At 33.3% G+C, this 51,246-nt stretch overlaps 6 protein-coding genes and 1 non-coding gene across 8 annotated transcripts; 5 read left to right on the forward strand and 2 right to left on the reverse strand.

Annotated features, from left to right (window-relative positions):
* The first annotated feature begins 1,072 nt into the window (after positions 1-1,072).
* On the forward strand, positions 1,073-4,543 carry LOC8270648 (LOB domain-containing protein 18). The gene is made up of 2 exons (XM_002511684.4): positions 1,073-1,869; positions 3,804-4,543. The coding sequence occupies exons 1-2, from the start codon at positions 1,531-1,533 to the stop codon at positions 4,206-4,208; spliced, it is 744 nt and encodes a 247-aa protein (XP_002511730.1). The 5' UTR covers positions 1,073-1,530; the 3' UTR covers positions 4,209-4,543.
* A 1,997-nt stretch (positions 4,544-6,540) lies between these two features.
* Positions 6,541-9,903, reverse strand: LOC8270649 (pentatricopeptide repeat-containing protein At1g01970). 2 transcript variants are annotated; one of them, XM_048380034.1, is made up of 3 exons: positions 9,188-9,903; positions 8,521-8,637; positions 6,541-7,730 (listed from the first exon to the last, which is right to left on the reverse strand). In XM_048380034.1, the coding sequence occupies exons 1-3, from the start codon at positions 9,287-9,289 to the stop codon at positions 6,939-6,941; spliced, it is 1,011 nt and encodes a 336-aa protein (XP_048235991.1). In that variant the 5' UTR covers positions 9,290-9,903; the 3' UTR covers positions 6,541-6,938. The 2 variants fall into 2 exon arrangements, with proteins under 2 accessions (XP_048235991.1, XP_002511731.3); XM_002511685.4 differs by having other exon boundaries at positions 8,521-9,903.
* Positions 9,405-9,477, forward strand: TRNAE-CUC. The gene has a single exon. It is a non-coding gene; the product is annotated as a tRNA-Glu (tRNA).
* Positions 9,904-12,298: 2,395 nt separating the features above from the next.
* Positions 12,299-21,586, forward strand: LOC8289168 (brefeldin A-inhibited guanine nucleotide-exchange protein 2). The gene is made up of 11 exons (XM_002511686.4): positions 12,299-13,830; positions 14,613-14,930; positions 15,025-15,370; positions 15,467-15,889; positions 15,987-16,276; positions 16,651-16,924; positions 17,713-18,218; positions 18,325-18,646; positions 18,779-19,160; positions 19,313-19,998; positions 20,609-21,586. Exons 1-11 carry the CDS (start codon positions 12,647-12,649, stop codon positions 21,218-21,220), a joined length of 5,343 nt encoding a protein of 1,780 aa, XP_002511732.2. The 5' UTR covers positions 12,299-12,646; the 3' UTR covers positions 21,221-21,586.
* Positions 21,587-24,237: 2,651 nt separating this feature from the next.
* LOC8270651 (probable calcium-binding protein CML18) lies at positions 24,238-25,276 on the forward strand. Its single transcript, XM_002511687.4, has one exon. It carries the CDS (start codon positions 24,328-24,330, stop codon positions 24,952-24,954), a length of 627 nt encoding a protein of 208 aa, XP_002511733.2. The 5' UTR covers positions 24,238-24,327; the 3' UTR covers positions 24,955-25,276.
* An 11,490-nt stretch (positions 25,277-36,766) lies between these two features.
* On the forward strand, positions 36,767-38,324 carry LOC8270652 (AT-hook motif nuclear-localized protein 22). Its single transcript, XM_002511688.4, has one exon. The coding sequence runs from the start codon at positions 37,156-37,158 to the stop codon at positions 38,044-38,046; it is 891 nt and encodes a 296-aa protein (XP_002511734.2). The 5' UTR covers positions 36,767-37,155; the 3' UTR covers positions 38,047-38,324.
* Positions 38,325-43,755: 5,431 nt separating this feature from the next.
* Positions 43,756-51,045, reverse strand: LOC8270653 (kinesin-like protein KIN-UB). The gene is made up of 19 exons (XM_002511689.3): positions 50,682-51,045; positions 50,350-50,450; positions 50,136-50,258; positions 49,739-49,924; positions 49,419-49,640; positions 49,178-49,331; positions 48,579-48,728; positions 48,207-48,295; positions 47,866-48,069; positions 47,373-47,489; positions 46,902-47,036; positions 46,636-46,767; positions 46,276-46,414; positions 46,098-46,190; positions 45,597-45,722; positions 45,332-45,457; positions 44,758-44,901; positions 44,337-44,465; positions 43,756-44,254 (listed from the first exon to the last, which is right to left on the reverse strand). Exons 1-19 carry the CDS (start codon positions 50,839-50,841, stop codon positions 44,094-44,096), a joined length of 2,691 nt encoding a protein of 896 aa, XP_002511735.2. The 5' UTR covers positions 50,842-51,045; the 3' UTR covers positions 43,756-44,093.
* Between the last annotated feature and the right edge of the window lie 201 nt (positions 51,046-51,246).

Consider the following 51,246-nt stretch of genomic DNA (forward strand, 5'->3'; position numbering starts at 1 on the left):
GGAACTGCTTTATCGACATAAAAATTTTAAAACAAGAAAAAGCTGTCATTCCATGATGTTGTAAAAAGAGATTATCCTTTTCCGCAGTTGTATAGTCCAGCCTGCATATATACTTTCTAATAGATCCAGTAGAAAACCATATAATTAAATGGATGACTGAGATATACCCATATCATATTTTCTTGTTGGGTATTAACTAGTGAATTTCTAATTGGCATTCTTGATAACTAGTTCATCAGCCAATGGAGATACAACAGAAAATTATCATAATTCATTACAAAGATAAAATTGTCATTTTCATTCTTGTCATGATCAAGACCATATATATATATATATATGATCAATTTCCTCATCAAGAATTCAACCATATATAAGCACATCACACCAACTTGTAATAACCCCAAAAGGGATTGGTTACTTAGAGGTCTTTTGCTAAGTTGAGTTCCGGGTTTGTTGATATTAAATATGCAGCCTTTCCATTTTGAGAATAACCTAACATAATAGCCAGTTCACTAATTGACAGGAATGATAAGATTACAGAAACATCCAACTTCCCTAAGCTTTCATGTATTCATTTTTTAACCCTAAACCATGTCTTATAGTACATAATATATTATTCCTCACATTGATAACGCATCAATTAATCAGGTTTAATAGAAAGAAAGGTAACATTTAGTAAAGGGTTACTAAATATGCTAATACAATACATTAAGAAAAGTAATAAACCTGTGGGCATTTATGTCATTCTCAAAACCCAGCGGGTTTATTTTGGCTGTATTGTAATACAAAGGAGGAAAGGGAACGAAAGAGAAGGAAAAAAAAAAAAAAAAGGAAGAAAAGAAAGAAAAAAGCAGAGTCATTTTCAACATTTTTGAGAGAGAGTTGGCGTCTTTTGCCCTCTACGCAGCTTAAACCACGCAGTGGTAATATATAGACAGACCCATCGACACGTTTCGACTTGTAATAAAAATCCAATAATTTCTTTTAATTGCAATTTGCAAGCTAGATTCAGAAAATGGCATAAAAAGCAAAGTTGTGTACAAAGATATACATCACGCAAATTTATATATAACCATAGTGAAAGACAGAAAACTTTGTGCTAGCAAAAGAGAGAAAGAAAGAAAAGAAAAGAAAAAAAAAAAAAAAGAGACAAGAAAGAGAGAGCAAGAATTTTGTTAGAAAAAATCACGAGAAGAAGGAAAGATAAATGAAATAAAAACAAAGGGCAGTTGAGAATATAGCTAGGCTTATGCTTATCGCATGTTTGCTTCACGCAAGCAGCTAAATGTGGGAAGGGTTTGCTCTATCGCGTGGCTTTAAAGACTTCATCTAGCGTTTTAAATCCTCCATTAAAATAAACAACCCAATATACCAGAAACCAACACCTACCAACCAAACCCTAGTTTCTTCTTCTCCTTCTCAAGTATATACCCCTCAACTTACAAACCCTAATCATGTGATACCATTTCTTGGGTTTTCTTTTGTTTATTTCTTTCCAAAAAAAAAAAAAACAGAAAGAAAATTCAGGAAATGAGTGCATCAGCAAATCCTAGCTGTAGCGGTGGCAGTGGCGGAGTCGGTGGTGGTGGGAGCAGTAGTAGTGGTGGACCATGTGGCGCGTGCAAATTCTTGAGGAGGAAGTGTGTGCCAGGATGTATATTTGCTCCTTATTTTGACTCAGAGCAAGGTGCTGCCCATTTCGCAGCGGTGCATAAGGTTTTTGGTGCAAGTAATGTTTCTAAACTTCTTTTACATATTCCAGTCCATAAACGGCTCGATGCCGTGGTCACAATTTGCTACGAAGCTCAAGCACGTCTAAGAGATCCAGTCTATGGCTGTGTTGCTCACATCTTTGCTCTTCAACAGCAGGTTTGTTTATGCTATTTAATTAATTCATTATCAACAACATTTCTGTGTTTTGTTCTTTTGCAATTCATAGTAATACATAGAAAGACAAGTTGCTTCGTTTTGTTTTGTTCCACTATAATTCTTTTTCCCTTTTTTGAAAACTTTGTTAAGTACTGTTTTTAGTAACTAATTGTTACTACACACTATGAATCTTGGAAATTGACTCTTCTTTAATCAAATTCATCAACTTGACGAATCTGATACGTATATCTCCAAAGAATCAAGTTAACTTAGATAGATTAGACATAGAGCTGTATCATCAGAAAGCAAACTGGGTTTATTGTTTTCTGTGCTGTACTAGTTTAGGTGTAATTTTTGTGCTTTACTGAAATCAAGAACGAACGTTTCTCTTGATTAGTATTAGAAAAAAAAGAATGATACATAAGACTCGGCGGTTACTAGAATGGTATGGCCTATGGTTTGTCTTTTTTCTTTTTCCCTGTGCAAATGGTGAGATTTTTGCAGTTATTAAGGAGATGGTCGGTTTCTTCTTGTTCTTGGAAGAAAAGGGCTTTTGGTCAGGTCATGATCAGTGGATTCATTCAGAGGCAGCAGTAGTAGCAGTAGTAGGTTTTATAAGGGGTAGTACTGTAAAATTATACACGTGTGAAAGTAATTAAAGTACTAAAATACTCTTTGCTTCCATAAAATGATAACACAGGGTGTTTCTCCTTCTTTTGATCTTCTAATAAAGAAAACAAAAAAAAGAAAAATTGATATATATAATATATATATACACAAAAAGAAAAATTGATATATATAATATATATATACACATGTTTTCTATTCCTTCTCCTTTCTAGTCTGGCATAACACATACTTCTGTTTACCGGGATCTTGTCACTTGTCAGCCTAAATCTACCTTTTAGAGTTGGGTTGGGTGCACCTCTTTTGCTTCTTTTTTTTTTCAGATTAATTTTTTTCGTCACACGGCTCAATGGCCTTTTTGCACAATGGTATATATAGTACTTCAACAGTTCAACTGGGAATGTTTTATGGACTTCTATTTTACTCTTAGTAAATATAAAATAATTATAATACATATTATTTTTTGGTTTAAAATACTCAAAATGCTTATCTTTTATTTAATAATTTATTCTCACTCGCATGATAACATTTGAACTGGAATAATAGTTTTTCTTAATGAATGTTATTAATTAATTTTCCATTCGTTTTCAGAATAATTATTGATAAATGAAAGTGAATGAGTTGATTAATTAAAAATGTAATTGAGTTACGTGAGAATAATTCAAATGTGTTATTAGTACGTGCAAATTTTGATTAGTCACTCTTTCAGTCATTTGTCAAAACAGAACATTTAAAATAAATCATTTTCGAGAAACATCCATTTTCAAAACCACCCTTCTTTTTCTCCACATTCCAATGACAATAATGTAGATCGAGAATTATATTATATGTTCAATTTACTATCTGTCTATCTTTCATTCCCTTGTCAAATGAAATCTTTATTTGTTCGCAACTCCACGTTCTAATGCACATAGTTCAAGCATCCTTTTAGTACACATCAAGACAAAGAAGCCTTCAACTTGTCCCAAATTCTTCAGCTTTACATACTATCATCATTTTTAATTATTATTATTATTATTGATTCCTTTGTGTTTATTGGCATAAATTGGTCTGAGTACTTGTGAGAAGTCTGTTTCGAGTTGCCTTCACTTATCTTTTTGTAGAAAACACTCAAAAACTCCACATTTCGATTTATGGGTATTATAATAATGACATTAATACAACAAGATAAGCATCATTTTCTTTTATTTTTATTTTTAAAAAAATGATAATTTGGGGTAACACTAGCGATCTAGTCAGCTAAGAAATCTTAATTATGTTAATTTGTTTTTTACACTTTTAATTTATTGAAAATAATTGTTATGCAGGTAGTGAATTTACAGGCAGAGCTCTCATACTTGCAAGCCCACCTAGCAACATTAGAGCTACCATCACCGCCTCCGCCGCCACCCCCGCAAAGTTTAGTTCCCCCACCTCCCCTCTCAATAGCTGACCTCCCATCAGCCTCTTCCGTGCCTGCTACTTATGATTTATCGTCACTTTTTGATCCCATGACACAACCTTCGCCCTCATGGGCCATGCAGCAGCGGCAAATGGATCCTCGTCAGTTTGGAGGAGGCAGCAGCCTTGGATCATCTTCAGCAACCATCGGTGGTTGTGGTGGTGGAGATCTTCATTCGTTGGCACGTGAACTCCTTCATAGACATGCATCTCCGCCGCGAGGTTCTGTGCCATGCAGTGGTACTCTATCATCACCTTCTATTTCTAAATGAGAGACTGACCTTATTATTAACACAGGTTCTTGCCGCAGAATTTGTACTAATTGGATATTGCTAGAGCCAGAGAGCTTAATTCTTCACGCAATTTTTAATACTGGGCAAGTAGTTTGATATTTGGTCGTCCCTATTCCTTGTTCTATGCGCCTTCGTTTATATTCTTTTCACAAAGTTCCATTGGAATTCATGCATACTGCTCAATTAAAGCTTGCAGACTTGCATTTATTCTGTTTAAGTTTCAAATAAACATATATAATTACCCTGTAAAACTTATATGAATTCAGTATTGCAAACATGAAAAGTGTCTTGCAAATTCTTATTTTTAGCACCAAGCAACCCCAGTTATTTTATACGTAAGTTCCACTAGCAGCAGATATAGCTTGACCTTATGTGTATTATGAGTTATGTATTACAACGCATCACCTAAGCTATTAGCACAAAACCGTAGATTAATTATTCAAATTATGGTTGCAAATTTAAACATAAAACAGCACGATACCATTGAAGGAATTTCCACAAAATTTACCCAAAAAGGAGCATTTGTAGTAAGTTAAGTACATCCCGGAATCATTCTCTTTGATTTCTAATTTGCTCTAACTAGCATTTCGGTGTTTAATGGCAACAAAATATGGTTGAAATGATATTCTTTTTTTCTTAATGATAATTTCAATTAAAGCAAAATTTAGATATAAATGCTTCTTCCTAATTTCAGGCTTTTGATGCAAGGAATTTCACACTATTTATTTATTAAATTTTGTTAAAAAGAGAACTCCTTTAGTGATTAAGAAAGAATTACATCATAATCAATAACTGAAACTAGAAAAGGGGAGTATATATCCACTTAATTAAACTCAAACGCCCAACACAGTAACACCATGTGTAAGTGTAAGTGTAAGAGATGAGCAGCTCTATTGATTTACACGAGAAACTGATAAAATCAGACGTGGTAGAAGCTAAAAGACTTTATACCTACAGTGAGCATTCCTAATGCTGACAGGTTAGGTTCCTGCAGGGGGGAGAAGCAATTTCGCAACTGCCTATGAGTCAGTTTTCTGCTTAAACACACGTTTGATAACCTTTTCTGTTTCGCCCATACAGTAGCTTATTGCCTCGGACATAATAATAAGCCTTCTAGAAGTGTGACAAATTTGCTTTAGCGGCGTATGTAAGCTCCATCTTGATCGATGGTTTATGGTGGCCAATCAACAGGTTTTGGTTTTTAAAATGAACATTCTGTGTCTAGTAAGTTTCTATTAATAGCTCACTTCTGTTTTATTATCTTCCTTTCTTTTTCTTTAATGGTAGATACATTTACATTTGTTTTACGTTTGAAATGAATATGGACTGACCAATTAAATTAAATTAAAGATTTTGCCTCACTAATTCAGCCTAGTTTAACAAGTACAGTAGGTATATTGATGTTAGGTTTTTAGTCCCATAATTTTTTCTTTTTTATCGACTAATTCTCAATAGGCCACTCACTCACGTGATTCGTCTCATAAATTATTACTTAACTATAATTCACCACATCATTAAAAAGGACACGTCTAATAAAATAATAATATTTCATCTCATTTTTACACATCAATTTTCACTTTAAAATAAAATATATTGAAAAATCAATAAAACGGCTATTTTTAGAAATAAAAAAGATATGAAAAAAATAAGATAAAATGACATCATTTGATTGGATGAATCTTATAATAACATTTGTAGATAGTTTATGTACTAATTTCTGTGTTAAAAAGAGAAAATTACGGTATGGTTGATAAAAAATAAAATATTATATTTTACACGGCACAGGTGATTTTTCTTACAATAACAATTACTACAACTTTCATTTCTTTTGGTAGTTCAATGTTGAAGTTTCTATAATGACAGTTATTCATAGCATTTAAATTCTGGACGATCTTCAAAATGGCTGAAAAAGGATTAGTGACGAATTTTTTAAACGTTAGATGTCAAAGTATACTATCCCCATAAAGGAAACAGATAAAAGCGCTGATGCTAATATGTCTGTCCTTAACAATTTACCAATGGAATAAGCAAGCCGTCGCCAATTGTATCTCTTCACTTGATAGTTCGTCGCTGATTTAGTAGTTAGTTGTCTATTATAGTAACGGATAAGCAATGAATTTTTTTATTTTTATTTTTTTCCATCACTAAACTAATTTTCACTTTTCAAAAATAAAAATAATCCGTTTATATACATTTTTAATTTATAAAAGTAAAAATTACAGAGAATGGAGGGAGTGAGAAGGTTAGGAGCTTCACATAGAAGCTAATCCTAAATAGCTTGATCAAACCAAACACTGTTTGAGCATGGTCATATCAAAAAAAAGAAAATTACAAAATCAAAGCCCTAACCTCAAAATTATCTACTGTAAATAAATATGAGATTTCACATCAATTGACCAAACAAAAGAAAAGAAAAAGAACTCACCTGTTAATACAATGGCGGCAGGAGTTGATGGAAAATAAGATAAAAAGAAAGTAGATTAAAGTGGTTTTCTTTTGTATGCTCTGTGTGTTTGTTAGCGTCCTAAACAATCGCTTACAAAAACCACAGATAGCTAATGATGGTTAGGAAGTGATCTCATTCAAAAACAAGAAACCCCAGCTACCGTAATGATGACAAAATAATCTACCATTCGATATTCTTGGCCACATATATACAGGAGGAGAACTGACACTAATAACGGGTGCAACAAAGATCTGGAGATGATTTTATTTTTCAGAAATCCGGCAGCTGGCTTCCTTTGAAACATATTCTTTCAAGACCAGCTCAACTTCTTTCACCACTCCCAATCTTCTAAACCACTTGGCTAGTATTTCTGAAGCTTCTTTTCCAACCATGATCCCCTCATTCTCCAAAACGAGCAGTAAGCTCAGGGCCTCGCTGAGGTTGTTTTCCTTCTCATAGGCAGCCAATACCAAGGCTAAACATTTATCATTAGCTTGAATACCAGCCTTCCTCATATTCTCAAATGCAACAAGTGCCTTACGACTTTGTCCTGCCACTAGGTAAGCATTTATAAGGAGTCCACACACCTTGACATCTGGAGGAATAGCTGCAAACTGAATTGCATCAAACACTCTCTGAGCTCCATCAGCATCACCAACCATGGAATATGCTCTTAACAATGCCTTGTAAACTTCAGTTCCTGCATAAATTTCTTGGGCGTCCATTTCTCTAAGTAAAACCTCTCCTTTATCAGGCATTCCAGCTCTGATGTAGGCCATGATCATTGAACCATATGCTCTTTTATCCAATGGGTGGGCAAGCAGCTTGAGCTCTTCAAAAGTTTCTTCAGCCTGATTAAAATTCCCAGCCTTGCTGTACATGTCAATCATGGTAGTTAAGGTTACCTGATCGACTACGAACCCTCTTTTCTTCATATCTAAGAGAGTGGTTTCAGCATCTTGAAGCTGGGTTTGCTTCCCATAACAATAAATGACTTTTGTGTAGTCACGAACATTGGCCTCAAAAGATTCTTCAACCAGGGCATGTTTGGCCACCTAACAAACACGCAAGAAATTTTGAGTTCAGTCACCATTATTAGATCTGCCTGCACATAGAACAAGAAATAGTTTTTCTCCTACTACTCCCAAACTATGTCAATGTCGGACATTAAAAAAATGCTTGATGTGTTGGAAACTTCTAGTTTTAATAATAATTCTATTGGCATCCCACGGCTTATGTCCAGCATAAAAGCAAGCAGAAAGGAAGAAAGGAAGACAAACAAGTTAAGATTATATGGTCTTCTGCTCCAATTTCTTTTTTTTTTTGGATAAATGTAGTCTATTAGTAAAGCACAGATTGGACATCAGCAATAAGAGAACTCATTTTCATTACATGCCGCCCTTGCAGCATTAACAATCATAGTATGAAGGCATTTCTGGAAAGATAAAAGATACTGAAGATAATAAAAGAAGTACTGATGCATTGACCACAAAAGGTCATTTAGACCCTCTGATCCATTTAAAGACAAGGCCGGCCATGGAATACAATATACAAAACAAAGAGTCACTATTGAATTTGTGACATTGGCATGCGCATTTTTTTTCTGTTCATTCAGATTTGTCAAAAATTTGATAAGAAATTAACTAGCCAGCAATTAAATCAGACAAGTGACAAAAAATTATATCCCCAACTAACTGATTTACCCTAAAGGCAATAAGTAAAATTAAAATAGCCATTACAGTACATCAAAAAATTTGCTATACAGCAAAGTTTCATTCATGCCCAGTACTCAATATAGGCGTGCATTAAATCAACAATGGCTTTGATTTAATAGGAAAAACATACCTCAAGATAAAGAGGATGCTCCATATTCTTCAATTGTTTAAGGACCGAAAGCCAATCAGTTCTCCTAGGCTTCATAATCCTAACCCAAGAACTCAACAAATCTGATAGACTAGCATTCTGCAGTAGATAAGAAGAACAAATTATCTGCGTCACAAGTGCCTTACATCTATTAGTCATCTTTGGTGGGAGTTCAGATATAGCCTGTTGTTGTGATTTTGTAATATTAGGGCCAATCTCAGCCCACTTAAACCTTGGCTTATCTTGTTTTACTTCTACTGTTCCGCTTTCGTCTACATTAGCTGTAGCTAATACAGGTAGTTGAATCTGGGATTTACAAATACCAAAAATTACAGCTTTTGTGGATAACAAACTACTCATAACTGGAACATAATTGGGTTTTGTGGTTTCTCTGTATGGTGGGCAAAGGGAAAGTGGGGGAATGTTTCGGGCACAAATTGCCATAACCAGAACAGAAAGGAACTATAAGATTCACAAAACTGGTAATGGTAGTTAAAGTGCAATCGGATTGGACAGAGATAAAAATGTGTCAGATTATAACAAACTGTGAAAAAATAATTAAGTTCGTGTAAGGTATGGAAATTAGAGAAACTTAAGAAAGTAGCAGTGGAACTATTGAAACACCAACAATCTGAGCCAGAAAGGGTACCTGGTTAACAAGAATACATGTGAATGGAATTGAATTCAAAGGGAAATACGCGTACATGAAAAAAAAAAAAAAAAAGGAGGAAGGAGGGAGAGGCGATTCCATTCTGATTGAAATGAAAGGCAGCGGATGACAAAGGTTGTACTAAGATTAGACGGTTTATTTCGCCTCGGGGTGGATTCAGATCACAACATGTTAAGCTTACAAAATCCTACAGTCATCCGTTGTAGTCTAGTCGGTTAGGATATTCGGCTCTCACCCGAAAGACCCGGGTTCGATTCCCGGCAACGGAATTTTAATGTTTTGCCGCCATAATTTCTCGATTTTTTTCATGTTTTCTAGCGCCGGGAATCTGTTGTATTCTGGTCGGTTAGGATTTTCGGCTCTCCCCCGAAAGACCCGGGTTTCGATTCCGGCGATGGAAATGATTTTAGCTTTTTTTTTTTCTTTTTTTTCAGAATAAATGTTTTTAACCACTTCTAAATTCTAATATTCCAATGGACCTCCAAATGGTAATGGGCTGATTTGATTTTCGTTTTTCTATAACTTTTCTTTTGGACTAATTTTCTTTTTAAATGTTTTTAACTTCCTCCAAATGGTAATGGATTTATCTGATTTTTATTTTCTTTCAGAATAATTTTTTTTAACTTCTTCTAGGATTGATTTAATTTTTATTTATTATTATTAGAGATTGAATTTTGATTAAATAGGAGTTAAATGAATGATGGTATTAGAATCTAATAAATATAATTGGACTTAGTTCTAATTAATACCAAAATGACTAAAACTAATCTATACAATGAGTTAAATTTTTAAATTTACAAATTATTTGTGCTTTTTATTTTTTAAAACTGTGGAATCTCGAATACTCTCTTCTTCAAGTGTATTTGAGATTTGACTTTAACGTTAAATTATCACTTGAAAATTGAAATATTTTTTCTGAAATTTAAAATTAAATTGAAAAACAGAGGCATCACCGGACTGCTGCTAAAAATAGACATCCAATCGAAAAGCCAGAAATTAAAAACTTGAACCAAATATGGGCTCTCAACCATAAGACCCGAATTTGATTCCCTGCAACGGAAATTTTTTTAACTTTTTTCTTCTTTTCACAATAAATGTCTTTTGACTTCTTCTAAATTCTAATATTTTAATGGACCTCCAAATGGTAATGGACTGATTTGATTTTCCTTTTTCTATAACTTTTCTTTTAGACTAATTTTTTTTTAATGTTTTAAACTTCCTCCAAATGGGAATGAACTTGTTTGATTTTTTTTTTCATAATAATTTCTTTTAACTTCTTCTAAATTCTAATGGATTGGTTAAATTTTTATTTATTATTATTAGAGATTGAATTTTGATTAAATGGAAGTTAAATGAGGGAGGATATTAGAGCCTAACAAATAGAATTAGGTTAATGTCTAACCAATACTAAAATGATCATAACTAGCTAAATGATTGGTTGAATTTTTAACTTTATAAATTGTTTATATTTTTTATTTTTTAAAATGTGGGATCTCAAATACTCCCTTTAAGTGTAATTGAGATTTAACTTTGACCCTCAATTATCACTTGAAATTAAAATATTTTTTCTGAAATTTGAGATTGAATTGAAAGATAGCGACAACACCGGTTCGCCGCTAAAACTAGACTCCAATCGGAAAGCTAAAAAATTAAAAACTTGAACCAAACCTAGCTCAAACACCATACTAGAAACTGAATTTTGATTAAATGAAAGTATTAAAGTCTAACAAATAAAATTGGACTTAGATCAAACTAATATCAAAATAACTAGAATTAGTTACATAGTTATTGAACTTTCACCCTTATAAATTATTTATATTTCTTATTTTTTAAAATATAGAATTTCTAACAATTATTTATTTTTATTGATTTGCTATTAATGGCGATTTGTATAAAGCATCTCCAATGGTGCTTTTTATTTTAAAGAGTATAATTTTTATAATAAAAATATTTTAAAAAACTATTCATACATAAAAAGTAAAATATTTTATTTAAATCTAATAAACTCTTTATATTTTATTATTTATTTTCATACATATTAATATTTTTAATTTATTTTTTCTTTTTAACTTTTATCAATAAAAAAATAATATTGATTAAATCAAATGCATAAAATATTATAATGCATTTATTAAACATAAAGTAGAGAATTAAATTTATTTTTTCATATATAGAGAGCCAATTTGACTCTCTATTTTATATATAAATAATAAATAATGTATTAAAATATTATTTTATAATATAACTTTTTAAAATAAAAAATTTAATATATGTAAAGAGTGCATTAGAGATATTTCAAATAATAAGCGTTTTTAACAAATATTATTAATTATTAGCATAGGTGAGAATATTTTTTAAATATTTAAGAAATTTGAAATGTCACATTCAATATACAAATAAAAATTTATTTAGTTAAAAAAAAAACATACTTTCAAAACACTATATGACATCATGATTGAAAACTTTTCATTTTCAATAATAAATGCTATGCTATTAGTACTTAGACTAGACTTCTAAGTGTTTGTCTAATGAGAATATATATATATATATATATATATATATAGTGTTCAGAAATACAATATAAATATAAGAGTGGAGCAGTGAGAATTAAAATCATAATATATGAAGAAGATTTACGTATTCTCAAAAATAAATTTATAATTTATTTAGGATATTTATTTTGTAAAATATAAAATAAATAACTTTCTAATTAATTTAAGATCAATGACTTTAAAATTTGAGCAGTGAGAATTAAAATCAAAGAACTTTATTATTTAAATTTTACTGATAAAAATAATATTATTTAAAAGAAAGACTATACTCCATCTTGTTTGGTCATATATTTAAACAGAAAATACCAAATAAATTTTATAGATCATCACATCCATAATTTAGCTGCCTGCTTGAGCAACGATTTTGGTGGCAACATTACTAAACAGTATCAGTTAGTAATCAAAATGGCGAACCAAAGCCTCAATTTTTTGGAAGCAACATGGGAAGCTTATAAACGCCACATCTTTATCTAGTAACCACTCTACTGCATAATCTAATCAAAGCTATTGCTATACTTTAAAATTACCGAACTACCCCAAACCTTAACCTCATAATTACCGTCTTAACAGCCGTTTAAAGAATCATAACCTCCTCTTATGTTGAAAGGGCATTTCCGTCATATAAGGTTCAAACTTGGACTTTCATGACAAAACAAAAATTAAAAAAATCAAAACCCGATCTAAATCTCGAACCCTTCACTTCTCCCATCTTCATTTCCTTTCGACTCTTTATTTCTCACTTCATGCTCTACGATTTGATTTGAATTTTGTGTGTTTTTCTTTTTTAATGCGATCATATTCAAAGATAGCAAACGAGGTCTAACATTTCGTATCCATTTTCAGATCTGAGTCAGCCGGCGAGTCACGAGCTAATCCTGACTCGGGAATGGCTTCTTCGGAAGCCGATTCCCGCTTAAACCAAGTGGTAGCCCCTGCCCTAGAAAAAATCATAAAAAATGCATCCTGGCGTAAACACTCTAAACTCGCTCATGAATGCAAATCCGTACTCGAGAAACTCACTTCTCCACAGAAGCAGCACTCACCAGATTCCGACCCTGACGCATCGATCCCTGGCCCACTCCACGACGGCGGGCCCATCGAATACTCTCTCGCCGAATCTGAATCAGTTCTCAGTCCTCTAATCAACGCTTGCGGAACCGGCTTTCTCAAGATCGTTGATCCCGCTGTTGATTGTATCCAGAAATTAATCGCTCACGGTTACTTACGTGGCGAGGCGGACCCCACCGGAGGCAGCCCCGAGGCGCAGTTATTATCAAAATTAATCGAATCCGTTTGTAAATGTTACGATATTGGCGATGATGCAATTGAGCTATCGGTTCTTAAAACGCTATTATCAGCGGTTACATCGATATCCTTAAGAATACACAGTGATTGCTTGTTGCAAATTGTAAGGACTTGTTATGATATATATTTAGGAAGCAAAAATGTAGTGAATCAAACGACGGCAAAAGCATCGTTGATCCAAATGCTGGTGATTGTTTTTAGGAGAATGGAGGCTGATTCATCAACGGTTCCGATTCAACCGATTGTAGTAGCTGAATTAATGGAACCAGTTGAGAAATCAGATGCAGATGGTTCAATGACAATGTTTGTTCAAGGTTTTATAACTAAAATTATGCAAGATATTGATGTAGTTTTGAGTACGGGTGGCACGCCGAGTAAGGTCTCAGTAGGAGCGCACGATGGGGCTTTTGAAACTACTGCAACAGTTGAGACTACTAATCCAGCTGATTTGTTGGATTCAACAGATAAGGATATGTTGGATGCTAAGTATTGGGAGATTAGCATGTATAAGACTGCTTTAGAGGGAAGAAAAGGGGAGTTGGCTGATGGAGAAGTGGAGAGAGATGATGATTTAGAGGTTCAGATTGGCAATAAATTGCGAAGAGATGCATTTTTAGTGTTTAGAGCTCTTTGTAAGTTGTCTATGAAAACGCCTCCTAAAGAGGCATCCGCAGATCCTCAGTTGATGAGAGGGAAGATAGTGGCTCTAGAGTTGTTGAAGATTTTGTTGGAGAATGCCGGGGCTGTTTTTAGAACTAGTGACAGGTATCTTATTTTATTTGTTTCTGTCTCTTTCTTTTTTATAATGCTTATGTGCATTTTGCTATTTATTAATATTTACGTTTTGTTTCCGTCTCTTAAATTCCTTTATTTTAATTATGATGCTTGATTATACTTGGACACTTTCTATTTCTTATGACTATTGTAAGCTTTTAATTTATTTCTGATGTATACACACTATTGGTAAAATTTTATAGGTTTAGTTTATCTAGCAGGCTTTCATCGCGCATCCTATTTGTGACATTAAGTTTTAGGGTTTGGATCCCAACTTAGGTAACCAAGATAGAGCATGCTTTATTAAAAGCTTTGTTAAATTACATTACTCAATCCCTGAGGTATTAAGTAGGCTGAAAGTCACTTGTAGTTTCTACTTTAGGATGGAAAGCTGTAGCAGATGGATGAAAAAGCAGAATTTATGGAGTTTTAACTATTGTGTGTTATGGTATGGAAGCAATGATATGTAGCTGTTTATCCTTCTTGGTGGAATCAGTTTGTCTTTTGGCATTACCTGGCAGATTCAATATAAGGTTTCATATTTTTAAGAAGATTTAATCTATCTTGCCAGTAATGTTAAATTGCTGTGAGTTGTTTTTTTATTTTTGGCTTTTCTTTTAAGCAAGTACCATTCTTTTAATCTTAATTGGCTTTTTCATAAAATTGATGTTATTCATATTGCTTTCATAGCTTATGCATTTCTATGTAATCATGATGTCTAATTATTTTCCAGAAGAGTTTCTAATTTGTCGGATATCCTTGCTTTCAAACAGGTTCTTAGGTGCTATTAAGCAATACTTATGTTTGTCATTGTTGAAGAACAGCGCTTCTAGTCTTATGATTGTATTCCAACTCTCCTGCTCCATTTTCATAAGTCTAGTTTCAAGGTTTAGAGCTGGACTGAAAGCAGAGATTGGAGTATTTTTTCCCATGATTGTTCTCAGAGTTTTAGAAAATGTTGCTCAACCTAACTTTCAACAGAAGATGATAGTGCTTCGGTTTTTAGAAAAGCTGTGTGTTGATTCTCAGATATTGGTGGACATCTTCATTAACTATGATTGTGATGTCAATTCATCAAATATATTTGAGAGGTATGTTCTGTGCATTTCTGTAGAGTTGAGATACCTTAATGGAAATTATCAAGGCACTGAGAGTATAGTTTCTAAATTGGTCCTCAAATTTCAGAATGGTCAATGGACTTCTTAAAACTGCTCAAGGTGTCCCCCCTGGTACAACCACTACACTTTTGCCACCACAGGAGGCGACCATGAAACTTGAAGCTATGAAGTGCTTGGTGGCCATTTTGAAATCAATGGGAGACTGGATGAACAAACAGTTACGCATTCCAGATGTCCATTCTACCAAGAAACTTGATGTAGCGGACAACATTCCTGAACCTGGATGTCTTGCCATGGCAAATGGGAATGGGGATGAGCCGGTTGAAGGATCAGATTCTCATTCTGAAGCCTCCACTGAAGCTTCTGATGTTTCAACTATCGAGCAACGCCGTGCTTATAAGCTGGAACTTCAGGTAGGTAATTAGGGAATGATTTGTTACCCAAGCCAATTTATTTTATTTGCATTTATATGCCGGGAGCCATAGAATCTAATTTAAGATTTCTGGCAGGAAGGTATATCTCTTTTTAACCGGAAACCTAAAAAGGGCATTGAATTTCTTATCAATGCAAATAAAGTGGGAAATTCACCAGAGGAGATAGCAGCTTTTCTTAAAAATGCGTCTGGTTTGAACAAGACCCTTATTGGTGATTATCTAGGAGAAAGGGAGGACTTATCACTGAAAGTAATGCATGCCTATGTAGATTCTTTTGACTTTCAAGGCATGGAGTTTGATGAGGCTATCAGGGTCTTCCTACAGGGCTTCAGGTTACCTGGTGAGGCACAGAAGATTGATCGCATCATGGAAAAGTTTGCGGAGCGTTACTGCAAATGCAATCCGAAAGTTTTTACTAGTGCTGACACGGCCTATGTGCTTGCTTACTCTGTGATCATGCTCAACACTGATGCTCACAATCCCATGGTGAAAAACAAGGTGTGATCAAGTTTTTTTTATATATATATATATAGTTAGATTTTTCAGATAGCATGGTTAGTAAATTTCCTTTATCCCTACCTTAAAATAATGCCAGATGTCAGCTGATGATTTTATAAGGAACAATCGCGGCATTGATGATGGTAAAGATCTACCTGAAGAGTATTTGAGGTCTTTGTTTGAACGCATATCAAGAAATGAGATCAAAATGAAAGAAGATGATTTAGCTCTCCAGCAAAAACAATCTATGAACTCGAACAAAATTTTGGGCTTGGATGGTATTCTGAACATTGTGATTCGCAAACGGGGTGAGGATAGGATGGAAACCAGTGAAGATCTTATTAAGCATATGCAAGAACAATTTAAGGAAAAAGCTCGCAAATCTGAGTAAGGACTGCTTTCTTTTTCTTGAGTCTCCATCTTTTCTTTATCAGAATATTTTTATTTAGCAGCCACATGTTAGTAGCCCCACTATATCATAGAAATCTAGAATAGTTTCTAGTGGACTGTCTAATTGTATTGTAATATTTTTTTGACTAATTATGCTGCTTGGTTGAATTTTGTTTGGAGCTTTATGAACAAAAAATACAATTTCTGATGCTCTCTTATACTCCTGACAGTTGTGAAAGTAAAAAACGTAGGCAGTATTTTGCTTGTTTGAATTGTACTTTAGATCATGCTCTTTTGAAGTCTGTCGTTCTTTTGATTTGAGGAACTATGTTGTAGTTCTCATTGATCTATTCAAACCTGGTGGTTTGTAGGTCAGTTTATTATGCAGCAACAGATGTGGTGATACTTCGCTTCATGATTGAGGTATGCTGGGCTCCAATGTTGGCTGCATTCAGTGTGCCTCTTGACCAAAGCGATGATGAAGTGGTATTAGCTTTGTGTCTTGAAGGTTTCCGTTGTGCCATCCATGTTACTGCTGTAATGTCAATGAAGACTCATAGAGATGCTTTTGTTACCTCCTTAGCAAAGTTTACTTCCCTCCACTCTCCTGCTGATATCAAGCAGAAGAACATCGATGCTATTAAGGTCCGTATTCATTTAATAGATGCCATAAAAAATTGTGATAAAGTAGAAGAATGTATTAGTAATCTACTTCTCTTAGTTTGTGACTTTAGAGATTGTGTTATGCCTTTTCTTATAAGAGTATGAAGTTGTCCTTATCATATGTTTCTCACATTTCTATATCATTTAGAAATGTGTATTACATTTGTTTCAATGTGAAATTGAATGTAAATTGCTACTCAGCTATACACACAAGATTATGTCAATTGTTTCATCAATTTTTTTTTTCTTTCGACTCGGGAGACTTCCTGTGCATGTTAAAGACTGAAGTAAGCTTACAAGGATTTATTATTTTGATCTCAAAGTAAATGGTCTGGCAATAATAAGAAAATATTTGGATATTAGTTTCATAGATAGAGGAGTATGGCTTGAGACCCCTTTAGGGATTTTTCACCATTTAAGACATTTTCTATGGATGGGAGAAAAATCTTGTATGGTGGAACTAGTCTTGCTTGCCAAATTCCTTTTCACTAAAAAGAACTTCAGTTAATAGCTATGGCTGACGAAAACGCATTGAAAGCTAAATGAACACTAGGTCATAGTGCGGTTAATTAACAAGGCTCTGTGTATAGTTTCAAGTCATATGGTTCAATCATTTTCTGACATATGCTTGTGCACACACTGTGTGGCCTGTTTCTATGTCGTAAATAGTAGTTATTGCAGTAAATGCTCTGTGCTTGTGACCTGGATTCCCTGAAACTTATCCACCAGTTGTGGTTACCCGTTGATTTAATGTTTTCCATTGTTAACAGGCAATAGTTACAATTGCCGATGAGGATGGGAATTATTTGCAAGAGGCTTGGGAGCATATTTTGACATGTGTCTCACGCTTTGAACATCTGCATCTATTGGGCGAGGGTGCTCCTCCAGATGCTACGTTTTTTGCTTTTCCTCAAAATGAGTCAGACAAGTCAAAACAAAGTAAATCAACTATCCTCCCCGTTTTGAAAAAAAAGGGACCTGGGAGGATGCAGTATGCAGCTGCTGCTGTGATGAGAGGTTCATATGATAGTGCTGGTATTGGAGGTGGTGCTTCTGGGGCAGTCACATCTGAACAAATGAACAATTTGGTCTCTAATTTAAACATGTTGGAACAAGTTGGGAGCTCTGAAATGAACCGCATATTCACACGTAGCCAAAAACTGAACAGTGAGGCAATAATTGACTTTGTTAAGGCTCTTTGCAAGGTCTCTATGGAGGAATTGCGATCTGCATCTGATCCACGCGTGTTTAGCCTTACGAAGATTGTTGAGATTGCGTATGAATCATCCTACTTTTTTTTCCTCTTTTCTTTGTACTCAAGATTTATAGCTATTTAACTGCTGATATTGTGTCAATGAACTTGATTAAATTTCTTATGATAGGCACTATAACATGAACCGCATCAGGCTCGTGTGGTCAAGCATCTGGCATGTGCTCTCTGATTTCTTTGTAAACATTGGCTGTTCTGAAAACCTTTCAATTGCAATTTTTGCCATGGATTCTTTACGCCAATTATCAATGAAATTCTTAGAGCGAGAGGAATTGGCTAATTATAATTTTCAGAATGAGTTCATGAAACCTTTTGTCATCGTTATGCGTAAGAGCAGTGCTGTTGAAATCAGAGAATTGATCATCAGATGTGTTTCGCAAATGGTTTTATCTCGTGTTAACAATGTTAAGTCAGGGTGGAAGAGCATGTTCATGGTATTGAAATCTGATACTTTTCAACTTTTGTAAACGCAATTTAATATATTGTATAGCTGAAAGTATTGATTTGATTTGCAAGTTATTTCACTTCTTACAATTAATATGACTTCTGTTACTATGTTCTTTCAGGTCTTTACTACAGCAGCTTATGATGACCATAAAAATATTGTGCTCTTGGCCTTTGAAATAATGGAGAAGATTATTCGAGACTACTTCCCATATATCACTGAGACTGAAACAACCACATTTACAGATTGTGTAAATTGCCTAATTGCATTCACCAATAGTCGATTCAACAAAGACATAAGCCTCAATGCTATAGCTTTTCTTCGGTTCTGTGCTACAAAACTTGCAGAAGGAGATTTGGGGTCATCATCAAGGAATAAGGATAAGGAAGCCACTGGAAAAATTCCTCCATCTTCACCTCAAGCTGGAAAGGAAGGAAAACATGATAATGGGGAGATCGGTGATAAAGAAGATCATCTTTATTTCTGGTTTCCTTTGTTGGCAGGTCAGGAAACTGCATAAGTTGTAGGTTTTTATGTCACAAAGCATTTGGTATTTTCTAAAATTGTGGAATCTGATTGCTTGCATTCTCACTGACTTTCTTCATGTTCAAATAAGACTTATTTTAGTTCAAATATCTATGATTTGTTTATGCAGGTTTATCAGAACTGAGCTTTGATCCTAGACCTGAAATCAGGAAGAGTGCCTTACAAGTGTTGTTTGATACTTTGCGCAACCATGGCCACCTCTTTTCTCTACCTCTATGGGAACGAGTCTTCGAGTCTGTCCTGTTTCCAATTTTTGACTATGTACGGCATGCTATCGATCCTACTGGGGGTGACTCTCCCGGGCAGGGTATAGATAGTGATGATGCTGGTGAACTGGATCAAGATGCATGGCTTTATGAAACATGCACATTGGCCCTCCAACTGGTTGTGGATCTCTTTGTAAAATTCTATAGCACTGTTAATCCACTTTTGAGGAAGGTTCTGATGCTTCTGGTTAGCTTTATTAGGCGCCCACACCAAAGCCTTGCAGGCATTGGTATTGCTGCATTTGTCCGTTTGATGAGCAATGCTGGTGATCTGTTTTCAGAGGAGAAATGGCTGGAAGTGGTTTTGTCCTTAAAGGAGGCAGCCAATGCAACACTTCCTGATTTTTCTTATATTGCTACTGGAGTGTCCACAGTAGGAAGCCACAAAGCTATCATCGGACAAAATAATGGAGAGTCTACTGGATCTGGCACGCCTGATGATGATCCAGAGAGACTGATGACCCGTCGTCTCTATATTTCTTTATCTGATGCAAAATGCAGAGCTGCTGTTCAACTTTTGTTGATTCAGGTAATTTTTTTATATTTTATTTCAGTGCAGTGAAAGCTTTGAACACTTGCACATACACACGCACCTGCCTATCTATTGAATTTTGTCTCTGTAGGTATTTTGTCAGCCTTATTTGAGTATTCCTATGCTTGCTATGTATATATCTTCCTACATGATTTACACCATTTGGACTCTGGGTTATGAGTTGGCTTTGGGTGTTGATTTGGTCAGAAAAAGATGTTTCATTAAATGATGTATGAAGTCATTCATTATTGTTAAAACTGAAGATGATGCTGAACGACACTGTTCATCAACAATTTCTTGATGCAAATGCTCTCTCAATAAAAGAAAGCGGCACATTCTAATTTATTGAGTTGCTGAAGTAATCTTGGATTAAGTTATTCAGTTTATTGTTACAAGGACAAGTCAAGGTTACTGTTGAACCACAAATAATTTTGATCATGAATCTTATTGAGGTTACTCTGTGACCATAGAAAATGTTAAGAGTTCAATAAATTCTAAAACACTGTTTTGATCAGTTCCTTTGAACTGATTAATTAGCAGAATTGAATTTTGTGATATCCCCTTTTTGTGTACTCAAGCGTGAGCAAGTTCTCATTCTATTTGGCAGGCAGTGATGGAAATATACAACATGTATCGGCCTCATCTTTCAGCAAAAAATACCTTAGTCCTTTTTGATGCTTTACATGATGTAGCATCTCATGCTCACAAGATCAATACTGATACCACGTTGCGCGCAAGGCTACAAGAGTTTGGCTCCATGACTCAAATGCAAGATCCCCCACTATTACGTTTGGAGAACGAGTCTTATCAAATTTGCCTCACATTCTTGCAAAATCTTACACTGGACAGGCCTCCAGGTTTTGATGAGGTTGAAGTGGAATCTTATCTTGTCAACCTTTGCGGCGAGGTGTTAGAATTTTATATTGAAACTTCCCGTTCTGGACAGATATCTCAATTGTCTTCCAGTGCACAATCCCAATGGCTAATTCCTGTAGGCTCTGGCAAACGGAGGGAATTGGCTGCACGAGCACCTCTTATAGTTGCAACTCTCCAGGCTATCTGCAGTTTGGGAGATGCTTCATTTGAAAAGAACTTGAGTCATTTCTTCCCCCTTCTTTCAGGCTTGATAAGCTGTGAACACGGATCAAATGAGGTTCAAGTAGCTCTCAGTGATATGCTCAGCTCAACAGTGGGTCCTGTTTTGCTCAGGTCTTGTTGACCTTGGTGAGATCACGCCGCATTTTCTGATGTGTCATATTCAATCAAATTCTTAGTTTCAATTTTTCTTTTTTTTTTGGTTTTTTAATTATAATTGTCACTGGGGATAGAGATCCATAGTGTATGAAGAGTTAGCAATGGTTTTGGATTGGCTAGTGCTTCTGAACTTTCATGTAGTTAATTCGGAAGCTCCTTTGTTCGGAGTTGATAGATATTATTAGGAGTTTTGTTGTATGCTAGTCAAGTATATTGTTTTTGCCCTCCCTCTTTCCAATAGACAGGTTTCAGAACGATAATTTCCTGTAAAAAAAAAAAAAAAGGTGCTTATTCGAAATGAACTGCTAGCGGCTCTTTTCTTTTGTGATTAGCAATGGCCTAATCTTACTGTGGGCTTATACATATAGTCAAAGTATGTACCTTATATACATAATCATGCGCATCATTCTTGCATATGCGGCCTGAATTCTGATTGACGAGGGAGATATTTTGTAATGTGAATTTTAGTTTAAAGTCTTCTCTTTTTCTCATTACACGAATTCCAGTGTCAGAGAATGAGTGCACTATAGTGACTGCCAATCAGAGAGCATACAATCTTGATGCTAGGGTTAAATGTACCGTTGATATCAAATCTTTACACTTTTTTTTCTAAATGGTATCAAATTTTTAATTTGTTTTTTTTTTTTGTACTACTATTATTTCTGTATTTTTCGCCAGTACCAATGAGGAATCCGACACTTATTTGTTAATGTGGCTGTCGGATTTATAAGATACCACAGACCTGTTGCCACATATATTGCTGACTCATTTACTTTATCCTAGTCACCAATTAACATCTCAACTCTGTCTCCCATATCTAAACCCAAACCCATTTTGTTTTCTTGTATTTGTTTGCTCTTCTATTCAAACCCATCAATTGGTGTAAATAGTGTTTGTAATTTCAATTTCAGTTTCAAATCCAATCCAAACAAAGGCATTTTTACTTGGAACAAATCTCACAGGACCGTTATCAATTGGAAAAACGTGGGTGTTTTGGGTGCCAAAGACCCAGTTGCTACAGCTGTGTTGCTGGGTTGGCTAGGAGCGAAGCAGAAACATCTAAAGAAGTACGTTGAATGGTAGAACTCGAGAGGGATTCACGCTATTACTTTTGTTGTTGAAGTGGGTGAGTTGGATTTCCGTATTAATAATGACATGAGCTTCTTAGAAGGAAATAGCTACTTCAGCGATTCATTTGTGAAAATGTAGTTTAAAGCCTAATTTGCTTAAATTTTGGGCTACTCTTTTGAGTAATTACAAGCTGTTAGGTTATTTTAAAATCTAGCAAAATTTTATGAAGTTCAGTCGTTGGTTATCGTGGTTAGATTTTTTCTTTTTTAAGAGGGCGGTGATTTCAACATTTTCTAGTTTTAAGTATTAGAAAGCCCTGCTACTTATAAATAGGAGGTATATATATTCTTTGTAATCTTTTCAGATTCAGTTCCGCAAGATCTGCTTTCATGGAGTTCGTCTCCGCTGCATGATGCTAGCTCGTTAATTCATAACGATTTTCTGATTTTTCCAACTCTTGGTATCCGATGGCTGATTTTTTGACTCAAATTGGACCAAATGCTGATCAGTTCGTTAATTATTGTAAAATCTAGTTGTTTCCTTTCTTTTTGTTAGCTTTCGGCTAAATACAATTGCAGCAACTATATGAAATAAAACCTAACTTTTCGCTCATAGATAAAAACATTGCATTTCTATACATACACAAACTTGGTAATGGATCATTTTTCAGTGTTCAAAGAGATTAAACTAATGGAAGGAAACAAGCACGAAAAAATTTATACAGATGAAAACAGAGCTGCATAAAGAATAAATAAAAGCTGTGCCAAGCAAGAGCAGCCAGATTCCGCTTGTTGCATCCTATACCAGGCACAGGACTTGAAACCTTAGAAGCAACCGAGGAGTTTCTTTGGTGTTTGTCCAGTAGCACGGTATTTTGCAGCCATTTCCTCTGCCTTTAGCACTTCTTCACCTCGTTGGGCTTCAACCATTGCTCTCTTTTCTTCAGCCTGTTGATGATAATTTTGTTTTTTTTCTTTTTCGGTTGTTTGCAGATACAGATTGCTGACTAGGATAAAGTAAAGGAGTCAGCAACATATGTGACAACAGGTCTGTGATATTTTATAAATCCGTACCACATCAAAGTAAGATACAAAATAATAAAAGTGGTACCAAAAAGAAACAAATTGAAAATTTGGTACAATTTGAAAAAAAGTGTAAAAATTTGGTACCAGCAGTGCATTTAATCCCTTGATGTTATGATGTGGGTCCTAACTCTAATACTTATTTAATTCATGTTTAGACAACTCTAGACATTCAGTTATTTTTAATTTTTTATTTCGTCTAACAAATACTTTTTAACTCGATCTTTTGTAATAATGTATAATTTTTAAGATATAACTTATTAAAAAGAAGGATTAAATTATCAACATTTAAGTTTTCTTGGAAATTAAAGTTTTTAAATATATTTGCGGCCTTATTTATTTATTTATTTACTTTGGAGAAGGAATGAAATTGTAATCACAATTGTTAAGTTGCTGACAAATATAGAGGCGCATCCAGGAAAGCAAATCCAGTAGTCTTTCATGCGTGCATCTTTATTTCGACGTTAGACTTATCAGGCTAAACTAATCAGTAGAATATATAGGCAATCATTGTTTTGTTTAATACTGTGTCCAGATTGACTTTTTCCATGGCCGTCCACACCACCTGATCAGAAAAATCCAATATCCCGATGCAATGAAAACGAAAAATGCCGGCTGTGTTTACGAGATTTCAGTTCCGCTGGCTTCCATCAACCAAGACTTAGTTAAGCTTACGAAATGAAGAAAACCCCACATTATAAAACCTGAGATTGAGAGAGAGAGATCGTTCGTCTGGTCTTTTTTGTAGGCCCTTATGCCCCGACAGAATTATTGCAAGCTGACAAAAACAATCTAAAACAAACCCCCCATTACAGTACCGAGGCAATTATCACATTCATCCATTCAAATCTAGCATTTCTTCACTCACTTTTCTTGTATTAAGTAGCCTTATCACTAACAGTACACAGATAGGGATTATATGGATTGTTTCAGAACTTGCCTGATCCCTCTCCAAAGAAGAGCCAAAACCTTTCTGAAAGCCATGGACAACGCCAACAAATCCAAGAAAAATGAAGGCAAGAGATTGTCTTCCACTTTTGAGTTGTTAACTCCGTCTTTTGCAGCCATGGAAGTTCACAATCAGTTCAAACAAGTTTTCAAGCTTATCGACGCGAATGGGGATGGGAAGATATCATCCTGTGAGCTCAGTGAATTGCTTCTTTGTCTTGGCTTTGATAAATCAAAAGCCACTTCGGAAGCTGAAGGAATGGTGAGAGAAATGGATTGTAACGGAGATGGATTTGTAGACATGGACGAGTTTATCTATACTTTGAACGATGACGGGAAACTTCGTGGGGTTGGTGGGGATAACAAGAAAGATTATCTCATGGATGCATTTCTAATTTTTGATGCTGATAAGAATGGATTAATCTCCGCGGAAGAGTTGAAGAAGGTTCTAACTAACCTTGGATGTGATAACTGCAGCCTCAAAAAATGCAGGCGTATGATAAAAGGGGTTGATAAAGATGGCGATGGCTCTGTGAATTTTGAAGAATTTCGATCAATGATGACAAATACTTCAAGATTAGCCAATACCATGAAGTAAGCCGTGCATTTGTATTTCCTTGCTTCCTGATCGTACGTACGTTTTTAAGTGCATTCTAATGAAGTTTCTAATTCGTTCAAGGATTAGAAGCAGAAATCCAATATTACTTGAATATCAAAAAAATATGGATGAAGCAGGAAAGTTTTGCTCATTCCTTTGCAAGTGTTGTCAACTCTACTGTTTTATTAAGATATCATGATTATCTTCTATGCAAGTTGGGTTTCAAGCCTGATTAGTGCATATAATTGCTGAAAGTATTTCAGTTCAAGGTGTAGTTTTCTTGTGAAATGTTTAGTGCACGCAGTACATTCTGCTTCACTTATTATGGAATTTGTTTTCTAATTAAATCTGTAAGCAAACAATGCATTAATTGCATGCATCTGATGATTATTCTTTTTCACTTTTGAAATGGGTTGGGCCTGTCGAAATTGATACGGACAACACGGTGCATAAATTGGTACGACGTTCCTAGAAACATATAGATGATAAAAGACACGTTGGAATTGTACTCATTATTCATGGGGATGCAAGTTTTCTTTCCCTTGTTAAATTTGTTCCATTGATTTTTCCTTCTTTTTTTCTATAAAGATGGCTAGATAACGAAGTTCAATTATGGAAGTGTTTTTCGAAAGTCGGAATTAAAGAGGATCCGGAATATGCAGCCCAAAATGATTTTTTGGGATCCAAACTCCAGCCCAATTACTTCAAACCCAATAGCTTTCCCCCACCCTCATGCGAAATTAAGGGACGGCGTCGTTCGATCACAATCAAAACGACGGTCAATAAATCTTTTGTCGTTTTAGTGGAGGACAAGCCTCGGCAAATTCGTCAATTGTGTAAAAATTACCCTTTAGTTTCATTCTCTCTTTTTATATGTTATTTTCTAAAATACTCTTTGTAAAAGAATATCAATGGTGTTTGAGACAAGTCTGTTAACCCAAAAATTATTAGTAAATATATGCTAAATAAACTAAACATTTATGCTCTTTAATTATATAAAAAGATTAATGAATTATTTTGGGGAGGCATATCTCATTCCTTTAACTTAGTTTTTATATCCCAAGTTTTCTTGATTTTTTTTAATGAATTATTTTAAGAGTTTGTTTGGAATTGGCATACACTTTTCCATTGTTTAAGCAATGGACATATCCAGCACAATAATTTTGTTTTCTTTGCTCACATTATAATATTTCTTTTTTCTTTTTCTTTCTTTTTGAAAAAAGACTTCTATCAATTATCATGCCTTTCTGAAGATATTTACAAAGCCATATTTCTGATTGATATCTTTTAGATTGCAAACTATTCGTAGATATATAAAAGAAAAAGAATTGTCTCAAAGTCATCATTAGTTTAGCACATTGTCTTTTGGGCACAATTATTACAGCTATTTAAAAAAAAAAAAAAAATCTTTTTATTTAACTGTCAATATTACTTCCTCCGATTTTGATGTAAGTAATATATTCACATCCAACTTATAATAATGTTTCAGAAGTTTCCCTTGTATTAATAATCCATCAGCACTCCCAAATATGTAGGAAACATTGTTTTATAATCACGTACCCTCTTTTTATTAAAATATTTGAAAAAATAATAATCTCAACTATATATAATCAATTGTAGTTTGCTTGATTAATATATTTAGTCCATTTATGCTTACATTTGCTACATTAATGGTTAAACAGGATCCAAGATAAAAATTAGAAAACAAAAAAGAGTTTTTTTTTTTTTTTTTTTTAAAGAAAAAGGCACTGCCTAAATAAAGCTTTCCAACTAGAAATCAATTTTCTTTTCTTTGAAAACTCTATGCAAATTCACTTATCATGTCATTGCAGCATATTCGATCACCACACTAATTGATTAAGTTTTTCTTCTTTCTTCTTTATAGTTGTTTTACTTTGGAGGTTTTAAAACCTAGCTCCCTCCTGAAAAAGATAATCAAAGAGTATCTTTCTGATAATTAAAAGGAAAAAGAAAGAGAAAACTTTTCCTGGAAAATACCATGAGATTTAATCAATTAAAAAGGTTTTAATCCCTAGTTGATAATGGTTGCTCCAACAAAGAAATGCAACAAAGGAGTGCAAAGAATCAGTCATAGCGCAAAAGGATATAGGGAACAATTTAGGATTCACTAAAATATAATAAATCTAAACAGGCCTGCAACTTATATATATATTTTAAAGAAAAAAAGAAAAACAAACAAAGTGAAAAAGAAATCGTTGACATTAAGCTTCCCATTAGCAATTGCAATTTGAAAGAGAGATTAGGTCACATAAGCAGGTAAAGGGATGACAAAAATGATTCCAAAAACCAATCTCTATCATCAAATCACATGGGAACCTGATTGTTCGGTCGGCTGTTTAGTGTCTAAAATATTCTCAAGTACCCTATAGGATCATTAAACTAATTAAACAAGTTGATTAAATTAAAAGACCATTCAAAGCTTTCAATTGGGTCTTTCATGGAGGACAAGGAAATGGGTGCAACAATCTCTCAAGCCACTTTGAAATAGAAGTAAGTGGCTTGTCAAAGAGCGCGAACATGCAAAATTATACAAGATTCGAAGAGAGAGATTGATAGCTAGGTGACCTTCACATGGTGTGGGTGTTTAATCTTCTGTTCTTTCATGTGGTCCATTAGCTTTAACTTAATTATTGTTTAAGTTGGACAAGATAATGGGGTTTTTGAATTGTTTAATAAAAAGAAGAGTTGATTTAGATAAGCATTTACTACATATTTAATTATTTCTTGTTTGTTGTATTAGCACCAAGGCCATCAACACTTTCTTTCTCCCCTCTCTCTTTTGCAAATTTTGTTTCTTCTTAATTTGTAAAGGGAAGACTATGTCGTTCTTGAAGACTTAACTTTGATATGTTCAACATTTTGTGACCTTTTTTAAAAATTAAAATTTTCATATATAATTTAATAGTTTTGTTTCCAGCATCCCGTGAATTAAACGCTGTTCTGAACCTAATTAATTAAGCTTAAATTTTTTATAGAACCCGGAATCTTTGGCCATGGAATTAAAAACCCTATTATATTAATCTCTATGTTAATGTATTTAATTAAGTTGTCCTGGAAGGAAGTGAAATTCAAATAACAATCCACTATGCCATGGTTTTATTTATTTTCTCTCAGAAATATAAGAGTATTATATTATGCACAACCAAACCGATTTAATAATTTATAATTCTTTTTTGGAAAATTAGAAATTAAAGGGAAATTTCTCATCATATAAATAAACTAATACTAATTAGTAGTTTTTATGAAGAAAAAAAAGTCTAAGTAATAGTTGTATTAAATAAGAAGAAATTCACATAATACACTTAATTACCAAAATTTCCCATAATAAATAGTATAGCACATAACATCTTATATCCTAATTATTGAATACCAGCTTATATTAAGAGAATTTTTATTTTTCTAAAAGGGATTTGGCGAGATTAAACCTTGGTCTTGCAAGAAGATTTAGTTTCAAATATGTGAAAGGCAAAAGTAGTTTATTAATTATTACAGAATGTTCTGTAAACATATGTTTTCCTTTTATGAAGAGTACTGTATGAATCAATTGTGGAAAATAAGCCAAGAAACAGGTGGTGGCGGTGAAAGAAGAAAAAGAAAAGGTGAAAGAGAAGCGCAAAAGAAAAAGTGATAAGAAGTATATTAGATAGCAGACATTAAAGGAGAAGTGATGATATAAAGAGAAATGATAGATAGTAGTAGTAATTAGAAAAGTAGATACAAATGTGAGTGTTTGATGAAGAGGACATGAATTTCAGTACCTAGGACAGGATGAAAGAGAGGCAGTGGCGATGGTGGTGGGGGCAGGCGTTGACTGCTCAAGAAAACGATCGTTTTGTTTGTTGCATTACGCTCCTTTTTCTTGAAACTTTACTTTTGTTTTCTTGGTTATATATATATTTGTAGAGAGAGGTTGATTTATTAATGTTCTGTATAATCACTATGCTCTTTGAAATTATTATTAGGGCAGTTTTCTTGGCTTGTTTGTGGCATGAACAGTAGAGAGACCGAGAGGGGATCACGACGGACCATTTGTCCCGGTGATCATGATGGATCAGCTCTCAGTCTCTCTTTTAATTATATTCTCCTGATTCATCTAATCTCAGAACTCTTTCTCTTTAAAAAAGAAATTAAAAAGAAATTTACAAGCTTAATGCTTGTTTGAGCTTTCTATGTATGAGCATCCATAATCACTCCTCATATGCAAAAGATATATGTATGTGTATAAATATAAGGATGGATTATTTTTCCTTTTGAAGAAAAAGGAAAGAAGTAAATAATCTAACCCTAAAAGATTGCGAGGTTTAAATAACAAGAAGAGAGAGAGAGAGAGAGAGAGAGAGAGAGAGAGAGATGGAAATGGGAGAAAGGAAATGCATTGAATGCAATAAGCCGACATAGTGCATCAAATAGGCTCATGGGATTCAGGGCGTGGGCGTGGGCTGTGAGAGAGAGTCTGATATTTATGGGAATGGCAAATTGCAATACCAAATAAATTACCCGCAGAGACTGAAATTAAGAGAGAAGCATTCTCTAAACAAAGATTAAAAAAATACTAGAAACAAACAAACAAACAGAGTCTGATTCTTTCCAAAATTCACTGTCAGGTCAGGACTGAAGAGAGAGGGAGAGAGACCATTTTAATTAGAAAAAAAGAAAGAAATCAGCCTCTTATTCTGAATAATACTAGTAGCAATGAAATTGGGGTCGTGCTATACTTGTTGTTTTTGTAACGCTGCCTGTCAGTCAGTCTTTTGTAAATAATACTAGTAAAAGTGTCAGCACCACGCACGGTTTACATTTATTTGTCTCTCATTTAAGCCCACTCTCCCTGGTTTCTCCATTCAACAGCATTTATCACTTTGGACGATGCACTCGATACTTCTCCCTCCTTTCCTTCTTTCCATTTCCGATCTATGTATATGCTCTACCTATTAACTTAATGTCTATTTGCAAAATCAGGCCTTCCCTTTTATAACGAAAGTGTTTGATTTAGAAGTTTGATGCAATTGGTAGTTGTTTTTCATTGAATAGTTATATTAAAATATTTGGTAAAAACTTAAGAAACAACAACTGATAACTAATTTAATTCCAATCAACTGTTGATTCTATCATCTTTATTTTAAAAATTTTCTTATCAACTAATAGCTAATTTGATTTTTTTATTTATCTAGACACTATTATTCTTTTTAAAATTTATTAATAATAACTTATTTTAAATTGATATCATATAATTAAAATTCTAAGTTATTTTTATTAATTTGTATCATTAAATATAATATTAATAAAATAAATTATATTTAAAAATAAATTATACCTTTATTAGTCATTTAACATACTAACAGCAACCGCTGATAAAATTCTATTACATAATTTAATTTATCAATCATTAGTTATTAACTATCAGTCACCAGTTGTATGCATTAATCAGTTGTACTAAACAGGTCCAAAATTTGTCTAATACTAGAAGTAAAAGGTCTTTATATAAAGATGCATAGGTTAGACCTTTTCACTTACTATCATGGCATTTCAATTTCCAGTTAGAAAAATTTATTATTCAGCCCCATCTGAAAACTAGACAAGCCAAACTAATTTCCTATAAATATAAATAAATATGCTAAATCAATCTATAATTTATATATAATTATTCATTTAAAAAATTTATTTAGGTCCGTTATATTTTTCTATTCATAGACGAGATTAATAAATGATTGACATGTTTATTAGTTTTAAATAATGATGTATATGTAAATCATCTAATATCAAAGTTTACAACGCTTACATATATGTGCCGCTTTCCCATTAATTATGATGTATACACAAAATATATATAATTTTAGTTAATAGACTATATGTTAATATCCAATATCAAATATAAAACACTGTTATATACATGTCATTTTTTTATTTATTGTAGTATATACTTTAAATTTAAATAAAATAAATTCTAGAAATAATTCAGTTTTGAAAAGTATTATTTTTTGTAAAATATAAATAATTGATAATTTTTTAATAAAAACTTATAAAAAAGAAATCAACTACATCATTTATACCCAACAGTAATATTCTCAAACCAATTATAAACAATTAATATGGCAATAAAATTAACCACGTTTTACGGGATCATGTCTGGATTTGTATTTTAGGCTATGTCCTAAACACATTTAAACAATATGGGTCAGTGAGTTATTACTTTCGTCCCCCGATTTACTCTTTTTTCTTTTCGCTCTCCTTTTATCTCCTTTTCTTTTTTTTTTTTTGGAAAAACGGCCGCGTGATCTTCCATTAATATTACCTCAGCCGCAAAGGACAAAAAGATTGTAGTTTTTAATCGTCAATTGATATTATGAAAAATGGTAAGCTTTTGAACCGTTACTGAATCAATGGCATTCATGTTCAGACATATAACAGTCATTCAATTAACTGTTTTCCTGAGCTAAGCTATAAATCCATCCGATTATTTCTAAATTCAGCGTGCTATTTTTATTTATATTTGATGATAACACAATATATTAAAAACTGATTGAATTATTATTTTATTTTACATGATATTAGGACTATGCCAGATTAATCGTATCCGGAAAGGAAATAGAACATTGTTTTGAAGAAGAAGAAGAAGAAACAGGAAAGCACAGAAAGATGACTTTGGATTGAAGGTGTTTCAAAACTGTACTTGAATTGAAAGCAAGCTAAAAATGGGAGAGATGACAGAAAAGAGATGAATAATAATGGTTCATGAAAGAGGACAGACAGGGTATATTCCGTAGCTGTGGAAATGCACGTGCGCATGAGTCGGACTGGGGACAAAATCCAACGGTGCCCTGACGTCCCATTATAAAGGGAAAAGTCAAGAAAAAGTTCATCTGGTTTCACTCTCTCTCTCTCTCATTTTTCTTTAATTTTTTCCTTTTTTACAGTTCCAGATATTTATCTTTTTAGAATTTTACTACTTTTATCAATTTTATTTATGATTTCCTGGTCTTGTTGTTTGGTTCCCGGGAAATTAAAGCAAACAAAGAGAATGCAAGTTTGATGGTTTATTTTTAAATAAAATATTTCTATTAAAGTAAAATTCGAGTCATAGTAAATTTAAAATGATTTTTAATTAGTCAAATAGACACGTCATTACTACATAATCATCGATTAGCTAATATTTGTGATATATAAGAGTGATCATGTTTTGATTAATCGAGCCGATAAATAATTCTATACACCGATTAATTATAGAAGTGAGTAAAATTTTGAACAACCAAAAAAAGAAAAGCGCATTGGTGTTCAATTCAGTTTTTTTTTTTTCTGATAAATACGGTTTATTTACTAATGATAGTTACCATTTGACCAATTTGTTTACTAATTTGTTTAATTTGATTTATTTTTATACTCACTTGATTATTATTGCATATATGAAATTATATATATATCATTGTATTACTATTTATTAATATAGTTAAAAGAATATTAACTTTTAAAGTGTGATACACGTATGAATTTAATTATAAAAATTATGAATTAAAATATTTTAATTATTTCTCAATATTAAAAATTCTAAACAAGCTTATAAGATGGATTGACAATTTTTATTTGATTTAATTAATTTTAATTTATTGATTGATGTAGTGAAATTTTTTATCAGGTGCTAAATATCAAAAATAGTAACTCAGTAACTATCCAATTATAAAAGAAAAAGGAAAAAAAGAAGTCAGTTGTTAAATAAAAAAAGTGAGTTTTTAAGTATGTTTTGTACTTTTCCTTACTAGAGATGTTGCTGACCCCATTCTCTTGACCACATCTCTCTTACCTTCTCTGCGACCAACGGCTGTGATCTTTAATTTCCTTGCCCAATTTGTGGGAATTTCTTACAGACTGTAGCTGTATGTAATCTTTATAAAAATTGTGTATTATACTATTACCATGAGATTTGACTTAATATGTATAATGAGAATCAGCACGTTTTGATTATTGAAAACAAACAGAATCAATGCTTAGATGTAAATTGAAAATTAACTTGAAAAGAAGTTTTCGAGTATATGTAGGCTATAATCAAACAGAGATTTTATGTAAAGATAAAACAGTTTTAACTGAGAGTGTTGAGAAAAATGAGAAATATAATAAAAATATAAAAAATTATTGAATAGGAATGTAAAAATAAAATATCGTGAATTTGACATAATTTAAATTATTGAAAACTAAACTAAAATAATTATTACATAATTTAAATTAAAGTAAAATGACTTTCGTGAAGTAAATTTAAATTAAATAACCACTATGTAATTAATTAAAATTAATCGATTTTTATGAAACAAATTAATATTAAGTGACCAAATTGAAACTAAGTACATTTTAGGTGAGCACTAGTATAGTTATTCTCTTAGTAATAGATTTTAAAGTAAAAGTTGTATGTAGCTGATTTACTAGATTCATAAAAAATTATCTTGAAAAGAGCTTTTTGGTAGTATATAAATTGAGTGAGCACAAAATAGATTAATGAGTTTGAACTCAGCTTTATTAAATTTAGTAGAAATTTAAATTTGATTTGAACTCTTATATTTAAAATTGAGTTTAATTTTTTTTTTAAATTATTAAATATGCATACCTCGAGCTCGTTAAATTTTTTTAATTATCATCTATGAATATATGCACATTATATAGATAATAATATATACAAATAATATGTAATAAGTTAAATTTAAAATCAAGCTTGAATTAATAAATAAAAATAAAAATATGTTTATGAGCTTTTTATACGAACTAAATCTAAATTTTAACTTATAAACTTATTTGCAGATTATTTAATAACTAGATTTGAATTAGATTTAAAATGAAATTGAATTTTGCTGAATTAGTTTAATAAATTATTATAAAGCGTAATCTTAAATAAATGACAAGACCCTTTGATTTATTTACTGTTGTAAACAAGGAGGCGGCTGGAGCAGTAATGATATTGCATTATTGCATTTAATACTTAACAACAAACTCCTGAATATTTGAACAAATAAGGCCATGGGTTTCTCATATGGGAATGCTTCCTGAATAATTCCCACCGTAAATGTATTTAATGCTATATATGTATATTAAATAAACCCATAATTTAATGTTGCACATTATTGTGTTCTTTTTTATTATTATTAATAATATCGATTAAAAATATAACCTACTCAAAACACTTACTCTACAGTTGATGTCGGATCTTAAAAGCCTATTCCATTCCCCGATTCCCTTCAATCAAAGTAGAGGAGAGTTCAATTGCAGAGATAAAAAGAAATTGCATATTAACGCTCCTTAATTATAGAATACTAGTGCTTTTTATTTTTAAAGTTAGCAAGAATAGAACATAACTCATGGAATCTGGTAGAGCATTATAAATCTTGGTTGGCCAACTGATTTCCCTCCTGGAACAGATTGCATTTGACCTTGTGATTCCCTTTTCAGCAGTTAAAACACTGGCTAGCTTAGGATCCGCCTCTCGCACAATCTTCAGATAACCATGACTTCAAGCTATAAATCATTTGTGTAAAGCAGTCCAAATTCACACCACCCTTATTTACATTGAAGCACGTGTCAGTGTTATATTAATTCATCACTTCTAAATTTGAGATTTTTATTTAATAGTTAAATTGAAATTAGATAAACCTCCGAATGATTTTAAATCTGATACTTTTCCATCTGTAATCTTTTTGTTCAATTATAATTGTGTGAAAGAAATTATTAATTAGTTAAATCTCTTCCTTTTGGAGCTTTCAACGGCGAAAGGGATCCGCCGAGTGAAAAGAAAAGGTTGCAGTGGGTTTTATGGTTGTCGGATTCATGTAGCGGGGCGACTTGGTAGTGAAGTGGATCCCGAGTTGTATAAGAGAATAGGAAAGGAGGGGCCAGGAAGAGAGGGAATTAGGGATGAGGCACGTCTCATGATCAGCAAAAATGTTTGAAAAGTGGACCCCATCACAGCATACACATCAACATCAATGAATTTGCATTCCTAGAATCGAGAGTCGCCCTTAAGACACGCACTGACTTCCCCCTGACCCATTTTGTTCGGGTGGGTCCTTCCCCAATTTCCCATGACCCACCACATGGACCACCCGTTCCATATTGAATCACCCCTCTTCTTTCCACCAATTTACTACAGTGCCATTCCTCACTCCCTTGCATCTGGCCGTTCTTTTTTTCCATTCTTATGACCGGATAGACAGTAAAACATGACATAATAACCGCTAGTGCAACAGTTATGAGGAAGGACAGAACCCCCTCTTCCTCTTCCCTTTTCTTTTTGTCTTTTCCCTGTGCAGAAGAGAAATGATGCAGTAAATAATAAAAAATTCAATCATTATATACCAAAAAATGAAGCGATAAATTTGGTAGCACAAGTAGCATTAAACAGAATCATTATATTAATAAAAAAAAATGGCTTTTGAATAATATTATTCAGAAATTTATCTACCTAATTAATTTTATTAATAATAATAAATTGATATATAGTTCATACTGTGATATTAGCTATAATTTGACATTTTAATAAAAAGATAATATAGGAAATCAATTATAAAAACATAATTTTCTAGTTGTTAGTCGAATATTATTCACTTTTTCTCGTATATATTAGTTTTATACAGAATTGTTATTTTACCTTAGGTGCTAACATAATATATCTTATAATCTATTTGACTCTTTCTTCTTTCAGCTAGTTTTTTGAATTCAATTTTTAGTTGCATTATAATAAATTAAAGTTTGTCCACAGAGGAAATGCCACAAGAGCATTTAAGTTAGTGTATTTTTTTGGTATTAGATAATTGATATATATTTTATTTAAAAAATTTTATTTAAAGTTAGTGTATGTTCTATTTATAAAACAAACCAATAGATGATTGATACAGATAGATAAAATATATATAAATCATTCAATATTAAAATATAAAACACTCACACATGTATATTATTTTTTTATTTATTGTATATACCAAGTTTAGATAGATATTTTTAACTTTATTATTTAAATAAATAACTATCTATCAATCATCTATCCGTATATGCTAGAATTAGCTGAAAATTTTATGATTAAAATTAAGTTTGTTTTATGTCGTGAGATATTGGAATGAACAAGTGTAACGGCTGAATGTGATGGGAAAAAGTTGTTGCCTTGTTTAGCAATTTACAGAGGTTTGGAGTATTCAGTTTCAGTTAAGTCAACAAACATCATTACACATGATATAATGGTTAACTGGACAATTGAAAACTTAAAAAGGAGACCAGGGCTTTCACCTTTAAAAAGTGTTTTGTTATATTTATAGAACCAAGAATTAATGCTTCAAGTAGATAGTACATGGTTAGAGTTTTTACAATGAAGCTGCAGAAGTGAATAAACAAGCTGATAGTAGTAGAGTAGACTGCAGCAGCAGTATAGAGGGAGAAAGAAGCAAAAGAAGGAAAGGAAATGAAGGACAAAATGATCTTATAGAGGCAGGCTTTTAGGACATGAGATGGGAGAGAAAGGAAGAACATGGGGCACTGTTTTCTGGGGCCCAAACACCCCCTAATCCTATGGTGTGACTGTGAGTGAGGGAGAGACAAGAGAGAGAGAGAGAGAGAGAGAGAGAGAGAGAGAGAGGGAAAAGAAAAGAAAAGAAAAGAAAAAAAAAGGACCCACACACCGCCCATGCGCACGCTGTCTTACCAAAACTAAACCCATCCATCATCGACCCGATACCCTTGACCTAACCCTAACCCAACAGCACTATTACCCCCAAAAGGCCACAAATTATATATTAAAAATATTACCCAAACAACATCTCCTTTTTTTTTTATCTTTCTTTTTCTCTATTATCTCTCTCCCCTTCTCTCCTTCATTTCTCCCAAACCTTTAACCAACAAAACTCATCATCTTCATATCCCAGAAGAATACTTGAAAAAAAAATAGCCCTATGATGAAAAATCAAAACTTTTCACTTGCATGAAAAGGGTAAAGAGAAGAAAGATGGGCATGATTCACTTCTTGCAGCTGAAAATTTGGTTGCTGATGCTTAAAAGTCTCTCGCTTTCTCTATTATCTTATGAGGCTCAGTAGCATTCGATCTATCAAAACACCGCCTCCAGAAATAGCAAAGAAAAAGAAAGAAATAATAGCCCGAGAATCTGTGTCTCTATCTCAAGTTAGTTGGGTTTTGAAGGTAATTAGGGTAAGGAAATCTAATGGATCCAGTAGCAGCACATGGGCGTCCACTTCCGCCTCCTTTCCATACAAGAGATCTTCATTTACATCCGCACCATCAATTTCAACATCACCACCACCAACAACAACAGCAACAAAACTCCGAAGATGAACAAACAGGTAACGGTAGCATAAACCGTGGTCAAAAGCGAGAACACGATGAGATCACAACTCCAGAAGGCAAAGAATTAGTCCCAACAACTGGTGGTGGAGATGGAGAGATGACAAGAAGGCCTAGAGGAAGACCTGCCGGGTCAAAGAACAAGCCCAAACCACCTATCATAATCACAAGAGATAGCGCAAATGCCCTTCGATCTCATGTAATGGAAATCGCAAATGGTAGCGATATTATGGAAAGCGTATCGACTTTTGCAAGAAGAAGGCAAAGAGGAGTTTGCATTTTAAGTGGAACTGGTACTGTAACTAATGTTACTCTTAGACAACCAGCTTCACCTGGAGCAGTTGTTACTTTACATGGAAGATTTGAGATTTTATCGCTGTCAGGGTCGTTCTTGCCACCTCCAGCACCACCGGCTGCATCTGGATTGACTATATATTTAGCGGGTGGTCAAGGCCAAGTAGTTGGAGGCAGCGTTGTGGGTCCTCTTTTAGCATCCGGTCCGGTGGTGATTATGGCAGCTTCTTTTGGTAATGCGGCTTATGAAAGGTTGCCTTTGGAGGAGGATGATGGACAAGTGCCGGTGCCTGGAAGTGGGCCTTTAGACTCGCCTGGAGTTGTGGGACAAACGCAGCCGCAGCAACTAATGCAAGATCCAAACCCACCTCTATTCCAAGGATTGCCTCCTAATCTACTTAATTCAGTTCAACTTCCAGCTGAGGCTTATTGGGGCGCAGCTCGCCCTCCTTTTTAGTAACATCAAAAAGATTACTGTTGCTTTTTTTTTTTTTGGGTCTTTTGTTTCTCTTGACTTCTTAATCATCAATCTTCATTCTTCTTCTCCTTCCTTTAAGCGTTAGGGTATCTTTTTTTTTTTTTTTTTCTAAGATGGTGATGATCATCTCGTGGTATTCATATCTGCCTTTAATTGAAGAAGGATGTACAAATTTTATGATTTCTTTTTTTTTTTCTTGTGGGTTTGTTCTATCCTTTTGATTTAACTTGAAGATGAAGCAGCAGTTAGCAACAGAAGATGGGCTTTCAATTCTTTTCTTTTCTCTACTCATTCTCATCAGTTTCAGTTCTGATAACTTGCCTGATAATTAATCATATCCTTTCTTTGCTGAAAAATGAGAACAAGAAGTAGATTTACTATGTATGGTTTTTCTCCCTTTCCTTTATTCATTTATTTTTCTTATATTTTTTTATAAGAATAATAACTGTGAATTTCAGATTCTGTTACATGATCCAAACCCCTATATATTCTCTCTCTCTCTCTCTCTCTCTTTTTCTTTTTTCTTTTTTTTTTTAAAATAAAAATCAAGAAAGAGATATTGAAGTTTTGGGTTCTCTAGGATTATGTATTTTTTAAAGTTCTCATAATAATTTGTTTATTCTATTTTGTTTACCCTTAGACATTATAACTCTCTATCTTTTCTGCCATTACCTGCTGTCTTTCCCTCTCCTTGTTTCTACTCTACACAAACTGTTATTATTATTGTGAAATTGTTCATTAATTAGTATGATATCTTAAGGAAAGGAAATCTTTTTTTTAGAAAAAAAATTAATGTAGTACCACTAATAGAGGGTTGGTGGGTGAGAAGTGGCGAATCATCAATTAAAGAAAGTGAAGAGATGGGGAAGTTATGGGCTTAGGGTTCAGCTGTTTGTTTGTTTGTTGATTTATGAATTAAATTCTGACTGGTTTAGGGTTTTATTGAACATTATGGAAGCTCTGCAGAGAGATGAATATTGGGTACTGGGGTTTACACGTGCGCTGCTCTGGACAAGCTCCTTTTCGAGGCAAACTTACATTTCCATATAAAGAAGGCAACAGCAGCAACAAGAACCAGGACAGACAGACCTCCTGATCAAGTTTAGAGTTTCTCTCTCCTTCTCTCTCTCTCTCTCTATATATATATTTCTCTCTCCATAGAAGTGGAGAATGGGAGTGAATCAAGAACTGCAAGGTAAGCAATTTAGAAAGAAGAAAGAAAATAAATTGACTGTCTCGAAACTTCCTTTTCTTTTTTTTGAAACCCTAGCTAGCCATTTTTCTTTGCACGTACATATGACACTTTACTGGCTGGCAAGCTAAGTATATATTAGCATTTCCTTCAAATTGTCTGTCGAGTTTTTAGCCATTTTTGGATTGCGATATCTGATCTTTCTTGTTGTTCAGAGTTTTTCTTTATAATGATCAGTAACAGTAGTACTAGTAGATTGCTTATTTAATATAACCTTTTCTTGTCTGTAGTGAATATTCTTCATTACTGTAGAGATTTTATGTCATTTACTGCTCCATGTCGTCTTCTCTCTTAGGATTCATTACACTAGCTGGCATTTTCTCTTAGCCAAAAGCTCATTGATGTTTTCAAAGAAAAGGCTATTTCTTTAACCTTTTCTTTATATATTTAATCTCAAACGATCATCTTCTGATTTTCATTTTGGTCTGTCTTTCAACGCTCAATCTTCCATCTTAATTATATTTCACCAGTATTGTTTGTCATCATGATCTTGCTACAAAATTAAATCATTTTGTTATTATTATTATTACCCTTAGCAAGAAAACTTTAATTACATGTACAATTTGTTTGTTTGATTAGCTCATTAATTCCCCTTTTTCTTTTCTTTTTTGGTTAGGTTATTTCATAATTTCTATAACATCTTTTCTTACTATATATTCGTGCACTGTTAAGATGTGAAAGGTTTAAATTTCTGAAAGTAGAATGATAATAATAATAATTATAAATATTAATAATGTCACCTAGATTTTGTACAAAGTTGGAGGTGATTATTAGGTGGACCATACCTATTGTACTTTGTGAAAATGCTATTCTGGTTCTTCATGATTAACACATCTTGATTCTTTGAACTACTCTTCAATGATTAAATGCAACTATAAAATATTAGGACTCCATTCTTATTATGTTTGCCTTTTGCTTGCTCGCTTTTTTCATTTTTTTTTTCACTCTAGCGGTTGCTAACATATGTTATGAGAGAAAGAGCTGCCAAAGTGATGTCTTTATGGCAATCCCCACCTCGAAGTGTTCTCTGAATTATATCAAACTTTGAAAAGAAAAAAGAAATTTGGCTTCTTTCATCACTTTTTATCTGTAACCCTTTCCATCTTCTGGATCTGCATATGGACATGGTTGAGTGCTTAGAAATTAAGATGTCCCACCAACCCCATAGAAGTGTTTGTTGAGACAGCCCCTGACTCTTTCATTTACTAGGATTTTTAATAGGGACCCTTTTCTCTTGAGTTCTTTTTCTTCTTCTTGTTTTTTTTTTTTTTTTTTCAGAAAAAAACCTATAAATCAAATGTCACGTCTTGTATATATTGATCAACTTCTAAATCAGTCCTTTTTTTTGTGGCTCCTCCAAATTTCTGATTTAAAGTAAATTCGTCTAGTTTCCTCTCAAAACTTGCAAAGTGCATTTGTATTGCTTTTGCCCATCTCTGTGTTAATCCCCAAAAAAATGTTCATGTGTGCGAGTATAGCATGTGGATACATGCTTGTTGGTCTCCTATATCGCTTTGGCAACCATTAATATTAGATTGACTTCTTCTTTTTTCTTTTAACCATTTATGAAACTGAATTTCTTTTTCCACTCCGCCTTGCTAAATAAAACTATGAGGAAACTCTTTGTAGTTTATTTGGTTTAGAAAAAAGAAAGATAGAAAGTTATATTAGTTTCTTCTGTTTGGGTGTTAAAGGAAAAAACGATGTAAGGGAACCAAAGGAAAATTAGATATTCCAAGTCTACTTGAAAGCTTCTTTTCATTTCCTTTTCAAGGGAAAAGGAGAAGAATAGATTTAATGGAACTTAAATTAATTACTTTAATATTCTGTTGATGATGAATAATAAAACCCATTTAAAAGGAGTAATTGATAATAAATTATCTATCTTCTTAATAACACATCCAAATAATAGTCTTAATCTTTTTTCTTCTTCCTTGTGCAATTAATATGCAAACAAAGGGTTACAGTTTTGCTTCGAACTTAGTGAGACATCTCACATAATATTTTCTCGCTATCTAAAATATGATAAATTCTATAAGAAAGAGCAAAAAGCTTTGACATAGATTAAATTTTACATAAAATATTAGCCATACATGTGATTTTTATATACTAAATGTGAGAATCGGATGGCCTGAATTAAAAATTCAAAACTGAGGTCATTTTAGGTCGTTGATTTATAGGACTATAATATATGAATGTTATATAAACTTGACATATAATATCTGCACTAAGGGTGTGGCTGGATAAGGGTTCAAAATCATATATAATTAATTGGTTGCATCATGACTGTAGCAAATAGCAACCTAATCAATAATAATTCAGCATGTGTAAATGACATGTCACATGTCTTATCAACATTAAGTACCTATAATAATATTGTAAAATACATGTTTATCATCTCAATGCATTTATGCCCTATATTAAATTTGAATTTGTGTTATTCTTATTATTGTAATTTCGCACTCAAATTGGAAAAATTCATTAACACCCCTTCATATGATACATCATATTAATTATATAGCATAAAAAAATTGTTTATAGAATTTCTATATATGTTCATACGTTTAATTAACAAAACAATAGCACTTCAACTTTTGCCAAGTCTGAAATAACGATATTTAGTGAAATAAGGAATTGCTTTTTAATTTTCTTTTCATGTTAACACTATACATTATACGAACTGATAGAAAATTAAAATACTAATTAAAAAGCTAGTTAACATGATAAAATATCAAATCAATATGTATGGAAAAGGTTTAGAATCGGTTAGAGATATCACATGATAAAGGAATAAAAATAAAAAAGAATTTATAAAGGTTAAGATTCAATTAATCAATCAAATTGTAAATTTTAATCATTTTAGTATTAATTTTATTTTATTAGTTGAGTTCTACAATCGCTCATTCATTCAAATTCTAATAAACATTGCTGATTTTTCAGAATCAGCATATGTTATATTGCATATTTAGGCTTTAACATTATAATTTCAAGTCACTATGCTACAAATCAATCGATGGATTATGTAATTGGAACAGAAACACAAATTAACAATTTAAAACTCTCTCAATAACAAAATATTTATCAAATGAATTTTCTTAATTTGTTCTTCTTTTGGCACATACATAGTAGGGTTACTTACAAGTGGATGTGGTGACCAATTTGCTTACATCTACTGCATAGATTTCTACCATCATGCACAGTCTACTTCATGCAATTCTATGGTTCTGCCTATTCAAACCTACCTCAAATTTTACTCTAGCTACGTTTTACTTATACCCCTTTGATCTTATATGATAAACATAGAAAAAAGTTTAATATTAATTATTTGAATTCTAAACAGCTCTTTTCTTTTTCTCTATACCGTGCATTAATTATTAGTAGTGAAGCTAAACTGATTTTTAAAAAATAAATATTATATACTTATTTACTTTATAGAATTCCAAATTTTGATATGTATGAAATGTAATTTTTTTTTAATAAATTCTTAAACTCCTTTCAAGCTTCAATAAAATTTTCTTAAAGCAACAACATGTAGAATTTCTTTATAGTCATACACTTAAAACTAAATAAATTTTAATTATGAAGAGATTATAACTTAATGGATGTTTAAGTATCAAATCTTTTTTTGAACTTAACACTTAATTTTTTTGGTGAAATGATAGAAATAAGAAATAAAATATATAAATATCTTGTCATATTATACAAATAAGATTAATGAGATTTAAAAATGTAATATATATTACAAATATTATTATATAGAAGAAAATTTTCTTAAGGCCGGACTTAAAAAATTTATAACTTATTATAGTAGACAGTTTACTCACATTTATAACTGATCTAAATTGAAACTATAATATTTTATCACTATGTAGAAGTTATTCTTATATAAATAGATTTTATGGTATATAAGCAATTTATTAAAGCGTACCGAATAAAACCCTTACTGGTAGTAAAATACTCCCTCAAAAATGCATATTCAAAATTTGAATTCAAAATTTTAATTAAACTAGAAAAAATCATTACTATCTCATCGAATAAATAATATATTTTTTAAATTTTTAAAAAACTGGGCAATATAATCTCATTTTATATTTTAATCCTCTACTTTTGAAATAAAAATTCTCATATTTTAAATTAAAACATCTCACTCTCGTATTTGTCAATATTCATTTAATTTTCAAGAGGGACAAGCATAATTAAATTTAACATTCAAGGGAAAATAGTAATTTGTTGGACTTTATTTAGATAAAAAGGAAGCCGATCAGAGAAGGACCCAGCTCGCATCGCATCACTTGAAATTTTATGGGCCAACCGCTGCCAAACTAACTAGCGGCTATATTTGTCAATAACTCAACTTCCTCACTGATTCACGAGCATTATATATAGACATGGATCTTCACTCTTTAGATGTTAATCTTTGGCTGAAGCTGAAAAAATTAAAAGAGAATCAACATATTAATTAACCTCTACAAATCAATTTACAAGCCTGGTGACATGGAATACAAACAATTCGCCCAGCTACAAAACCCTCTCCCCATATATATGAACATCGCTATGCTCCTCATAGATATGAGATATTACAGATTTCAAAATCAGAGCTCCCCTCTTTACATGAAATTGCAATTGTGCCGTTGATTCCTTCAGATGCCGCACATTTCCAACTTAAACACTGTGCTACTCATTTAGCATGACCAATCAAGTATGGAAACGCAATGAGAAGTTCCTTCGAATGAGAGCCTAGTTTCCTAGTCTATACCTGAAATTAGGCCTGTAATCAACACTCTATCCGTAACCGCCTCATTTCCGCCTTGAATGTAGGGCTCGCATTCAAAGTTCGATGAGCAAGACTCCTTATGTCCTCCCGGGAACAGTCCCGTGAGATACGAACTAGCTCCCATAGCGCACCTCCACTGATCATGTCCTTTGCATTTACTTCTGAAATTCAAGAAATCTCATATCTCAAGGATCATAATCTGAAAACCTTTTTTTTCAAAAGAAAAGAGGATGTTATGCCTACCATGCTGTGCCAAGTGGCATATAGCAAGCTCTATATGGCGTCTGATTGGTGCAGATTCATCATTAGCATTTTGTACAATCCACGGAAGTGCGCCATCTTCAATAAGAAGGGATCTTCCACCTTTTATTCCTGTGATTGATAAAAATACAACATAAACATTAGATATAGATCTTTCATGCCTAACTACCTATAAGGAGCAACTGCAGAGTAGACTCTAATTGAGCCTCATCTATTTGTAGTCCCAAATGTAACATTGTATGGCAACCAAAAAGATAATTCCCAATTTACTAACGAGTGTTCATTTCCACCTTTGTTATCATGTTAAGGAACGTTAGTTTCCACTCCAGTGCTATAGCATGCAAGGCAAAAGCAACAGCCAAGACTCCAAGACATGATTGCAGGCATCAGACAAAGGACTAACCTTGTGTGGATGCTCGGGACTCGCACTTTGCAAAGTTTGCAATTCCACGTGCAACCTGTGACAGAACATCAGGATGTCCACACCTCACCATTCCTAGCAAGGCTTTTATCCCACCTTCAGACCTTAGCCGCATTTGTAACTTATCTGCAAGACATAGAGGATCCATGGGATAATGAAAAAATGACAAATATATGCAGGAATATGTTTTCAGACAATGGGATATTGAAACATGGACCTGTTTCAGACCATGAATATACAGTTTCCAGTTAAGGCATAAAACACAATTAAGTAATATATTAGTAGATGAAGCAGACATGTATTTCTGTTGATGGCAGTCTTAATAAGTTCACTGTAAATTATAATTAAGCACCAATGGCAGAAAAAGTTTCAACTACAGCTTTGTCACAAAATTCTTAAAGTGCATTGTAATATTTAACAGTTTGATGTCCTACTAATTCTTTTCACTTGCTTTATTCCTACAACTTCTTCTATGGTTAGGAACAGTGGAACATTAAAGGAAAAACCAAAGATTAAGATAATAGCAGAAAAGATAAGAAGAAAGGGCGCATGGTACCATTTCCACAAAGATTTGCAATAGCTCCAGCCACCATTCGAAGAGTTTGTGGATCCTCAGCATCAGCTGCAGTCATAGATAATAAACTGATCCCGCCTTGAGCCATAATAAGCTCTTGATTAGCTTCTGTAGAGAATTTCATAGAATACACACAAGAGAAAAAGAAAACTTAAATACAGAGTTGGATTCCTTAAGTAATAGCCATGATTTAAAGATGCATCTTGGGCAATTGAAGAAGACGAGAAAAGTTCCAAAAAATAATTACCATTCATTGCAAGATTGGCAATAGCACCAGCTGCAACTCTCCTAACAGTTTCATCCTCAAAACTTCTAAGAAGCATTAACAAGGAAGTAAGACCTCCAGCTTCAACAATTCTTTGCTGATTTGCTTCTGCTTCATGCATATGGAGCACACAAAAATTAAATAACAAAATCCACCACCATTTGATCTATCTGCAGGGAAATTAAATACCAATAGCATAACAAAAGTTGCATAAACAGAGATCATTCATGTCAAATGATTGTAATTCACATTGAGAGCCGGGTCCAAGGCATGACATCAGCATGTTAAAGCAGACAGTCATTTACTCAGAAGCATAATAATGTGGTCTAAAGTTGGCAAACTTTGGCAAAAAAAAAAAAGAAAAGTGAATTAGTTGACTGCAAATCCGAAACACTTTGCATTCTATTTCCTTGTCCCTTTTCTTTCCTTATTTTTTTGTAGGGAGAGCAGGGGGTGGGGATGACTTAGAAGGGGATTACAAACCTTCAGCTGCCAGGTTAGCTACCACTTTTACTGCATGAATTCGTACAGTCGCATCATCAGACTCCAGCAATGACAAAATCTTCTGTAATCCAACTGTAAAATTGTATAATCATAAAAGCTATAAGAAACATGTGGACAAAATCTATATGATACTATTATAGACAAACATTTAGACTACCTTGTTCAAAGAGTGAAGACATTGGTGCCTTTTGTCCGTTCACAGAGTCTTTGAATTGGGGATGTCTAACTTGAGATACGAAAGAATCTAAACCAGAATTAGCATTTCCAGATCCACCTCTATCAAGAACCCTTCTTTTCTATAAAGAATCATAGTAGACAGAGTTAATATACAAATTTTGTAGTTGCAACTTCTGTTTACAAGCTAAGGAGGGACAAGAATGCTACATTTGATAAACATGTGCACAAAACTAAAAGCCCATTCAAAAGCTCAAACATTCCGATTTTAAATAAGAATAGATAAACATTATAAAATCAACTATAAGCAAAAATATATACTTAACCTTTCTAAACCAAATACCTGCTCAGATTCAAGAGTGAATTGCAGTAACTGACTTTGTAGAATCATAACTTCTTCTTCCAGCTTCTTTTTTTTATGAGCCTCATCCTCCAGAGTCTTGTGAAGTTTTACAATCTCTGAATCTCCACCTGCCTAAAGCATGAAATAAACCCTATGCGTATTAAAAATTTAAAGTTGCCTTATTTTTATAATTAAGTTTAGGAAATTGGTGGAAAAGGTATTACTAAAAGAAACAGCAGAAAACTTAGAAAATTCATAAATCATACCATAGACTGCATAAAATTCTCTAACTGACTCTTAAGTTTGTTGACCTCCTCTTCAGCTGCCGTTCTTAGCTGAATTTCATTTTGAAGCAACCTTTTTATATCAGCAATTTCGTCAGAAGCAGAAGCACTAGGCACCTGCAAAATGAGAAAAAGGAAATGAAGAAAAAGTTATGGTCATCTTTATAAACATTTGACCGATCAATGATCAGAAAGCACAATAGAATGCATCAACAAGTGAAGAACCATAATGGAGAGACATAACACTAGGCCGCACTAATTTTGCTTTAGTGCAGAGAGCTTAACTGCAGACAAAATTACTCCTATATATCAAAAGTAAAAGATATGCGTGCAGAATAGAAATTTTGCAATAGACATGAGATCCAAGCAACAAGTTTCATATTCCACTAACCACAATAAATGTCGTTTCCCAGACCATAGGGACATAATAAAATAAGCTAAAAAAAAGAATACCTCTCTGTTACAATTGGCAAGGCCATCACGATCATGCTTTCTCTGATTAGCCACCATTTTTTCCTCTAGCTTCTTGACTGATTCCATATATTCCATCTGGCACTTTAGTCTCTCTTTCTGCAAATAGTACCATCAAACTTAATAGTGGAGAGCCAAAAAGACTACAGGAATTAAAATCCTATAGAGCTTCCTTGCTAAAGCATTGCTTTGTCACTTTCATTTGCACTATTTTTATTTTTTTTGATTTCTGAAAACTGCCTGGGGAGAGAAGCAGGTAAATGGTTTTTTTTTTAAAAGCAGAAAATAGCAATTTATGAAAAAATGAAAAAAAATCAATCTATTAAATCAAAATAATTCTAAACCTGCTTTTATAACACCAAAAACAGTCTCAAACAGGCCCTTACAGAGCACACATGCAACCGAGTGATTAAAACTCTCAGAAAAAACAAACAATTCTAATTTTTCCATGCAATATACAAATAGTATATCGAACCTCTAAGGCTTCAGCGAAGCTCCTCTCAACCTCAGCAATTCGATTTTCTGCTTCTTGATTTATTTTTTCAATTTCATCATCAAAAGCCTTCTGTTGCCTTTCATTTTCTGCAATGAGCTTGTCCACTTGTATTTCAAGCTTGCGAGATAAACTTTTGTAATCAAACTCTTCCTTTATTTTTAACATATTCTCTACCTTCATAGCCTAAGAAAGATAAGTTAACAAACACAATCACAAACTGATTTTTTACATAATATGTAATGTAAAACAAATATTTCTACATGCATTCATTATAAGTACACCAGGGCATACATAAAAAGTAATAAAGTAATACGGCTCACCCTTTGTCCAAACAATATAGTGCTTGTAGTCTCTCCTCGATGGCGTGGTGATGGTCCAATTGTCACAATTAACGAAGTTCTTGCTGTGCCTGTATTATATGAGATGGGAGAAGCATACTATATAGTATAAGATTGCATAATATAGGTCTTGCTAATGACAAAAGAGGGAATGAAATGAAATCATACATGATAAAACAAAAAATATGTTGGCAGTAATGAATACCTGGAACACGAAGTCACTACTAGATGAAAATGAACTTTGGATGGTAAATTAGTATCAGTTGCACATAATACAACCACTACGAACTGATTTAGACAGATTATATTGAAACCTAAGCATATTAGTTTACATGAATACTAAAGGAACCTCACCTCCAAATGAATCTTTAAGCAATCTAGTAAGCTTTGAATCACGAACTGGCACATGAGCGCTGTTCTCTGCCAGTGCGTTTATGCACTTTCCTAATGCACTGAGTGAGAGATTGATAGATTTAGCTTCTTCTAGCATATGACCCTCACTTCCTGCCAAATAAAAGAAAGAAAGAAGTTTACAGCCCTAGTAAACAGTGATAAAAAAACGCAGAACAAAAAGTTAGAAAAGCCCTAATGGAAAAAAAAAAAAAAAAAAAAAAAAGAAAAGAAGAAGAAGAAGAAGAAGAAAACACATCATGACCTAAGTGCCTAAGTTTGTAGACTGGAGATGCATAATTGTGGACATTCCTTTCTTATCATCACAAGGGAGGGTCATGTCTAGCAGCCATTGGAACATTACGAGAAACAAGCATACTTGAGATGTTATCTTCAACACAGTTTTAGAAGGACTGAAGATTCACCAACACAAGTCACGCAATTATCTTCCTGATCCACTAGTCCAATCTTAACATAATATTCAATATGTCAAGAAGCTTTTGGAAAGCTGAATAATAAGTATGCCAATGGTGATTCTGAAAATCAAAAGTTTCAATAAGCACCTGACTTATGAACACGTTCTGAACCTGCCAGATCAACCAGAACGAGCTTGCTCTTCCGAACAAGCGGTCTCACAGGTTTTACCAAGTGAGAGGAATCGTCAATTCCATTTAAAAGAGCATCTTCTCGTCCTGCAACAGACCTCTTAACATGAACCTGCACTAACAGATTTAAAATAAATCAAATAGCCTACCATGGAAAACTGAGGCGTGAACATCAAAAAGGAGAGAGTGAATTATTCACCATTAGAATAGCATGACTGCGAGAAGATTCAGTATTCAATTTTGTATTAGCAGCAACTCTGTGTGCTTCTCCTAATCTTAGGAGCTCCACAAAGTTCTGTTGGTCCCTAATTTCTACAAGAGTTGCCCCAGGTAACGAGACATCACCAGTTTTCGGATCCTCCAGAATGGTGATATTATCATTAACTGGATCTAGAAGGTCCTGGATGGTCTCCATATAAAGCTATACATACATGTAAAGAACAAGGTTAGGCTATTGTGGATATCAATATGGGTATTACCAGTCATCTTTTATGTAAAATGTAACTGCAGCCTAATAACCTGCAAATATGAGAGCGACACTGAATCTGTATCCAAAGATACATCTGCTAGAATATCCTCCATTGCTCGAACCATGATCCCACGGGCAGATGTATCATTGCCTCCCAGGTGTCCAACAGTAAAAGTTTTCCCAGTCCCGGTCTGACCATATGCCATCACAGTCCCATTATAACCATCTAAAACACTCTACAAAATAAAAGGACACAAGTAAATGGATAATTTTTTATCTTTTAAATCAAACAAAAACATGGGGCATGAATTTAAAGAAAAAGGCACATTATCAAAAAGATGATGAATGAAAACAAGATTAGTTAGTCACAAGGACGATAAAATGCAACCTATGCATAAAGCTTAGGGACAATATATTTACTGCATTATGAGTTATTCAGCTACAAACCTCAACAACAGGCTTAGCAACAACTTCATAGACACGTTTCTGCGATGCAAATTCAGTAAGCACCTCATCGAACTCATAAGTGTCGGCGTCCCAATTGTTTTTTCTTAATTTTAGTCTCTTAAGCTGAGGGCAATGCAAAAGCACAAATTGATTATAAATGGCGCCACATCTAAATAAATAAATAAATAAGGGAATTGATGATACTGAATACTACCTCTGGCTGCAATTCAACACAATCAGCAAAATCAGCATCTGCCATCAACTCTTCTGCATTTCGTGGCCGCAATCTTACTGCGACTCGAACTCTTCCAGGTACTAATTTTTAAAGCAGTAAAATCAGCATTAGCTAACAATATCAATTTGCAAATGATGCTCTTCTACTTTAATCACAAATGAAACTAATACTTCTTTTATAAAAGAAGATAATAACAACATAAATAAAATCCCAGGTAATCAAACACATTTTCCAAAATAAAAACAATAATGAAAATACAAGTATCAAAGAAGCTTCTAGATCGCAATATTCAATGGTAGAAAAGAAGCAACCTCCATCGTCTCCGGCGTTGGGAGAGAAAGAAGCGGGAGTGCTGCGGCGGATGACGGATCCCTGTGAGTGTCTGGACTTAAAAGAAGAAGATTTGAGATTTGAAGAAAGAGGCTTCGGTGCTCCTTTCGCAGTGCCATTTCTATAAGCACTGGACGCCATTATTATTTAACTCGCTTTATTGTGTCTTGTGCTATTCGTGTATCGTTTAAAGATTATGGTATTGTCACTAACAAGTAACAAACAAGTGTTTGGAATTAAAGAAAGAGAAAAGAGAGTGATGCTCTGCTAGATTTGGGGATTTTTCAGTGGATTCCAAGTTCAAACAAAAGTGATGAATGATGATTGCCAAAATATATGGTCCCACTTTCAAACAAGACAGGGACTGCAATAAGACTTTGAATTTTACAACTATTTTGTTCCTTTTTCTTTTTTCATGAGCTTTGCAACTTTATAATTGTGAAATTTGCTAAAAAGTTCCTGAGGTTAGTCTTAACTACAAATACATCCATTTTTTTAGATTATAATTAATTAACATGTTGCTGATATTTATAGCAGTGAACTATG

The sequence above is a fragment of the Ricinus communis genome, chromosome 1 (genome assembly GCF_019578655.1).
Source record: "Ricinus communis isolate WT05 ecotype wild-type chromosome 1, ASM1957865v1, whole genome shotgun sequence".
Lineage (NCBI taxonomy): Eukaryota > Viridiplantae > Streptophyta > Magnoliopsida > Malpighiales > Euphorbiaceae > Ricinus > Ricinus communis.

Excerpts from the sequence above, each read along its gene's own strand:
- LOC8270648 (XM_002511684.4), top strand. The coding sequence starts at position 1,531 with ATGAGTGCATCAGCAAATCCTAGCTGTAGCGGTGGCAGTGGCGGAGTC. Across the intron at positions 1,870-3,803 it reads TCTTTGCTCTTCAACAGCAG|GTAGTGAATTTACAGGCAGA; the intron begins GTTTGTTTATGC and ends ATTGTTATGCAG.
- LOC8270649 (XM_002511685.4), bottom strand. The coding sequence starts at position 8,982 with ATGGCAATTTGTGCCCGAAACATTCCCCCACTTTCCCTTTGCCCACCA. Across the intron at positions 7,731-8,520 it reads AGCATCCTCTTTATCTTGAG|GTGGCCAAACATGCCCTGGT; the intron begins GTATGTTTTTCC and ends CGTGTTTGTTAG.
- LOC8289168 (XM_002511686.4), top strand. The coding sequence starts at position 12,647 with ATGGCTTCTTCGGAAGCCGATTCCCGCTTAAACCAAGTGGTAGCCCCT. Across the intron at positions 15,371-15,466 it reads CTTATAAGCTGGAACTTCAG|GAAGGTATATCTCTTTTTAA; the intron begins GTAGGTAATTAG and ends GATTTCTGGCAG. Across the intron at positions 18,219-18,324 it reads ACGAAGATTGTTGAGATTGC|GCACTATAACATGAACCGCA; the intron begins GTATGAATCATC and ends TTCTTATGATAG.
- LOC8270651 (XM_002511687.4), top strand. The coding sequence starts at position 24,328 with ATGGATTGTTTCAGAACTTGCCTGATCCCTCTCCAAAGAAGAGCCAAA.
- LOC8270652 (XM_002511688.4), top strand. The coding sequence starts at position 37,156 with ATGGATCCAGTAGCAGCACATGGGCGTCCACTTCCGCCTCCTTTCCAT.
- LOC8270653 (XM_002511689.3), bottom strand. The coding sequence starts at position 50,841 with ATGGCGTCCAGTGCTTATAGAAATGGCACTGCGAAAGGAGCACCGAAG. Across the intron at positions 50,259-50,349 it reads GTGTTGAATTGCAGCCAGAG|CTTAAGAGACTAAAATTAAG; the intron begins GTAGTATTCAGT and ends CATTGCCCTCAG. Across the intron at positions 49,925-50,135 it reads TTGCTAAGCCTGTTGTTGAG|AGTGTTTTAGATGGTTATAA; the intron begins GTTTGTAGCTGA and ends TTTATTTTGTAG.